Below are 60,948 nucleotides of genomic sequence, written 5' to 3'. Positions count from 1 at the left end.
CTTTCAAAACATTCGGAAACCAAAGCGCGGCTTCTGATTGGCTGCAGGAAGCTCCTGCAGCCAATCGGAAGCTGTTGAAGTCCCGTTGGACATTCGGCTTCCAAAAATAGTTCGCAAACCGGAACAATCACTTCTGGGTTTGTGGCGTTTGGGAGCCAAAACGTTCGAGAACTAAGCTGTTCGAAAACCAAGGTACGACCACACTTAGAGTAAAGGCGAGATTCAGATTTAACATAAAGATAAGAAGAAGAAAATGTGTGAGCCAGAAGGGTATGTGTAGGGTAGAAATAGTTTCCTTACACCCCTTTTGGGTGGTGGGGGTGGGGACTGAGATAGAGAAAAGAAGAATCAGAAATTGACAAGCATAGCTGAAACCTCTTAAGTTTATTATTCCATACATTTGATGCAAAGTTAATGGTGCTAGAGGGTTGTGGTGCTGGGAACAGGGGAGGATGTGCTACTTCCATAAATAAGGGTGTAGAGCAGTTAATAGATTGCATGCATACAAGGATTACAGGCATACTACATGTTCTTTTCAAACACCATGGAGAAGAGATAATCACCCATAGCAGAAAAATGGAGTCAAGCATATATAAAGCTCATAACTTTTGGGGAGGTTAGCCTCAGTCGTCTCAATCCAAAGGGGTTAGGAACAACAGCAAGTACCACAATGTACATGGTGGCCAGTTGTGGGTCTATCCTCATGCAACTGCACAGTGTCTGGCCTCTCCGGGCTGTTTTTGGTACCGTCTAAGTCACGGCAGCCATCAAAGTGACATGCTCGTTCTCTTTTTTGGAATCATAGAATCATAGAGTTGGAAGAGACCACAAGGGCCATCCAGTCCAACCCCCTGCCAAGCAGGAAACACCATCAAAGCATTCTTGACATATGCCTGTCAAGCCTCTGCTTAAAGACCTCCAAAGAAGGAGACTCCACCACACTCCTTGGTAGCAAATTCCACTGCCGAACAGCTCTTACAGTCAGGAACAGCTCTTACTGTCAGGAAGCTGTGGAATGGGCATGCATCAGGGCCACGGAGAAGAGGAAAATAAAGGCAAAGTTTGATTTAGCTGAGGAGGCTGCCTCCATTTGAAAAACTCAAAAGTGAACATGGGTTCATCTGAATTCTGCACGGCCCTACTTCTTCTTTAAATGCCCATTCCACATGAGTTACACCAGCAAGGTCCTCCTTGTTGTGGCAAAGACAGAGCTGAGCTGTTAACGATTTTGAACATGTGACAGGGATTGGCCCTGCCAGGAGGCAGGGTGCGGCAGCCTCTAGGATTGGTGATTTAGTTTATAATGTTTTTGGCGAGCCATGTGCATGCTCTGCCTTGGGCACCAAAATGCCTTGAACTGTCTCTCGTGGGGGAATGAGGATATGCCTGTTCTAGCATTGTGTTCCTGTAGAAGTTCTCCCTCCACATTTGGTCTGTTTTTAAGAAAATAGGAGAACCACCCTGACCATTCCAGGCACTGCTATCTTTCTGCTTTCCCTCACCCCCTCTGCACACACATGTGCACACACGCATATAGACACACAATCACTCTTGTAAGCCGGAAGGAAAAGTATTGGCTTTGGTAGGGTATCTTCTGGCATGTTAGAAAGGTAGCTGGGGGAGTTTAGAAGGGAGCCACAAAGTGTTGGAAACAAACTAGGAATACAAAATGTTCATAACAACAAAGTTGGATTCAGTCCCATTTGCTTTTCTTTTTTTACGGTCCAAGGGACCAGCATGTATGCACATGCTTACATGCTGAGATGCAAAGGCGGCCAGAGCATATAATGCAGTTCCTGAGTCCAAAGTACTGTGTAGTTAAGTCTTAAGAGAGCCAGGCAGCAGAGAGGCGATGGAATGGATAAGGGAAAGTGGGCGCAGGTGCCAAATATCAACAGGAAAAGCAAGCATAGGTTGGTCTTCCAATGGGGAGCAACATTTCATGCACGTGCGACTCTGAAGCAGGAATGTCCTAGAGCATGGTCCATATCGGACGGCTGCACCATTCTACTTCTCCACCTGTAACATTACCCCACCAGGGTGCCCACCTAGCCTTCACCCACAGCGAGTGGCAGAATTGCGTCCATTGTGTTTCTTTCTAAACCACCAGGATGATGGTCTGGACAACTTCAGGGAGGGGGGAGAGAAGGGAAGGGATGATCTCTCAATTTTTTATTTTGTTTTAAAACCCTTGACCTGCTGAACAAAAACAAAAAAACCCGCCATGACTAGTTGCTCCGTGCCTAGAATCGTCCTCATCTAGAAGGCCTATGGGACCTCGGAAGCCAATCAAGGACTGGGATTGTGGGGGGTGGGTGGGAACCTTCCTCCGGCCAGGTGAGCCATCGATAACTGCGGTCAAGATAGACACGCCCGGATATTCTGTGGGTTCTGGCGACTGGATTACACCGAATGACCTCGGGACCCGGAGGCTCGTCTTCTGGGGCTGATTCTCCGGAGCCTTTCCGCTGCTGCTTTGGTCACTGCTCCCCTTTCCCTAGGGTCTCGAGAGGGTTGTATATACAGGCTGCTCCCAGTGTGTGGGGCTATGAGACTGTGGCACTGAAGGTGCCGGGTCAGAGATGGCAGTGTATAGGGGCCGTTGGGAGGGCCCCATATAGGAGAAGGCCGAGTAGAGGCCGGAAGCCTGACTGGAATGGCCATAGTAGGGTCCCGAGGGCTGGTGGTCAGGGTAGTCAAACTGAGGCCTGGATATAGAGGGGAAAGCTGAGCCATAGTGGGGCAAACTGAGAGAGGTGTATGCTATCTGTGAAGTGGAGGGCTGGTCAGTGTAATGGGCCCCCGGAGCAGAGCCCTCTGTTTTCACTTGTGCCTTGGAGTCTACCACCGATGACGTGGCAGCAGACAAGGAGACTCCATGCTGCTTGGAGATCCAGGCCGAGTGTCCACTGGCTGCAGCCAGGGCACTCCCAAGGCCATAGCCAGCAGCTGTGGCATAGCCTCCGACATGGCCCGGGTGAGCAGCATGTCCATTCGGCGGCAGGTACTGGTCAAACTCGTTGACGTCGAAGGGCTCCATGTTGGACATCACTTCGTGGCTGATCTCCCCAATATCCACATTGCCAAAGTCGATGTGCGGCTTTCCTCCTTCTCCAAGGGAACGCCCCTCCCTCTTGGAGTCAGCCTTACCGGACTGCAGTTCTGTCTTTGGAGTGGTCGGTGGTGTGGGAGGTCCATGGCTCTGACCTGTGATGGAAAGGCGAGAGAAGATGTCAATTACCACCTTGCCGCGGATAAAGCAGAGAGACCAACTTCATAGCAGAAGACGAGAGCAGCTGACCCCTCTCCCTTCACTCCACAGACCTTCTAGAGCAGCTCCCTAGCTTGAAGCCTTCCAAATGTTGTTGAGTTGCAGCTCCCATCACCTTTAAGCATTGGCCGTGCTGGCTGGTGTCAATGGGAGCCAGAGCCCAAAACATCTGGAAGTCACGAGATGAAGGAAAGCTGTGCTAGCATCGTTCCTCAGAGAAGAGGCAAAAATAAAGCGGGCAGCTAATGAAATACAAAATAACAGCTGGTTTAAATATAGTCCTTAGACTTTGGCAATGATGAACCATGAGGGTTTGTTTTTAAAAAAATAAAAAGTTGCCAAACTCACTTGTGCCATATCTAACTACGCCAGGCCAGAAAAATAGCAACAAAATCAACCATTTGTTTTCACGATGGTACTCTACATTTAGACAAGGGGTAGCCAAGTGATGCCCCTCAGATGAAGGCAAGACTACAACTCCCATCATCCCTGACCATCAGCCATGCTGGTTGGGGCAAATGGGAGTGGGAGTCAAAAAAATATATGGAGGACACCATGTTGCCTACCCCTGATATACCCAGCTGCTGCTCTTCAGGCTATGTCTATGGATTAAACTGTATTATGGGACTAACCTGAGGGGTGTTCAGGGTGCCCGTCAGACAGGGGAGAGCCTTCCCCAGGATGCCTGTGGTCCAAATGGGCGTTCTTGTAATGTGCCTGTATTGCAGCTGCTCCACCAGCTTCCCCTTCGGCCTGGCTGTCATTTTCACCCTGGGCGGCCTTGCCATTTTTCCGCCGGCGTGGCTGGTACTTGTAATCAGGGTGGTCCTTCTTGTGCTGCATTCGCAGCCGCTCCGCCTCCTCAATGAAGGGACGCTTGTCGCTTTCATTCAACAATCTTAAAGAAAGCAGAGGAAGGGGGTGGGGGAGGACACACAGAACGAGTTTGTTAAAAGTGGAACCACACACCCACCAGAAGCCATAGCCTTGCCATAGCATTGGAGGAAAGAGGGGCAAATATGTTCCGAAAGTGGATTGCTGCATTGTGACCCCTTTCAACCCTACACTCCCTTTCAGAGTTTTTGCAGTGGCACGGTGAGGCTCTTCGGGCCATTTTATGAACGACCCGCATATGCGATCAGCTCCCCATTTTTTTTGATACAGTTCTAGTCTCAGACAGTGAGCCATCTGATCCATTTATCAGTAGTAGATTGCAATTCAATCACACCAGCAAAGCTGTTGACCTTAAGGACAGTTTTATTTAGATTGACCAACACGGGCAAAATGTGTTAATTCTCTTTATTTTGTTCTGTGTGGTTTTGAAAGCTGTGCAGTTGGGAATGTCCCCTTTAATTATCCCAAATATTGTTGCATTAAAAACAACAACAAAATTCTAGGGTCCCTGTGTACTGATCTCATTTTCCACTCTCTTCAACAGGCGCTGCTTTATAAGATGCTGTTTTGGGGTGACTAATTGAATACACAGCACAGAGCCTTGAAAACTAGGGATGAAAGGCGCTATAGAACAGTACGGTCACTCCTGTAGCACTGAGTTTTCTCCAGTTAGAACAGAATCCCACTGCTCTTCATCACATTAGACATGGGCTAGACAAAATCCTATACCTCTTTTGAAGGTGCTATCAAACTTTCACCACAACCTTTTTTCATACTACATCAGAGATGGCCAAATGGTGACCCTGGAGTAATTTTTTTCTGGACCCTGGCAACTCTTACCAGATTTTAATCAAGGTGTTGTGTACATGCTTGTTGCCAGTTTCCCTCATAAGAAACAGCAAAGGGCGGACCACGTTTCCTATCTTTGTTCCCAAATATGCATAGTTAGCACATCTAATTTGCTCAAACATAATTTACACAACTTCTGTAGATTCCAAAATTCCAGTTTCGGAGTTGTCTTCTGTTCTGAATATGATTCCATGGTCATCCTATCTTGCAACACAGGCTGACTGTCATTCCCCACCAACCCAAATGCAGTTCTGCGTTCTACAGGAAACAGAAAAGCTCCAAGGTGAGAAAGCTTCTCTGGTGACATTTCCAGTCTAGACAGACCTAGCTGTAATATCTCACATGCAATTTTTTTCCCATTTATATGCAAGATCTCTAGTAGAAAATTTGAATTAACTTCTGGAGAAAGTATAAACTACTGAAGAAGCTTCTGGGGGCCTGTGCAAATGCAGAACCAAACTTTCTGCAGAGTCTATTGCTAGAAAGTAAATAAACTTGGGACAAAGAAATAAAAAAAGGGGAAGGAGCTAATGACAGGAATAATGAACACAAAGCAGCCCATAGCAAAAGTAGTGGCAGACTTAGTCAGGCCCTAACAGCAGCAGCAGTAGCAGCAGCAGCAGCAGCAACGACAACAACAACAACATTTCTCACCCGCCCTTCACCATGGTATCTCAGGGTTAGTTACAACAATTTAAAAACACAGTATTAAAAACTATTAAGGCCATTGGGCAGACTGAGGACGCTGCCTCAGGTGATGGGTGAGGAGTGGCAGCAAGGTGTTGGGGGAACCTGCCCTGCCTCCCTGAAATGCCACTGCTATCCAATGAAGCCATAGAGGGTGCTGCCTCGTTCACCAAGGTTGAATTATGATCCAACTGCCAGTCCAGTCCGCTTCTGTACACAAAGGTAGGGACACCATTTTGCACTTCACCTCAGCAAGCAAAAGGCCTGGGCCAGCCCTGGGTTTAGCTTCTCCTTTTCTCTCTCGGGCAGGATGTCCTGCAGTGGTACCTCTAGTGGAGCTGACCTAACTTCACGCCCGGCTGAGAGGGTCTCCGCCACATAACTGCATTCCAACCATGGCTTTAATCCAGGAGATTAAAACTACTGAGTCACCCTGAGTTCAACACCAGCTTTCTTGTGTCTCCTTCCGATCACACACAAATGTCCCCAAGGATCCTAATTCTCTCATCCTGAATTGCTCCTCGCTCAGTTATTCAACGAGTCCAAGACTCAACTCCTGATGGTTTCCAAGAAGCGGGAGACTTCGGAATCAAACCCATTTTGAAACCTATTCTGGGTGCTTTAGGTGGATCCACACCATATTGATTTACTTTATTTATTTATTTTAAATTACATTTCTATACCATCCTGCCTCTGAGGATCACAGGGCAGTTTTCAATGTAAAAACACATGAATACCTAACATAAAAAGGTAAAGGGAGACCCCTGACCATTAGATCCAGTCGTGACCGACTCTGGGGTTGCGCGCTCATCTCGCATTATTGGCCGAGGGAGCCAGCGTATAGCTTCCAGGTCATGTGGCCAGCATGACAAAGCCACTTCTGGCAAACCAGAGCAGCACATGGAAACGCTGTTTACCTTCCTGCTGTAGCGGTTCCTATTTATCTACTTGCATTTTGACGTGCTTTCGAACTGCTAGGTTGGCAGGAGCTGGGACCAAGCAACGGGAGCTCACCCCGTCACAGGGATTTGAACCACCGACCTTCTGATCAGCAAGCCCTAGGCTCAGTGGTTTAACCCACAGCGCCACCTGGGTCCCTAGAACCCAGAATACCTAACATAGTAACAAACAAAACAATACTTCCCCCAAACAGTTTAAAAGGCTATGGATTATTTAATTAGCCAAAGGCCTGAGGGAAGAGGGATGTTCTTGCCTGGCACCTTTATATTTAAAGCACACCCAACACATGTTGAAAGCACATGACTCCCCCCCAAAGAATCCGAGGAACTGTAGTTTGTTAAGGGTTCTGCAAATTGTAGCTCTGTGAATAGAAAACCTACAGTTCTCAGGATTCTTTCGGGGAAGTCATAAGTTTTAAATGCACTGGATGTGCTTTAAATGTATAATTTGGATCTGCCCAAAGCCCCCAAACAGGTTTCCAGATAGTTTAATTCCTGGGTCTCCCGCTTTTTGGAGACAATTTAGGTAAAGATATTATTTATTTACTGTGGGTTCCCCTGTACACAAGTCTGCATGTATGCGTACTCAAGTTTACATTTACTACAACATTTAAGGGTAGAATGCAATGACTGTGAACAATTTAGGATGGCATAATTAGGATTTTTCTGACACTGGAGGAAGCAAAAACTCATTCCAGCAAAGGATCCAGACTTTTTTAAACCTGGAAGGTACTAAGTACAACATACCCTCCAACATTTCTCCAATGAAAATAGGGATGTCCCATTTCATAATGATAATTTTACTATTTATACCCCACACATCTTACTGGGTTGCCCCAGCCCCTCTGGAAAGCTTCCAACCTATATAAAAGCAAGATAAAACAATAAACATTTTTAAAAAAACAACCTTCCCTATACAGGATTGCCTTCAGATGTCTTGGGGGGTCAAATGACTCCATACACTGGTGGAGGAAGAGGAGTGCAGGGGGGAGCGTACCGCCCCTGGCGGGGTGATCCTGGTAGGGTGTCATTGCGGCTGTCCCCCCGCCCGCGCTGGGCGCCCCGCCCCTGCAGGTGACATGCCCCGCCCCCAGGATGCGCACCAGCCCCGCCCCGCCTGCTCTCCGCCCCCCGGTGCCAGAGCATGAAGCTCCGCCACTGACTCCATACCCTCCAACATTTCTCCAGTGAAAATAGGGACATTCTAAAGAAAAGTGGGACATTCTTGCATCAAATCAGAAACCAGGACAGCTTCTCTAAATCAGGGACGTCCCTGGAAAATAGGGACACTTGGAGGGTCTGAGTACAAGCCGGTGGGGAACTGGGTTTCTGCAAGCTTTCCAGAGCTTCCAGGCCTTGCTTATGCTAGTGGACATAGGAAGTTGCCTTATACTCAGTCAGAGTATTGGGCTATCTAGCTCAGTACTGTCTACACTGACAGACAGCTGCTCTCTGAGGTTTCAGCTAGAAGGCTTTCAGCAGCCCTACCTAGGGATGCTGGGAATGGAAACTGGGATCTTCTGCATGCAAAGCAGGTGTTCTACCCTGAGCTACAACCCCCAATGCACGCACAGGGATGGATTTTTCAATTATGGCACCCACCATATTGCTTCTTCTGAGTTTAGGATGTCATTTCCCTTTACTGTGAAAAATGTATCATGTGCAGCGTTACAGATACATGTTTGTGTTTGTCAGGAGGAAACAAGCCACAGAAACAGCGAACTCTGTTTTCTGGGCAGCCCCCTCCAGATTTGAACTGCAGTGCTCGATAGCAGCCTTCCTCTTGAGATTCCCTGACATTGTGCGACCAAGTCCTCTTTCCGCTCCTCCCACCCCACCCCGTGGCCCAACCCTGCCCTTGTCTTCTCCTGCTATGTCACCTGGCTTCCCTTTGTTCTTCCTGGGGATCAGAACTTCAAATCAGCTTTAGCGAAGGGAAACCGGTATGAGCAGGCAGAGAGGCCAGGAGATTTGCAGGATTTGGATTTCACTCGTTTCCTGCCTTGGCGTCCCCCCTACTTCATGACCTTTTGTGCAATGGAATTTTTGCAGGCACCCATGAAAGAAAGAAAGAAAGATTGGCATGTAAATGCAATTGGTATTAAGGCAGCTTTAACTGGACCTTCTCCTCCTGCCTCCCCATAGGCAGAATACTTCTTGATGCAGCCAGAGTGGCATCTACACTCCAGTTTTATGATCCCAGAGGGGATCCATTGCTGTGCCTTCTACATTTCTAGTCGTAGGCTCATGCAACTAGTCTCTCCTGCTAACCTAACAGTTTGAAAGCACCCCAGTGCAAGTAGATAAATAGGTACTACTGCGGCGGGAAGGCAGTGCAAGACAGGAGTGCCTGGCGTGCTATGGTCCATGGGGTCACGAAGAGTCGGACACGACTAAACGACTAAACAACAACAACAGCGGCGGGAAGGTAAAGGATGTTCCGTGCGCTCTGGCTTCTGTCGCAGAGTTTCTGTTGCACCAGAAGCGGTTTAGTCATACTGGCCACATGACCTGGAAAGCTGTCCGTGGACAAACACCGGCTCCCTCAGCCTGAAAGCCAGATGAGCGCCACAACCCCATAGTTGCTTTTGACTAGACTTAACCATCCAGGGTTCCTTTACCTCCTCCCATCACCACCACGCTACAACTCCCATCCTCCCTAACTGCTACTGGCTGGAGTTGATGGGAACTGGGGCCTGACAACATATGGCATACCCTACAACACTCCTCAGGTGAAAATAGGGACATACAGTGGTTCCTCGGTTTAAGTACACAATTGGTTCCGGAATCTGTACTTAACCTGAAGCGAACTTTCCCATTGAAAGTAATGAAAAGTGGATTAATCCGTTCCAGATGGGTCCGCGGAGTACTTAAACTGAAAGTACTCAAACCGAAGCGTACTTAAACCGAGGTATGACTGTATTCTACATCGATATCATCATTGCTATCCCCCGTGCCTCCTCCTCCTCCACCTCCTCCCCAGAGGCAAGGGCATGGACTCAGATGCAGTGGCCGAACGAAGCAAGCTGGAGCCAAGTGACCATAATGGCTGCTCTTCAGCTCCCGCGGCACCCCTTGCAGCCATGGCAATGGCCTTGCAGAAGGCCCTACCCCCTTCGCTCCCACACTCTCCACTTTCTTTATGGGAGTCAGACCAACTAAGGGGTGGGGAAATGGTGAAAAAATTTCTTGGGGGCATTCAAGTGACTTGTTTTCATAAAAACAGGAAGTGACCCCATATTGAGCACGGGGCACAAATCTAAGAAATGTGTTAGTTAGAAGGACGCACAGAACTGAACTTCTCGTAACACACTGAAACACTGTACTGAAGGGAAGGGCCCTTGGGACTCTGCGTGAGGAGTGAGATGCTGTAATGGCTTAAGGGTTTCCGTGACGATCCTGGCATTGCGAGGGCAGTGGGAGGGTATGCATATGGAGGGCACCACCTTGGCCATCCCTGCCAAAGTATCGTATTTTTCCATTTATAAGATGCCCCCATGTATAAGTCGCCCCCTATTTTGGGGGACTCTGATTTAATAAAATGGGGGGATATCTATCCGTGTATAAGATGCCCCCAAATTTTGGACATTATTTTTTAGGGGGGAAACCTAGTCTTATACACGGAAAAATACGGTATGTCTATAGTGTGGTGGCTCTATTAGTGGGTGACCGCAAAGGATGCAGCTGTGATATATAGCCAAGCCTCTTTACTCATCAGTGTCTGCTACAGCTGAGTCAATGCTATAAGAAGGGCTCAGTCATTAGTCCCATAGAGAGCAATGAGGAGAATTAAGGCAGGGAATGGAGTGGGGGAAGAGATCAGTTGTATCTATGCATGTGTGTGTAGAGACCCGATGCAGATGTTGCAAGCACTGCTCCAAGGGACAATTTGCTCAGAGCGGCGTGTGCCGAGAAAGATTTGGCTGTTATCCACATGCTGAGATCCCAACAACTCATCTGTTGCATTTGATAGGCCTCTTGCCTCTAGCATGCAGGCATGGAATTAAAAAAAACCCCTAAATCTATGGTGGCCAATGGATTCAATTCCTGCTGCACTGAGAGTGGATCCTCCTTATTCAAACACCCCAAATACCTATTTTGCCATACACCGAATACAGAAGAGAGAGGCCAAAGGAACCTGAGCCTGAATCTGCTAGCTTATAAAAATGTTAGTTGCTATCCACTAGGGCTTGAATGGAGGCAGTGGTTTCCTGTCTCATTATAGGTGTGTGTAATTAACTGTGCTTATTTTGAATACATTTAAGTTTTTAAATGCATTTGTGACAATTCAGTTAACATATATGCAAAATAAGCAGAGCAGCAGGCTGTAATTTTTAACCATTTGATGCCACTGTTCACAGTTTTTGCTCTCTGCATCAGAGGTGGGGAACTATGAGCCCATGGGCTGGATCAGGCCTCCCAGACCCCTCCTGTCACTCCATGCTCATTTGCAGAGAGGAAAACAGAATGATCTGCCCCTGCAGGAAGTTCCTTACATGGCCAGCTTGCTGTTTTCTCTCTTTGAGTGCTGAGAAAGGGCTGCTTTTTCCCAGTGCCCAGAGAGAAAACAACACACACTCATGTATATACACACACTTACAGACATATGCACACTTACACTTACACAAACACACACACACACCAACATGCTGAGGACCACGAAGGGCAACCCTAACATATAAAAGCATACTTCACAATAAACATGCAAGTCCTAAGGCATGTATTCTGCCTTAAAGGGAAAGTTATCACTAAGGGAAATCTATTTATTCAAAGGCACCTTTAATATTATTTCACATGTTCACAGTCTAAGGCCTGGCATGCAGATCTAATTCTGAGGCCGATTCTGGGAATTTAGGAAGCATCAATTTTATTCAAAGCCATGCACATCTTTTATTTTCTTTTTAAAGTTTTTATTAAGACTTTCTTGGGTTACAAAAGTACATACATTGTTTCTGTTTTCTGATCATAAAGTCCTTGTTTCATTTATATTCGATATGAGACTTTGATGCTGCATACAGTAGAAGGTTGGGGGAGAAAGAGGTGGGGAGAGAAAACTTTACATAGTGTATGTGTGAGATTTTTGTGTCAGGTACACATGTGTAGGTTCTTTTTCTATTCAATAATTAGTTTTCATTGGGAAATTAGTTTTCATTGGTTGGTTGCCTTCAGCTGACTGCTGTGAGTTTTCTTTCCATGGGGTGTGTGTGGTTTGTTGGGTCAAGTTAGCCGTATCAATTTGAACGCTGTTGGGTGGGTTCTTGCCAGACACATCTTTTAAAACTTTGTTTTAGCTTAGCGAAATTCGTTCAAAAAGCTCTGAACTATGTGCGAAAGTAGTTCCCGTAACTGCAAGGTGAACTGAATGTGGAAGATTTCTACAGTTATCTCCCATTTGTGGAGCACAGTCTGTGGGCATTAAGCTCAGGCTGTTCTTGCGATGTCACAAGCGTCACAACGCTTGGCACTATTTATAGCCCTTGTAAATGTAGTGCATGGATTGTTATTGCATGAGGGTCATAGGCACCTGTTGGGCCCAGCCGTCTGTGATGTCATTCCTGGCAGAAAACGACTCCTCCCTCTCTCCCTCATATTCTATTGGTTGCCAGATCCATTTTGGGGTTTGTCTGGTGGTTTTTTTTAATGCTTCATTTTAGGTTTTGGGTTTGAAGGCTGTGTGCTCTCCCAAATCATGAAGAGAAGCATGTGCGCTGTGGCAGAGAGAGAGAGAGAGAGAGAGAGAGAGAGAGAGAGAGAGAGAGAGAGAGAATGCAACGAACAGTAAAAATATTCCACTTCCATAACACACTTGTTATGTTTACAGCTGGGATGCAGGGATAGGATCCTGAGGTACTGCTGCTGGTTGCATCACTTGTGCAAGTACTGCAGAAGGTGAATTTTGTCCAGGGCACACTTTGAGTTATTGTATGGAAAGGCTCAATCTGAGGGCCTATTATTTACAGGCGTAGAATGGGTTAACAAGTAACCCCCTCTTTCCTGTGAACCATAGTCTTGTGAGGAGAATAGGAATCTCTAGCGATGGGAGAGGGGTTTGTGAAAGAAGTTTGATTCAGTTTGTACTTCAAGGTGAATCTGCTTTATTCGCACTTTCTGAAACAACACACAAACTGAAACACAACCACCCTTCCGAATTCTCACTTCTCCGAATTTTGCAATGCAGTTCTGCATCCAAGCAATGTGTGCATAAGTGTGCATACTAGGATAATGCGTGCATACGATTGCATATGTTTGTGAAAACAACATTAAAAAATGCATTATATTAGGGGGAAATTGTTTTGCAAAATTGTGTATTTTAGGGGGGAAATGGCACAAACATGCAGCTGAATTTTCACAGGAGCTTCTTTAATTAAAAGAAAATGGGTGTGAAAATGTAGAGAATTGAACTTAATACTGAGAAACCTCAGTATTATTATCAGAACCTCAATTATCAGAACCTTCACTAAACTACATCTCCGAAGGACTGTCTGGGGAAACCTTTAAACTGCTATAATACAGATATACGTTTCGTGTGTATATATTCCTCCAAAGTTAACATCTCTTTGTGACCAGATTGCTTATGGAAATTCTTGGCCATGCTCAACTGAAATGAAGGCGCTTCAGGGAGTATTTCTAATGCGCCTTGGTTCATCGCACTTGTTTCATAAATTCATGTAGCAATAAATTAATTTGTGTTTAATGTGCCTCAGCACTCTCCTCCCTCCCTCTTTTCCTCCTTTGTGGCAACAACAGCTACTCCTCTGCCGCTCGTTCCTGTGACCAAATTGTTTGTTATTTGACTTCTTGTCCAGTAGAGGGTGCTGCTGCGGACACCAGTATCTTGGCATTGCATTTTTCAAGCAGTGAAAGTTTGATCTCCTGCTGCATTATGCAGGCTACTGATAATTGTTTTGTCTTGCTTCCAAAAGGGCGAGGCTCCTGTTTACAGGCTTTTGGGGAGAATGTCTGTAGATACCCTACATGTATTTGTGTGTGCGTGTGTATGAAAGCCACCACTTCCCTTCCCATAGGTCTGACACCATTTAGTATTGCCAATTGTCCCCGTTTCTCCCTCCATCTCACTGTTTTGACTGTCTTCAGCTTACCTCTTAAACTTCTCTTTAAGTTCAACTCAACTAAGTGGGACTGACTTCTGAATAGGCACGCCTAGGATCATCCTTTTCAGACTTAGAGTGCTTCCAGATTCAACTTAATATTGTAAATGGGCTGTTCAGATCTTGCAAATAAGTTGTTTGCAACAGAGTCGTCGTCCCCCCTTTAACTTTGTGAATTCTTACCCGAAAGGTAAATCCAGATTAATGTGGGGAATATGGGATAGAACCATGAAATTGTAGAGTTGGAAGGGACTCTGAGGGTCTTCGAGTTCAACCCCCTTGCAATGCAGGAATTCTGCCCCTAGTCATCCCTGAGTGAGCTTGTGCCACCAACCTTCTGGCTAACAGCCAGACACACTGACCCATTGTGCCACAGAGACCTCTTGATGCCTATGAAGTTGTGAAGGTGCTGCAAAAAATGTATACCTTAGCAGCACCTGCCCCACAATAGACACCCACCTGGAATCATCCTTATTCAAGGATTTGACTAAGTTAGAAGGATTCGGGTTTCCTTGTGGCAGGGTAGGGAACTATCAGATTTCATTGGACTCCAACTTCCATCAGCCCCAGCCAGCATGCCCAGGTGATGGGAGTTGTGGTCCACAGGTTACACACACACACACCCTGCCCTAGGGAAGGCCAAGTGAATTTAGCAGCTATCTTGTGTCCAGCAATTTCCTGGCATTCAATCTGAGGCACTGGATACCGATTTTTGTTATTTACAGGAAGATGTTGAAATGCGTCAACTAGATTCAACTTCGAAACTACTCTAGGTTGATTCATTTTTCAAGAGAGAGAGAGAGAGAGAGAGAGAGAGAGAGAGAGAGAGAGAAGAAACCAACTCTGTATAATTAGCTACACCAAAGTTGGCAAAATGGCGGGGGGGGGGAAGAGCAGTTAAATTTCCAATATATTTAAGTTCCCAATGAAGCATTGTTAGCTGAACTATCCAGTGATAACCTGCATGTCTGAATCATCTATAACAGATTAACCCCAGCAGCCTAAACTTCCACATTTTCTGAGGATTACAACTTAAAAAAATACTGTATAATAGAGGCAGGTGACACATTCAGCTGGGAAACCGGATCATTAGGTAGCAAGCCGAAAAGAAGTGGAAAGAAACACGTATGCACACACACACAAACACACACACACACACCCCTTGTAACTTCTCAGTTTAGGGTGCTTCCAAACAGCCTGTTTATTGAGCATTCATTTTGATTTGTTTACAAGGAGGTTAGCTGACACCGTGTCAAAGCAAGTATTATAGCACACTTTCCAGTGCATTCTATGATTCTATTTACTCATCATTTTCTTTTTCGCAAAGAAGTCAGATTTTGCAGGGGGCGGGGAGTAGATTTGGTGTGAAAGACCTCCCCAAGTCCGAGTTAGTGATAACCGCACAACTTGAATTTGCTTGTATGTGATTGAATCCCGCCCTAAAATAGTGATAACCTGGAAGCATCGTATCTAGGGTGGAGGTCTCTAATTCCCTTTTCTCTTTGCTGCATCTAGGGGTTCATTTCTAAAAGTTACAACTTAAGCTGACCCTGAAAGCCGTGCCGTAGGACCTTAACATTTCACATTGCTGCTGCTGCTGTTGGTTGTTGTTGTTATCCCACATTTCAAAATATTTTTCCCCCACAGCAGTTTACAAGCGATTACAAGGATTAAAAATACATCAAGACACACACATTTACAATTCCATATATTCCATGGTTGAGCAGCTCTAAAAATTTTGTTACAGGGCTGAGTCCTGGTGATCTTGAGCTTAAGCCAAGATGTAGCGTGTGAAGAGTGGTCTGATGATTTAGGCTGCAACCCATACCATGTCTACTCAGAAGTAAGTTCCACTGAATTCAATGCGGCTTACTCCCAGGTAAACTGGGTTAGGATTTCAGCCTCAGTTACCACCGGAAGAGCCAGCAGTAACATGGAGCATCATGAGAAGACAACCTGAAGTAAATTTGTTGTGTGTGTGTGTGTGTGTGTGTGTGTGTGTGTAAGAGAGAGAGAGAGAGAAAGAAAGAGAGAGAGAGATTTGTATACTACCCTTTGTAACATTTCCCTCCCAATGTGGATGACAATGCAGTTCATAATGGAAGACAGATGTAGTAGCAGCAACTGCAGCAACAGGAGGAGCAGCAGCAGCAGCAACAACAACAACAACAACAAGCTTTGTAGTCCTATACCAGGGGTCCCCAAACTAAGGCCCGGAGGCTGGATGCAGCCCAATTGCCTTCTAAATCCAGCCCGCGGACGCTACGGAAATCAGCATGTTTTTACATGAGTACAGGTAGGTAGCCGTGTTGGTCTGGATCGAAGTAAAATAAAAAAATTCCTTCAGTAGCACCTTAAAGACCAACTAAGTTTTTATTTTGGTATGAGCTTTCGTGTGCATGTATCTGAAGAAGTGTGCATGCACACGAAAGCTCATACCAAAATAAAAACTTAGTTGGTCTTTAAGGTGCTACTGAAGGAATTTTTTTATTTTACATGAGTAGAATGTGTCTTTTTATTTAAAATGCATCTCTGGGTTATTTGTGGGGTCTGCCTGGTGTTTTTACATGGGTAGAATGTGTCCTTTTATTTAATATGCATCTCTGGGTTATTTGTGGGGCATAGGAATTCGTTCGATTTCCCCCCCCCAAAAAATATAGACCGGCCCCCCACAAGGTCTGAGGGTGGTGCCTGCTGAAAAAGTTTGCTGACCCCTGTCCTATACTTTCTGTAAAATAGCTATTCTCAACAAAGGAGATAAATAACTGGAAATTAATTAGACCAATTACAGTGGTGCATCGCTAGACGAATTTAATTCGTTCCACGGGTCTTTTCTTATAACGAAAAATTCGTCTAGCAACATTTCAAAAGACAAACAGGTTCTCTGCAAAATCACGAGCAAAGAAAAAAACAGGCACATGAGAAGGCAAGGATTCCAAATATATGTACATTGCCATGCAAAATAGAGACACAGGCTGCACATATTTTTTCTGAAGCAAATCACAGGTAACCCACTTGTAATGAATGCAACATGTCTACTTTGCTACATGTGCGTTCCTCACTTAAGAAAATGTACTCTTGAGGAATGTGCATGTGATTTCCTAAGTAAAATATACATCTGTGAAGGAAACTAATCGTAGATGAAGTAACTGGCCTTTGCTTTTAAGAACCAGCAGGGCCCAGTAGCTGAGAGATCTATTTAGTTAAAGCTCAACTCAGCTACAGACCTGGTGTGTTTATGCAGCGAGGGAGGGGGTATTGGATAAGTCACTCCTAGCTCCTCATCAGTAAAATAGGGTGGCCAGTTATGGACTGCCAAAAAAGAGGATTTGCATGAACAAAAAAGATATCACTTTGCATAACATTCACATAACGAAATTTGTATGTATAGACATGGCTCTAGAAATAATTCCTATAATTTAAGAAGAACTACAATACATCACACCATAGCAGGGAAGACACCAAGTGACTGGTGTGTCTGCTTTTTTACTGACCAGGGGTGGCTAATTGTGATGAATGGCTTCTGAGCTCCTGAGCTCCCTTTCTATAGTTACATATATTTAAACCAGACACAGGGCAGATTTGTTTGTTTCTGCATTATGTATTTCTGGTGTTTTCAAATTGTAAACTGCCCTGTGATCCTCGGATGAAGGGTGGTATAGAAATACAACAACAACAACAACAACAACAACAACAACAGCACTTCAAATAGAGGGCTGTCTTCTGACTGCCCTTCCAAACAGAGATATGTAAGGCAAGACATATGTAAAACAAGACATAACTTACCTAAAGCACATTGCAAATTTAAAGTGCTGCCTATCTTTACAATTCTAAGTGTATTTGGTAGTACTAACTGCAGGTCTTCCATCCCCCAAGGAACTCCCAAGTTCTTTCCAGTTTTTTTTAATTATTATTAAAGATTTTCTTGATTTACAAAAATATGTGCAATGTCTCTCATAACATTTTTACAAATCAGTTTCATTTGTTGAGACATTGGGAAGAAAAGGGGGAAAGAGGTAATTTGGGGGAAGGTGGGTGGGGGTGGGGGTGGGGTGGGGTGACAATGTTTCTATTTTACTTAATATATGTGGGGTTTTTTTGTCAGCATCGCTTGTGTAGGTTCTCTGCTGTTCGCTTGTGTTCCTTTGGTGGTGAGAGATGTTGGGGTTGGCCTAGGATATGGCTGTTCATTTGTGGTTGGCTGTGGTGGTCTTTGTTTCATGTGTGAGTGGGGTGGGTGGGTGTTTTGGATCAGGTTAGCCATATTGACTTGTCTGCTGTTGGTGGATTTTTGTCATTGTCTTGTTGAGCTGTGTATGTGATAAAGGGGAGCCATACTCCCAGGTCATAGACTCATAGAATCATAGAGTTGGAAGAGACCACAAGGGCCATCCAGTCTAACCCCCTGCCAAGCAGGAAACGCCATCAAAGCATTCCTGACATATAGCCGTCAAGCCTCCGCTTAAAGACCTCCAAAGGAGACTCCACCACACTCCTTGGCAGCAAATTCCACTGCCAAACAGCTCTTACTGTCGGGAAGTTCTTCCTAATGTTTAGGTGGAATCTTCTTTCTTGTAGCTTGAATCCATTGCTCCGTGTCCGCTTCTCTGGAGCAGCAGAAAACAACTTTTCTCCCTCCTCTATATGACATCCTTTTATATATTTGAACATGGCTATCATATCACCCCTTAACCTTCTCTTCTCCAGGCTAAACATACCCAGCTCCCTAAGCCGTTCCTCATAAGGCATCGTTTCCAGGCCTTTGACCATTTTGGTTGCCCTCTTCTGGACACGTTCCAGCTTGTCAGTATCCTTCTTGAACTGTGGTGCCCAGAACTGGACACAGTACTTCAGGTGAGGTCTGACCAGAGCAGAATACAGTGGTACTATTACTTCCCTCGATCTAGATGCTATAATCCTCTTGATGCAGCCCAGAATTGCATTGCTGCTGCATCACACTGTTGACTCATGTCAGGTTTGTGGTATACCAAGACTCCTAGATCCTTTTCAGGTCGTGTTGATGTGCAGATATTACCACAATGAATAATGCCCTGCCCCTTGATGTCTATCTCTATAGACAGCGGTTCCCATAGTGCAGTGACTGACTTTGGTGTGGGCGCATGTGGGTGCACACATGTGGAGGACAGAGGAAGAGAAGCGTGGGCACATTTGAAGCAAACTACAGCTCCCTGGCTTTCACCCAGGAAAACATCTTTAATGAAAGATACTTTAAAATGGAGAGGAAGTATGATTCCTATCTTCCGGACACTAGCATTTATCTTTGGCAGCCGTGATAAAGGGATCAATGTCATTCTATAATCATTTTGGTATCTGAGGAGCATGCATTGCAGATCAACACTTCGGAAATAAGGAATGTTTTGGAACCATGGGATTGGAAACAAAGGACGTGCATTATGATTTATGCAAGTTACAGTGTGTAAACAGCCTTGTTGTTGTTGTTAAAAAGTAAGACGAGCCATGCTGGATCAAACTAAAGGCCCATCTGATCCAGCATCCTGTTCTCACAGTGGCCAAAAATATGCCCATTGGAAGCCCGCAAGCAGGACATAAGTGCAATAGGTGCTACTGAAGGAATTTTTTTATAAGTGCAACAGTATTTGCTACGTTTTGCAAGACTGTAATGTTCTTGGATGTCCCTTAAAACAATAGAAATCTGGAAATTCAGGCAATAGTTTTGCATTCCTTGAAGGGGGAAAGAAAGGCTACTGTGGAGCCTAATAAATCTTTAAAATAAAATAAAAATTTGTTTGGAGCTCCTGTTTTTGCCACAGAATGTAGTCACAGAAAGAGAAGGATGTGGAAACTACTAACAGCACAAAGCGAGCAGCAACCACACCACGGGTCAAAAAAAGATGGGCAAGTGGCATTTATATTTTGCCAAAGCGATTCATCCTTTGGCTTTAATGCATCAGCTTTTGGTGGCACCAAGGTCAGTCACTATTTGATCCCAATTCCCAACCTGGTGCTATAAGTGCTTTCATATCTGCAGCTTAAACACCTTTACATCTCTCTTGCCTGTTTGTTTGTTTGTTCCCAATGCAGAATATAATGCAAAGGAGAGGCATTTGTCATGCTGGCCAAGTGCAAGTTTTCCACTCACATTTTAAACCTCATGACATGGGGGGGGGGGGGAAACGCCCTGAAACAATGGCTCTACACCCATCCACTCTTCTGGACCTGGGACCAACCTGTGCAACATGGGACTTACTTATATACGATTCTATCATTTCTCCCCCCCCCATCTTTCCCTCCTTCCACCATCTTTCTCATTCCTCTAAAACAAGGGGTGGCGAAGCTGTAGTCCTCCATTCATTGTTGAATTCCAACTTCCACCAGCTCCAGCCAACATGACCAATGGTCAGTGATAATAGAAACCGAGTCCAGTAATATCCAGCAAATACATTTTATCGACCCCCTTCTTTAAAATGTAATCGTAGCACTGCTGATGTAACATGCCAAAGCAGCTTGGGGGGGGGGGGAGAGAGATAAGACCCACTAGCGGCAAACCAGAGCTCTGGAACTCTTATATTCTGCTTGCTATCTCTCACCCTTTCCAGCTCAAGCGGAACAACAACAATGGAATCTTTCTGGGAATGATCCACTAGACATGGTGCCACTGTGCGGTCCCTATTATTTGAAACTGGCCACTTGTGCGGGAAAAAACCTAAACCTGCCCAAGCCACAATGAAAGGATTGGAAGTCGCAGGATTGGAAGTATTTGTTAAACAGCGTGACCTCTCTGATTTATATATGTGTGTGTAGAATCAAAATAAATAATGACAATGATAGATTCGTAGTAGTATACTGCCTTTCCACGCAACAGAGCCCAGGAAGACGAACTTCATTCTAAGGGCTCAAATGCTGCCACATCAGAAACTGCAAAGTAAAGTTGCATTTCAGTTTTCCTTCTTAGGAAAGTTCTTTTTTTAAAAAAAAAAGTGTAAGTGTATTTTGGTGTAGTATTTATTTTAAAATATTTCTGCTGATTTTGAAGCGTTGGCGGCAGCAGAGTATTTAAAAAATGAGGAAAGCGTGTAGAGCCATGTTAGTGGTGAGAGACACAAGGAAGTCTCTGTTAGCAAAAGCAAACAAGGCTAAACAAGTAAAGGCGTACATTGGTGGTGTTTCCCCCCCCCTTCTTTTTCACAAGGCAGCCATGTTGATTTGGCCCATGGGTTGTCCTCGTGGAAGCTACTGGGACATGCTGTGAATACACTCCTAAAACCAGAACTATGCATGCAGGACAAATACCAAGTGACCTAAGGCTAAAAGGGAGCTGAATATTATCCAGACCTCTGCCTTAAACGATGAGCACTCATAAGCACTGTTTAGTACAAAAAGGAAGCATAAGGTCACATGCAGCTCTCTTCACTGCAGGGAGTGCATTAGCAGACCCATAAAAATGCCAGTATCCACAGTACAGCTCCATCGTAAACTCTCTCTCTCTCTCTCTCTCTCTCTCTCTCTCTCTCTCTCTCTCTCTCTCTCTCTCGTACTCTGAAATAAGTTCCATTACATTCAGTGAGCATCATCCAGGCCACTAGTAAGTAAATTTAGAATTGTGGCCTAAATGTGTCAAAGATATCAAATAATCATAGAATCATAGGGGCTACAAGGGTCATCTAGTCCAACCCCCTGCAATGCACAAATCTTTTGCCCAACGTGGGACTCAAACCCACAACCCTGAGACAAAGACTCTCATGCTCTACTGGCTGAGCTAATAAGACATTAATAAGACAAATAAAATAATATAAGAACAATGAAAGTAAATGCAGACATGAATTAAAGGACATTGAGATCCAAAGATATTGTCATTCTGCTTAGTGATTCACAAATCAGACTAACTAGAGAAGGGTTTAAAAGGCAGGGACTGCAACCTTACACCATCACTGAGCGTGTAGCTAGTTAGGGAAGTGGACGGTACTCAAAAAATGTTGTTGTTGTTGTTTTGCCACCCTCCACCATAATTTATATATTTCAGGTATTTGTTTGCTAGTTGGATTTTTTTCTTACACAGGTTAAATGATGTTATAATTACTGAATCCTTATATTTGTGGAACGGTCGAACATTTGCAATGCTAAAAAAATCATATCAAATAAGGGAGAAAGGAATGGTTTCTGACTGGGACTAGATAAGAAAGTACATACAGACAATTATAACTAACTTTTGTTGACACTCAGACTACTCCTCTCTGCCAACAGAGGCCAAGGCATTGCACACGAAAGCTCATACCTATGACAGGCGCTACTGGAAGGAATCTTTTTTATTTTTTGTTTTGACAGATGTATGCGCGACTGTTACCAGTGCAGTAGAGACACAGGTTTCCTTATTGGTTTATATTGCAACGGGCTCTTTAGGCGGCAATCGCCTGTCCACTTTCCCTAGAGAAAGCCCTACTGAGTTCAACGGGACACACTTCTGAGCAGACCTGATAAGGTTTGGGCTGTTCTGGTAAGTCCCGCTGAGATGTAGGTCCCATTGAGCTGAATGAAATGCATGCCCAGGTAGGTTTATTACAAATATACTTCTATCCACAGCCAAACTGAGTCAAAGAATCCCTTGAGCCACCATTTGACCAGCAGCAAGAACATTAATATACGCTGGCATTCCCTGCAAATTTTAAAATAAGAGCTACAGAGAAAAATGAGATCCTTTAATTGAACGGCTAAATGGAATATTTCAAAGAATTCCCTGCCTAGGACTGAACTACAGTCAACTTGTCTGTATGCCACAACAACAGTCAGTTGGGTTAAATCAGGCAGGTATCAGCAGTACAGTATTATGATGATGATTGGTGGATAAAGTAGGAAATGTGTAAAGGAAGAGTCAGTTGAGTGGCGTACACATCTTTCTAAAATCTTAATCAGGTTCAGCAAAGCATTTAAGTCCACATACCAGTGAAGCATTATGGGAACGACGGCTAAATATTTAGACTGAGAGAAATTTATACGTAGGCAGGACAATTGCTGGGAATCACACATGGGGCAAGTGCCGTGGCACCCGGGTCCTGTTTGCTGGCTTTTCGGAGGAATCTGGATGGCCACTGTGAGTATAAGATGCTAGAATAAATGGCCTTACGGCCTGATCTAGCAAGGCTTTTCTTTTCAGGACAAATCAACCAGTGCCAAGCCATAGGGATCTCATTTACAGTCTGCCACATTTCTCCATTTTAATTCTTTGAGGAAGCCATTTTGTTTGAGTTGTACTGCAGGCAGAAGACTTAGGAAAAGAGAGGTGGTTTGATAGACAGAGGAAATGGTTCCCATGGCGCTATTCTCTATCACCACAGAGGCAAACTAAAGAATGGATATAACCCAAAGGTCCTGCCTTTGAAGGTCTGTATTTAATATTTCAGCCTCGTGCCCACTAGACGTAGAAAGAGGGTTATCTGTCAGATATAACATGGTGGAAAGAATGGAGACCCAAACCCTTTAGTCTGAATTCAGTCTGAATTCTTATGAATTGCCATAAAGGGGGGGGGGGACACCTCAGTGTCAGAAAGGGGTGTGTCTCTGACCAGTCTAACGTGGCAGTGAAAAAGCATTTCTCCATATAGGAAGTCGCTTTATACTGAGTCAGACCGCTGGTTCATTGAGCTCAGTATTGTCTCCACCAAGATTTCCCAAACCCCTGAGTTCATTGACTCATTGATGAGCTTATAAAGTCGCCATCAACCCCATCCCAAATTCTTCGTAACGTAAATGAAATAAGATCAATATAATTGATATTTACTCACAATCGCTCACCATTACTCATTAGCAAGGGAAGTGCACTCTGTACATGCCCACGGCCTTTATTTCCGAGGCTCGTAATTCCTAATTAATTTTTTTTGTACTGTATCTCAGAAACTTCTTTTCCATGATGACCTTTTGACCCATGGGTCTTTATACATCCCCTGGAGAGTCTCATCAACCCTCAGGGGGTCAGTGCTGATTACTTTGAGAAAAACCCTGGTCTACAATGAGTGGCAAGGGCTCTCCAGGGTTTCAGACCAGGAGTCTCTCCCCATCCCACCTAGGGCTGCCGGGAACTGAACCCATGACCTTCTGCGTGCCAAGCAGATGCCCTACCACTGAGCTACGGCCCTTCCTATAAACAAGGAGCCTGAAAAGAAGTGGAACTCTTGGCCCTGCAGCAATCACATGGCTACTGCATGGCTTTCCACAGACAAATTGCTCAGCAAAGCTAATCACATGAACTAGGTCCCTGCTTATCATGAAGGAATGGCAGTTAGGGTGTGGATGGGAGAAGAATTTGAAGGGGGGGGGGAGAGAGGAAAAAACCCACAGGGTGGCCGGATCTTAAGATTTCAGCATGTTGCATATATCTAAACCGTTCACTCAAAACCAAGAGTCATGTGATAATTATTATTTTTTAAAAGAAAAACCCTGCGTCTTCCATCTTGTTTTGCCTTGAGGTATTTTCTAATAATCAGATTTTCAGATAAAAGCTGAAATCCTTACCGTAACCTCAAGGATTCAACTCAAACAGAAAATAATTTAAGCTTTGCCCAAGCCTAACTCGAGTGTTTTTTGTAGGTTTTGAATATTTAAGCTGTCAGAGTACTGCAAGCTGAAATAGAAGGGATATCCTGCCTTGGTGGAATTTGGTCTTAAAGGTTTACGTGGATGAACAGCCCCACTGCATTTCAAATCTCACAGGAGAGCTTTACAAGTCCCAGTGTCAGTGCAATAATGCAGTGCCCATCCCCTCAAAATGCACAACCAGCTTTTGTGCCAAGGGAGATACCAAGTGCTTTCACTCCCAACTCTTTAAAAAAAAAAGTCTGATTGATGTATGTTCCGGAGAAGGGAAGTATTTTGCCTGCAATGTCAGGATTCACTTGGGAATGAAACCAGCTAAAGTTAAGTGTTCAGGAGCTTCTTATCAAATCTACCAAAGCAATAAGTCCAGATAAAGCCTCAAGCCAAGGCATGTGGAGACTGCCTGCTGGGGGTACGAAACTAACAAGGTTCTTCTCCATCTTCTGCCTCAAGGATTGCTATTTTCAGCTCCAACTTGCTAGCCTTCTCTTTGCAGGTTAGCATTTGGAGAACGTGAGTTGCAGGCAGAGTTGCGCCTCCCATAGTGCATGAGGGCATGGACACTGCCCAATAGTTGCCCATGACATTCTCACAACTGCATGATTGTAGACACTGCTCCAAACAACAACAACAGTCCTCTTAGGTGGGGTAAATAATCACATTCCCCCACCAGCAACATAGTGTTACTTGAATGCCAGGAAAATGTAACGTCTCTGAAGCAGTCGTGCTTCCTTAATGTAAGATACTTAGATTCCATGTAAATGGCGAGCAAGAGCTGCACAACAAATGCACAATAAACAAATAATCTGGAAAGTTTTGAACAGTACAATCCAATGCATGTTTACTTAGAAGTAAGTTCCGGTATGTTCAATTTGGGATTACTCCCAAGTAAGTTTGCAAAGGAATGTTGTCTTCAAAGATTTACTATATGAACGTATGTGCACCTGAATAAGGAACATAAAGTGCCTTCTCTCTACCTGAGTGGACACTGTCTTGTTTCTGCTATGGTTGGAGTAACATGTTGTTCCATAAAGAGAAACAACCCCAAATTCTCACAGTCCAATTATCCAGAAGCAATGCATTGGCATAGATTGCTCAGTGGCGATATAAGGGATCTTATATTCTGATTGGATTTCCTTATCTCTCCATCAGCCCTTTATTACAAGCCTTGTTTATTGCTCATTAGCCTCCCCCCACCCCACGACTCTTCATTGTTCGTATATTTCACAGTTGCCAAATTCCAAATCCAAATCACCTTCAAGGAATCACCAATTATCTGTGGCTAAACTACAATGGGATGGTCTGTAACAGCGGGCTGAGCTTCTGTCCTTTGCCATACTTGCTCCTTCCTTCCTTCCCGCCATGCCAACAGCAGCTCACTCTGTCTTCAAGACAGGTACAAATATATTTAAGGAAGTTAAAAAAACAACAAACAAATGCCAGGCTGGAAAACTCAACAGACACAGAATGTCAAATTCCAAACACTCCAACCTGAACTTTCACAAATCAAAGATTGGTTTAAAATCATGAAATGAAAACCAGCTTGTGTACAGGGGAGCACAATTTTGTCATTTTGCTGCTCAGCCTTTGTTCCAATGAAAATCACTTTTCTTTCTCCTCAGCCATGAAAGCTGTCAACTTTACATTTTCGAATTAATCTTTCCGGTAATTTCACCACCATGACACTGCTTGTTTTGGACTTCAGAACTGTTGGGTAAACAGCATGTAGCAGAGGAGAGACTCGTGATTTCACTAGGGGATAAAACTGAAGAAGAACTCCAAAAGTGTAGTAGAAAGAAGGAACGCAACAGGTCAAGAGGAGAAGGTGAAGTGTGCAGTTTATGAAAACCCAACTGCTGAGACTGTGGCTTAGCGGCCAGATTAACTGGGCCTTGCAATGGAATAGGAGCACAGGTCAAATCAAAACGTGGACCGAGTTGTATACTGGAAGCACATAATCAAGAAAGAAAGTGCCTTCTATGCTTTGCGCCCTACGTCCCTCATCTGTGCCTTATTTCCATGATCACCCCACCTGATCTCCCCTTATCACCACATCAAAGCAAAAGTTAACACCAATCAACCGATGCCTATTGAGCTTCCACCGCTCTCTAGTTCACCCCAGTTTGCCCTCATCTTTCTCCCAGCCATTCTTACCTCCAGAGCTTCCCAAGCGTCTTACTAAGCTCTGCATTGTGGAGGTGAGGATACTGATCTGCCAGCTTCCTCCGGGCCGCTTGCGCCCACACCATGAAGGCATTCATGGGCCGCTTGACATGGGGCTTGCTCTTGCTGCTTCCATTGACCCGCACAGGCATGGGCACCAGGGTCCAGTCGTAGCCACTCAGCACCTGGCTCACTGCCTCCCTGATGCACACTGGGAACTTGTCATCGTCCGCTTCTGAGTCCTGCTGTTCCTTCTTCACCTTCCCCATCTCACCGCTGCTGGGGTTGCTAAGGTGAGAGCTAGCATCTGATGCCATGGAAGGTCCTGGAGAGAGGCAGTGGTGGTCTTCAGAACCCACAGGACTCATCTCCACCTCAGAAAGGTCTTGATCATCTGTCATTGTTTCCTCTTTGTTTTACTCCTCAGGTACCAACGTCTTCCAACTGGAACCACACACATAAAAAAGGTCTAAATGAACACTAAAGCGAAAAACGTTCAAAATACCCGAATAATCTGGAAAGGATTTGGTACATACTTAATAAAAATCCGTGGACCCTACCACATTAACATGTTATTTTATGGGACCTGCAAAAGCCACAATCAAATGTGAGTGGAGAACTTTCTAATTAGCTGGAAACTTCTGACATGTGCCATAAAGTTTCTCTAACATGAGAATCTGCTGTTTTGGGTGTTCATGTTATCTACAAGCAAAGATTGGGGAGGTCTTCAAGAGGGTGAAGACCAAAAAACAAGACCTACTTCTTAATTTCTCCTTCCAAATCCCAAATATGCCTGCAGTTTCTTAACTTGCTTTGATATTGTAGTCAAGAATATCAGCAGTTGGGGGGAAATGGGTGGTTATAAGTATTAAAGGATCAAGACAAAACGCCTCATGATTGTGTAAGAATTAGTGTATTCGGAGTGCGTCTCTAACATACTGCGCCATTTGAAGCAGACCAGGTAAAAGGCATCATAGAGTGGGCTGGAAATATTTTGGCTTCATATTCCCTTCCTGGTTCACTTACGCTCCAGATATTATTATTTTTAAAGTTTGTGTGCATTGCATATATCTTATACATATACGTATGTTAAAAAAACTTCTAGAAAATTTGAAGCTTCTATCACTTTTCAACCCTGTCAGACATTAACCAACCTCAGGAAAGCAATACCTAAAAATAAAGTTGGCACAGGCACCTAGCTGGTTCCCTAACGTAAAAGAAATTAGCCCCCACCCCAAATTGGCTGCCTTTTCAATCTGCAATTCTTCACCCAAAGCTCAGTTGGTGAAGGGTGAAGGAAAACTGAAGGAGAAAACTGTCAGATGTGTTTAAAAAAGGAGAGAGAAAGAGGGGGAGAGAGAAAGAGACAGTGAGTTACCAAGCTCAGGTAGAAAAACTTACATCGGCCGCTCTGTCGGGCAAATCCTGAGAGAGCTGTAATTTGTATCCCAATAGCCCCTCTGTTCTCCTTTCACAAGCCTGGTGGCTTTTCAGGAGCTGTGTGCTGAGGAAACTCTCAGACAAGTGCCATTCCTAAGGGGAGGCTTGGTTTTTCCTAATACCCTGGATGAATGTCTCTGTGACTGGCTTGCTACTTTACACAGGGGGAGGGAAAGACAGAGGGTGGAGCTAAGAGCTCTTTATGGCCCAGATGCATTCATTGTATGCAGGCAGGAGATTCTTAGGCACCCCCCCCCTCCACAACTGCACATTTCAGCCCCCATCTCAAAGTGACACTTATAGAGCCGTGTTGTTATTTTTTGTTGTTGTCTTTTTGGGGAAGGTGGTGCAGTCAACGTTTATTTAATTTGTTTTTACATTGGATGGTTAACATTGGGCATCTTTAGGCCCATTTGGCGTGAGAGGGGATGGCGTTTAAGGACTGCGTTGAACAAAATTCCTATATGGAGTGTGTGTGCGTGTGTGTGTGCGTGTGTGTGTGTCAACAACCACACACAGAGATTTTGTTGTAGCAGCTGTATATGCATTGCAGAGCTGCCATCGGCCAGGGTATTGCAGCATATTCTCCCAGAGAAGACCTACGTTTGTGTAGCTACCACAAAGGGGAAATGTGAATGTATAAGCACAGCTATATAGACGTTCCTTCAGCGTAGAACTTGTATAACATGTATGATCTGGATGCCTTTGTGTCTCCCCACCTAGGCTTTCCTAGATGTCTCAGCGCATGCACTTATTGGAGCCTACGGGGAAGAGAAAGATGGCAACATCTTCACAGGTCCTTCAGGGTGGGTGTCTTCATCTTGCACACATGGTACAGAATATTCTAGAAATGGCATGGAACATCCTAGGAATAGCTAGAATCTTAAATATCTGCTTCTGCCATCTCCAGGTTGTGGGATCCATTTCTAGAAGATACCAGGATGGGAAGGTATAATTAAAAGTTTGAAAAGGCTATTTGAGGTTAAGGATGAGGGGAAATTTCATTTTGCATTTAAAGGTGAACCTACCTAGCTTGCACATTCCAAAATAATATGTCAACCAAAACACCGCAATCCTTCGAAATTTGCAATGTTCTGAATTTTGCAATGAAGTTCTCTAGCCAATCTTCTTGTCCAAAAATGGATGTACTAAAGTACAGTGTGTACTAAAAATTGCATATATTAATGACAGCAACATGACCCAATATTAGGCGAAATTGCTTTGCAAACATGTGCATGTTGACCAAAATCGCATAGAAAAATGTGCGAATTAGAATAAATTCACACTAAAATGCTGGTGTAGAAATGTGGAGAACTGAACTTAAGACTGAAAAAAATGAGAAACTTGGAGAAACCACAATTGCCCATTCCAATATGAGCATTTGTGCGGAAAGATAGAAGAGTTCTCACCAAATTATGAACAAATAATTTAACATCCCTCCCTCCAATGAAAACTCTCTAAAACTATATTTTTTGTTCCCTTGTCATAAGTGATATCTTAGGCACTGTGCAACTAGTGCTTGTGACAGTTGCACAAACATTAACACATTCACAACAACAGTATTGCTAGTGGATTGGGGGTTGGAATCAGATTTTCACAGTAATGACGGATGCATATAAAAGAAGACATCTCTAAAATAAAGACAGAAAAATCTATAAAATCATAAAAATAAAAATATTTGGTGTGTGTGTAAAATTGATGTCTATCTCCTCCTTGGAGAACAAGGTTTCAAGCCACATGTCCTAGTATTGCCCTATAATCTCAGTTGGAAAAGTATAATGTCACTTCCATGTGTTCTTCTGCAACTGCACCATAAGAATTTGAGAAGGGCAGATTTGGAAGAATTGTTTTGGGAAGTGCAAATTAGGTCGTTTTGCATTAAAATGTGAACTGAACCAAATTTCTCCTCCATCCCTTGCTGTAATCTTTGTTTTCTTGTGGCTTGGTCACGAACAATGGGTGCTTAATTAATTAAGCGGCAATCAGTGCTACTTTCCAAGGACTCTGTAGCTGATCAGGTTGCCAGGTTTTAATCCAGAAATCATATCTGTAGCATTAAAGAGTCAAAAGTGGGAAAGGGTGATGTAGCTGGTTTTATCTCCCATCTAGGCCAGGTGCTCCAGGGGGCCTTTCACCTGTCTTTTTCTCCTGCTTGCTACTGGTTGGGTGGAACTGAGAGTACACTTCTGCTTGCTACAGGCTTGGAATAATGGGCAAGAGGCACAGGAGCTGCTTCTTGCATCTTCTACTGCTGCAGGCATGATCTCTGACAATGGTTTAAGGCAGGAGTATCCAGCATACGCAGGTGGAGAGGGACGCAGGTGGTGCTGTGGTCTAAAACACAGAGCCTAGGGCTTGCCGATCAGAAGGTCGGTGGTTCGAATTCCCGCGACGGGGTGAGCTCCCATTGCTCAGTCCCTGCTCCTGCCCACCTATCAGTTCGCAAGCATGTCAAAGTGCAAGTAGATAAATAGGTACCACTCCGGCAGGAAGGTAAACGGCGTTTCCGTGCACTGCTCTGGTTTGCCAGAAGCGGCTTAGTCATGCTGGCCACATGACCCCAGAAGCTGTACACCGGTTCCCTCAGCCTATAGAGCGAGATGAGCGCTGCAACCCCAGAGTCGTCCGTGACTGGACCTAACGGTCAGGGGTCCCTTTACCTTTACCTATCCAGCATAGAATGCTCCATATGTTGTTGGACCCAATTCCCTAGGAATTTGCTTTCACATGAGCATCCAATGTTTTATCAAAACGGAACCCTATTGAGAATGTATATCAATTACCACATGTGTCTTAACATGCGCATTCCTGTACACGCCAGCTCAGAAGAAAGTCCCATTGAATTCCATGAGGCTTCATTCACATGAGGATAGGATTGCACCCTAAATTCTTTTAACTAGTAACCATGCTTAATGGAGCCCATACCTCTATGGATATAATGTCCTGCTACATTTGGCACAAATAATTGTTGTGTATTCATTTCCTTCAGAGAATGTAATGAGCCACGCAGACTTGGAGCGGGGAGTGGTTTGCCATTTAAAAACAGGATCCTTTGGGATCATGCTATGAACAGTGCAGCAACCCATCAATTAACAAACAGAGCTTGGTAACTTCTACCCAAGGGAATAATGAACGATCCCCAGTGCATACTTTTGGACGATGGAATTGTATCGCATAAATTCAGCTTGCAAAGTGCCCACTTCCTCCTTGTTAGAGCTCTTTGAGCCAGTGTGAGAGATGGAAAAGCCTCCAGACCGAGGAGGAGCAGCCTCGGGGAGTGGAAAAGGGGGTTGTCTCCTGGTCCCACAGGGATATCACCATGGCTTGGAAACACTGGCCTGATTGTTCCCATGTCAGGGTAATATTCAGCTTAGGGTGGAGGGAAGAGCAAGCAGAAAACAATGGGAAACAGGCATGCAGCCCACCCGCCAAACAAAAAACCCCAAAGCCCAGGTGCAGAGTTTCTGCTGGCCTCCAGATGAAAAAGAATGAGTAAGTGAGACACTGACTTGCCGGCAGAAGACCTAGCAGGAAGAGAGGGAAGGAATCCACATTGTGCTAGGAGAAGCTAATGCAACAGGTTGGTTGAATATGGACAATAGAATTTTTACGGTTAGGAAGGTGACAGGAACATGCACTAAAAAGAGTTGGGTTAACAAGTGACTAACAGGAAGACGTATAAACATCCCACAAGCAAGCAGGATGAACGCTCATTGCTGTATAACCTCCCCACAAACAAATCACATTGAATGCTGAATAAATACCAGACACTGTCTAACCCATGGGTTGGCAAACTAAGGCCCAGGGGCCGGATCCAGCCCAATCGCCTTCTAAATACAGCCTGCGGATGGTCCGGGAATCAGCATGTTTTTACCTGAGTAGAATGTGTGCTTTTATTTAAAATGCATCTCTGGGTTATTTGTGAGGCATAGGAATTTGTTCATTTTTTCTTCAAAATATAGTCCGGCCCCCCACAAGGTCTGAGGGACAGTGGACCGGCCCCCTGCTGAAAAAGTTTGCTGACCCCTGGTCTAACCTCACTGTAAGCTTTGTGCAAGCAAATCAGGATGGATGCTCAATAAACAGTTCATATGGGGGGAGTCCATATTTCTGCAATCTCGAAGCTGGAAAAAATATATATTATTTGTACCATGCCCACCTAACTGGGTTGCTCAAGCCACTCTGGGAAGCCACCTTTGAATGGATTCTTTTTAAAAAGATGGACATTCTCTCTTCAAGCATAGAAGCTGTGGCCCTCCAGTGCTTCATTTGCTGCTATGCATGTCTTCCTCAGCTGCAAACTCAAGACTTGCAAAAAAATTGTTATGATCTCTGTTTTTAGATTTCGGTCTTCACTAACAATTCTGCTTTTATATTACTGTCTGTCTTCCTCCATAATGTTGCATGGCCTGGAGAAAATTCCACCAGATGTGGCTTCTTCCAACAGTGTGGCATAGGAATTCAGTTTGGAACAAAGCTTCTTTCCAAATTTGCATTTCTCCAAATTTTGTGATGCAGATATCCAGTCAGGAGAATACGAGGATAAAGTTTGCATAAAAATATGTATATTAATGAAACTAACATGCAAATGTATATTAGGGGAAATTGCTTCACAGAAAAGCGATATATACTGGGAGAAGTTTGCAGTAAAACACGGGTGAATTTTCGTGAGGATTTTTCTAAAAAATTGCAAATCGGTGTGGAATGTGGTATACTGAACTTAAGGTTGGAAATATGAAAAATTGAGAGAAACTCATAGTGCTATGGCAATATGGTGGGAAAACCACATCTGCCTGTTTCTCCTTCCATATATCCAGGGCCATCCCAAGACATTTTGCTGCTTGGGGTGAAAGACAAGGGCCACATTCACACAATACATTTAAAGTGATGTTCTGACACTTCAAACCGTTAATTCTTCCCCCAGAGAATTCTTGGAGCTGCAATTTGTTAAGGGTTCTGAGACCCCTATTCCCCTCACAGAACTACAATTCCCAGAGCTTCCTGCGAAGAGGTATTGATTGTTAAACCACCCTGGGAATTGTAGCTCTGCAAGAGGACTATAGCAGTCTCAGAACAACAAGAGCGGGCCCTGCCTGCAACTCTTAATAGTTACATGTATCCCTTCAAGTTCTGAATCCAGCAGCCAGAAAACTTTCCATAACCAATGTGTTCTGGAAACCTGGGGATGCAAACATGGAGTGATTTATTATGCCACGAGACAAGGGATGCTTGCAACTTGTTTACTTCATAGATTCTCTTTTGGCTGGCTAATTACCATCCCCAAAGGATAGCATATTCATAAAACTTATAGAAAGTCACGAATGTGATGAATCGTGCAGAGTCACAAATTAATGTGATATTTATTAAAGGAAATAAATAGAGGCAAAAAAGTGGGGAGTGAGAATCTTCCTAATACTAACTCTATACAGTCACAGGAATCTGGATGTTCAGATGGTAAACAAGTAATTCAGTTAAGCATAAAGAGCTCGTTTGCGTTTATCTCTGGCCTAGTTCATTCTTTTCATTTGGAAATGCCTTTGTATGAAGGACTCCCCTCACCCCTTTGCTATTTGAATGTGGAGCACTGGTAAGTGTATGGCAAAAAGGTAAAGGTAAAGGATCCTTGACAGTTAAGTCCAGTCGCGAACGGCTCTGGGGTTGCGGCGCTCATCTCACTTTACTGGCCGAGGGAGCCGACGTTTGTCCGCAGACAGTTTTTTCGGGTCATGTGGCCAGCATGACTAAGCTGCTTCTGGCGAAGCAGCGCACAGTGAAGCAACACACGGAAATGCCATTTACTTTCCTGCCAGAGTGGTACCTATTTATCTACTTGCACTTTAACATGCTTTCGAAATGCTAGGTTGGCAGGAGCTGGGACCAAACAATGGGAGCTCACCCCGTCGCAGGGATTTGAACCACCAACCTTCCGATCAGTAAGTCCTAGGCTCAGTGGTTTAGACCACAGCGCCACCCACGTCCCAAAGTGTATGGTACTTCCTCACATAACATGAAACTTGCACCACCACCATTCCATTATGGGATTTGTAGTGGTACTGGCATGGAGAAGATGCTTCATGAAATGATGTTATAATGACCAGGGCCTGGTTCAATCTTTGGCATCTTACAGTCTGAAACCCTCGAATGTTCTGGGACAGCCACTCCCATCAACCCCTAGTCAACATGTCCAATGGACAAGGATGATGGGAGTTGCAGTCCAGTCCAGAGGTCCCATGTTGAGAATCCCTGGTGTAGACAACCCTAAGCAATGGTACAATTTGGCCCAAGGCAGCTTTCTATGTTTCTGTCAAGCAGAGGCATTTCTGAATTGGAGTCGCCCTGTGTAAACTAGCCTTGTAGCACCACAAATAAGTCCTAATGCCTCAAGGTGCTTTGAGTTGTTCTCTGGGCTGGTACTAGCTTGGAAACACCTTACTCGATAAAAAAGAAAGGCATTATTACTGGCAGTACATGTTTCAGCGATAACAGGGAGATATTATCACATGGAAGCACATTCACGAGATAGGTGCACCATGGAAACCAGTCCTGTCACTTATCTCAGCCCATGTCCGAAACATAAATTTCTACAGGCTGATTAAAAAAAGAAAGAAAGGATAATTAGCTGTCTCTTATGTCTTGGCTGATTTTGATAGTAACTGACATGTAAACAAAATTCAAAGCACAAGTCTCTCTTTGAAGTAGATGTAATAGGTGAGCCTTGATAGCGTTTTCTGAATGGGACACACAATCCCATCAGACATGGCAAATGTACTAATTGGTGAAAAATGAAATGAAAATGAAATAAAAATTTGGAGTTACAAATGGCTGCTTGGAGAGCCAGGGTCCCTGTCTTTTTCAGCAGGAACCTGCCTGCTGGCTGAGACCATCTTCAGAGGCCCTGTTATAGATTCCACCATCAAAAGAGAATTGGTTGGCAGAAACACAAGGCAGAACCTTTTCTGTGGCAGCACCGCAGTTGGGAAATTCTCTCCCAGAGGAGGTGAGACTAAATACCTGCTGGCATTTAGGCAGGCTGTGCAAAAGTTGAAACAAAATATTTTTTTAAAAAAAAATCCTTCCAGTAGCACCTTAAAGGTAAAGGTACCCCTGACCATTAGGTCTAGTCATGGACGACTCTGGGGTTGCAGCACTCATCTCGCTTTACTGGCCGAGGGAGCCGGCGTTTGTCCACAGACAGCTTCTGGGTCATGTGGCCAGCATGACTAAGCCGCTTCTGGCGAACCAGAGCAGCGAATGGAAACATTTTTTTTATCTACTTGCACTTGACGTGCTTTTGAACTGCTAGGTTGGCAGGAGCTGGGACCAAACAACAGGAGCTCACCCTGTCGCGGGGATTCGAACTGCTGACCTTCCGATCGGCAAGCCCTAGGCTCAGTGGTTTAGACCACAGCGCCACCCGCGTCCCTTAGAGACCAACTAAGTTTGTCATTGGTATGAGCTTTTGTGTGCATGCACAGTCTATTTCTGAAATTCTTTTGTAATAAGACAGCTACTTTGAGAACTTGTATAGAATGTCCTGGGAGACTGAAGTGTTCTCCTACTGGTTTCTCTGTCTTGTGATTCCTGATGTCAGATTTATGTCCATTTATCCTTTGGCAAAAGTTATTACTTCATGTGGCCTTTACTGGTTTTAAATAGATGATCAAGGTTTTAATTCTTTTAATTGTTTTAGGGTTTTATTGATGTTATTTTTGTTATTTTGTGTAAACTGTTTTGAGGGTGCTTGCTAGGGCACAAAAACAGTATAAATGTGCATAAAATAGAATAGGTTAACAGTTAGAGTGTTGTATCAGGAGACCCAAGCTCAAATCTCCACTCAGGCCACAAAGTTCATTGGGTGGCCTTGGACCAGTCTCTCAGTCTAACCTACCTCACAGGGTTGTTGCCAGGATAAAATCGGAAGGGGTGGGCTTATATGCTCTGTGCTCCCTAAAGGAAGGGCAGGATAAGAATGTAATAATAAAATATAAAAACGGTGGATGAAATGCAATTGTTCTGGGAGGGGATAAGAAAGCACACAGTGGTTTATAGCAAGATCCTGGAGAAGGTAGCACCAACAAAACCAGAATATGGCATGGAGTTACAAAAGACAGATTGGAAGATTTTAGGATACAAATTGTAGAAGAGACGTTCAGAATCCTGACCAAGATGAACAAGATCAATGGGAGGTGAAGACTACGAAGAGCATTCAATGTGAGCAAGAGAAGTCTCTGCTTGTTGCAAAAGGGAAGGCAAGAGAGAAAAAGCACTCTGATAAACTTCTCAGCATTGCTCCTTGCTGCTCAGCTATGTTGGCAATCTTTTCCAACCTTGACAAAGGGCGCTTTCTTCCAGGGTGAATGTAGGAGCCATGAGAAACTCAGTATTGCACTATGGTCAGTGTCAGCCTTAGACATTTTTCCATTGGAAGCTCTGGCCTGGAGCTCCTTTTAAAAAACCTCAGGGAGAAAGAGAGGACTGGAGACAGGAGAATGAAGCTTCTTTTGGCAACCGTAGCACTGCCCCATGTTTCTCCACACCAATAAACTGTAGCAGTGCGCAAAGGAGCAGGAGAAAGAGGAAGGGGAGGCTTCCCTTGCTCAGTTTGTGTCTCATTGGCTCATCTAAGGGGCAATATGTAACTAAGCTGCTAGCATATTAACTGTGTTGCCTATGACAGGGATGGAGAACTTGTGGTCACCCGCCAGATGTTGGAGACTCAGACTCCCATCAGCCTCAGCCGCCATGGCCAAGACTCAGGAATGATGGGACATCCAGGGGACAACGTGTTCTCCATCCCAGGCCAATGAGCTTGCTCTTGTATTTATGCATTGTACCCATAACAAAGCTAGTCCTCCAACCCAACACTTGTCACAAAGTAAACAGCTGGTATATTTATAGTGGTATGTAAGCTCCAGCATAATGGCGGACCATACTTGACTGGACCATACAGTTGCCCTACCTCAAATGTAGCTCATCAGGAAGAAAATGGTTTCACTCTCTGGTGTCTGCTCAGAAGGTAAGTCCTACTGAATTCAGACATAGTAGTTTCTTGCTAATGATTAGAGGCCTAAACAATTTGGAAGACTGGTCCATCAGAAGAGAAACTGGTAAGTGGAATCCATATATGAAAAGACAATCCAGTCTCAAGGTGTCCGACAACAAGCCCCCTTAGTCCTTCATTATCTCATCTAAACATTTGAATGAACTTGCATGCACAGGTATGTATGTACCATCACTATCTTCACAACAGTGCCTAAATAAGAAGGTGGCAGCTGTTTTGTCTGTCTCCTGTCTTAGGGGCACAAAATTGGTGTTGTCCCAAAGCAGCCTGAGAGAAAAAATGGAGGGTCTCACACAATTAAATATTTCTATACAGTAGAGCAGAACTGGGCGGGGGAGGGCAGAAGAAGTTTGACACACAACGGCCGAACAATAACACCAGTGTGCTGACGGAATGGGAGACCCATGAATTGGAAGTTTGATAAGGGCTCTCTCTTTCTCTCAACAACCCCTTCAATTTCCCTCTGCACTCTCTCCCCCCTTCTCTTGCCTGCTTTCTTGTTTGGGCTTTTTAACAGTGCACTGTCTTTGTTCGAGATACAGGTGAACAACAATCATGTGATTAATACACACACAACCACACACATGCACAAAGCTTTTTAAAGGCCCGTCCTGCCTTGCCTCAGAGAACCAAGGAGCAGATAGGGCTTCGAGGAGTTGAGAGACGTCAAGGGACGGGCTGCAGGCCACAACAGGGCTGCCTTCGGGTCGTCGTTGCTGTGAACTTTTCCCAACAGCCAGAGAACCTGCAAGGGCTTGGGGTGCCTTGTCCCCAAATGGAATGCTTCTCCATAGATACAGAAGCAGCATCAAATATTTGGAGGATGTGAGGAGAAGGTTTTCGTTGTTTCTGAGGTGAACTATGAAACCCTATTTGATGCCATTCTTCTTGGTTTTGAGGTCTGCTCTCTCTCAGACTCCAGTCACCCAGGCCCTGTTGACAAAGAGCAGTAAATTGGCATGGATTTTGCTTGTCTGCTTGCCTCTATCTGTCACTGCTGGTGGTGTCAGGAAGTCTCACTGGAACTAAAGCAGGGGGATGGAAAAGAGAGCTGAAGGTTAGTCATCTTTATTTACGCCACTTTTTAAATCACACAGAAATTGAAGAAGGGGCTGCCTGCAGTGGCAATCGATCAGCCATTCCTCTTCAAGGTCTGAGGAGTCTTTCATATGCCTTGAAGCCTTGTAGAGGCAGATTCCAGCAAAGAAAGGACCCACAGAGATTCTTCTCATTTCCTTCCTATGCTGTGCCTCACACAAAAACCACTTTCTTTCACACTCGTGCAAGCTTCTAGAGCTTTCCACCACAGAGTCTGCCTCTCTTGGGTTCATTCTCTCCCTCTCCCTCTCCCTCTCCCTCTCCCTCTCCCTTTCCCTTTCCCTCTTTTCCTGTGATTTGAAAGGTGGTTGTACACCTCCAGAGTCAATGAGAAAGGAATGTGTGAGGCAGAGGTGAGAGATTGTCACTAATCTTTCCACGCTGGGGCTGTTGGGAGGAGGGTACAAATGTGGAGCCACCCAAAATATTCCAGACAATCATTCCTTCAAAAGGAAACAGCTTCTAATATCTTAGTATAATGGTGGTTCATGTGTGAAGATGACACTTGGCAGCTATGATAGAGGCAAAGAGGCAAAGAGGGCAATGAGGATCCTGAAGAGGCAATGATGTATGTGTGTATCTACAGGTATATAAAGAATTCTAATCCTGACCCAGCCCTTCCTCCCTCCCTCCCTCCCTCCCTTCCGTAGCTGGCCAGTTTATGAATTTTATTTTTTCTTATATCCCTTCTCTATTATAGATAACAATTTTTGCTTCAGGGACTTTTAATGGTGTAATTCTAGGCATGTCTACTCAGAAGCAAATTCAGTGGGGCTTCCTTGCAGGTAAACAGATATAATGTCCCCTGAAGCTAAAAGTTTGGAGTGGGAGTTCTTCAACTGCAGGAGGGTGGAAGGGGGGGGGGGGCACACACAGATGTTCTGCTGGGGTGACACACAGCTAGCTGAACTGTCATCGAGACTGCAAAGGGTAAATGCCAGTAAATTGCCAGACAAATTTACAGAGGGCCTGCAAAATATTCTCTTTGTGTAAGGTCGCCCCTAGCATGACGCTCAGCAAGGGAGGGGGGGGCGGAATGCCTTCTTTATGATGCTTGTAAAGTCTCCAACTTTGATTCTGAACATGAATGCAACTTTGCTGACTAGCTTCATGACTCCTTCTATTCATGTCCGAGGTCCTTGCATTTGCGAGGCATTCAGCTCTATTTTAGAAACATCATTTGACCTAAGAGCTCGCCAGTGCCACCTCCCAAGCTTCTCATGTTTGAAGTCTAGGGAGCCTATCTACACTTGTAGACTGGTTTTGTAGCATTTTAACCGACATGGGCGCATGCAAAGATCTGGCGAGGTGCTGACAGTTCTCTGCTGTTCAGTGCGGCTATACTCTCTGTGAGGAGATTCCTGGCTCCTCTCACAGAATGCGATTTCCAGAGTTTTCTGGGGAGAGGGAACGACTGCTCAACCCTTTTAAAATCCATAGAGTATTACTGCCCTAAATGGTGCTCAGTCAATTTAATCGACTGACAAAACTTTTTCCTTATTACAGGATGAGAAACAGCAGCATGAGGCCATGATAATCTGTTTAGGCAAGTGGGAAGGCAAAGGTCATAGTCTGATCAGATATGCTTCATTCTCAATATTTTCTAGTTCTTGACTCAGTTGAGCAGCCTCCTCCAACCCAAGGACATAAGAAGATCCTGCTGGATCAGGCCAGTGACCCATCTAGTCCAGTATGCTGGTCCCACAGCATTCTGCCTACTTGCCATTCCCAACAATTTGTATTCAGAGGCATCGTGCATGGAGAACATAGGCATCATGGCTAGGAGACCTTGATAGTCTTCTTGAACTTGCGACCTTCTCTAGGCAAGGCATGTGTTCTTTGGGTCAGGAGCAAGACAAATAGGCCATATTAGTGCTTCTTTTACTGTTTCACCCATAACATGATTTAGCACAGTATCTTATCACCATATCATCAGTCTTGCAAAAATGATACATGTTAAAATATGAGTGACACTGCACACACCTTTGTAATTCAAGAAATCTTTAATAAAAAATCTTTAAAACACACACACACACACAGAGAGAATTAACATAATGTGCTGCCAAGGCAGGAAGGGGTGGATAGATATTCTTTTAAGCAGGGCTGGTCCCAAATCCTAGAGTCGTGATAAAAGAGGTCTCTGAGAATTATGGAAGGGTCTTCAAGAACTGGGGAGGTTTTTCAACATCTAGGTTGTAATTTGCTTTCCAAGCCAGTGGAAATGTGAGCATTTGTACTACTGAGACTGTTCTACGACATCTGTGAAACAACTCAGAAAAGGGGGCCCAGTTTAGTACAGTCCAGTGGTTCTTAAAGTGTGGGGCAGGCCCAACTGAAAAGCGATGTCAGGTATGAAAAATAAAATGTACCTGTTCAGGATCACCTCTACTGTAGTCTGTGTCCTATTTTGATCAGGTCATTTTTATACTGCACACGCACTATTAAGCACACCTGGAATCTGCAACCAGATATGAAGCTGGCTGTGTGTTCGATTTATTTTATGCATCTGGTGTCACTCCTAAATTGGACTACCATTTTCAGGAAAAGATTGAACGTTACCCTAGATCCAGTGCATTTCTGTCTCCAGTATACCTGAGGGAGCGTCTCCACCTCCATCGCTCTGCCCGGACACTGAGGTCCAGTGCCGAGGGCCTTCTGGCGGTTCCCTCGCTGCGAGAAGCCAAGTTACAGGGAACCAGGCAAAGGGCCTTCTCGGTAGTGGCACCTACCCTGTGGAACGCCCTCCCACCAGATGTCGAAAAGAAAAATAACTACCAGACTTTTAGAGGACATCTGAAGGCAGCCCTGTTTAGGGAAGCTTTTAATCTTTAAGAAATTAGTGTATTTTAATATTTCTGTTGGAAGCCGCCCAGAGTGGCTGGGGAAACCCAGCCAGATGGGTGGGGTATAAATATATTATTATTATTATTATTATTATTATTATTATTATTATTATTATTATCTTGAACAGGTCTGGTAATCAGAGCCCTAAGCTTTGTTTCTGTTTTATTGTTTCCAGGGGGGGTGAATGATGCCACACCATGTACTCCCCCCCCCCAGTATCTTTTGCTTTGGTAACTTGATGAAACCCATGAAACAATACTTCTCCCATTTTCTTTTATCTGTTTGCCCAAAGCCAATAGATGTGAGGAAGCTGGACATTTTCTGCGTTTGTTTTCCACTTAGGGAAGATTGGACAGTTCTCGACTAAAGGAGAGTCTTCAGTTTAATGGTAGAGCACAAGCTTTGCCTATACGGTCACTACACGTTTAGGTGAAATGGCGTATATTGGGAACACCATTGATAAAGCCTGCAAACACCCTCTAAACCTCCTTGCTCAAACTCAAACTCTCCACAGGTCTCAAAAGTCGGTGCAAGGGCTCCTGGGATTGCATAGAATTATAGAATCATAGAGTTGGAAGAGACCACAAGGGCCATCCAGTCCAACCCCCTGCCAAGCAGGAAACACCATCAAAGCATTCTTGACATTTGCCTGTCGAGCCTCTGCTTAAAGACCTCCAAAGAAGGAGACTCCACCACACTCGCTTGGGTGGAATCTTCTTTCTTGTACAGTGGTACCTCTACTTACGAATTTAATGCATTCCGAACGCACATTCGTAAGTCGAATCCCATAGGAATGCATTGGGAGAAAAAATTCGTAAGTAGAAGCAACCCTATCCAAAAATTCATAAGTAGAAAAAAATCCTATCTAAACCGCATCCAAGATGGCGGGCAGAGCTCCATTCGTAAGTAGAAACATTTGTAAGTAGAAACATTCGTAAGTAGAGGTACCGCTGTAGTTTGAATCCATTGCTCCGTGTCTGCTTCTCTGGAGCAGCAGAAAACAACCTTACTCCCTCCTCTATATGACATCCTTTTATATATTTGAACATGCACTTACAAATGCTTGTGGGATTGCTCGACACTGTTTTCGTGCCAGTATTTGCAGTTTTCACACTCTTTTAGGGCTGTTTTCGCCCCTTTACCTTTCATTTCCAGGTCCGCAGCAATGCGCGTGGTCGTAGGTGAATTGAATGCTCATAAATGGGGAGTTACCGGTCTATCAACCTGCCCATTACATTCAGTCTTCTGCAAGAACCTTCTCCTTCTGTGGTGGATGGCAATGGCAAGAAGGCCATCTCTGAGAGAGCACTTAAGTCTTTGGAATACTCTTCCAAGGGCAGTCCCTTGATGGGCTTCTGCCACCAAGTCAAAACACAATGGTTTCTCCAGTCTTCCAGTGGTATCGACTGAACTAGCCTTCACTGACCTGGTTCTGTCCAGATAAACCTATTGCCCACCAGATGTTGTTGGACTCTGTTTCCTATCATTCCTACTCATTGGCCACAATAGTTGGCACTGGTGGAAGTTGGAGTCCAACATTTCTGGAGGGCATCAGGATGCAGAAGGCTAGATTAGACTCTCCACAAAGTTTTGAAATTTGGGGGATACTATGCTGCTGATTTTTTTTACAGAAGCTCAACATGGGATTTTAAAGTACAGTTGGGGAGGGGCACCATATAGGATCGAATCTTCCTGCTTACCAGCTAATATGCAGGAGGATCTGATCCTGGGAGTCCTGCTCTTTTGCAAGTGGCTTTGCACAAAGGAACGGCGCCTGTTACCACAGAGGTTCCGGTTCTGTGCAGATTCACAAGCGGGTTTCCTGCAGGAAAGTCGCTTCTAAAGCAACTGCCACACCCACAGTGCTTTTGACCAAAAGCTGCTGAGCAAAGGCATTGATCCTGTGAGGCATGGTGTCAGGCTGGCAAGAAGGAGAATCGCAGCATTGGACCTACTTTCTCCTAGAAAGACGCCACTGCTGGTTATGTAGGCCTTGCTCTTTTCGTGTGGTTTTCCCACCCTGCCTGCCTCTCATTCTTGCCTGATGCCCTGCCCTCTGGGCTCTCCAGCCTAACTTGTAGCCATGACTGTCTGTACCTATTTTTCTCACACCTGGGTCCCTCCAGATATGCCTGCTTTGGCTTTGGCCTCAAGCCTAGGGTGAATTAGGTGCACAGCCCTTATTATTATTATTATTATTATTATTATTATTATTATTATTATTATTATTATTTGTTTCTGCTGCTGCTGCTGCTTTCTGTCCTAATGTTTTAAACTGTTGTCCTATTTGTAGTTTATATTTGATTGATTTGTTTCTAAACTGTCCTGGGATCCATTTGAACAAAGGGTAGTTTAGAAGGGCAACACATAAAATTAATAAACCGCAGAACTGTGGAGAGAGTTTGATAAACTGAGAGCCTGGTTTTAATCAGAAGCCCAACACATATATCCACTTATTACAAAACTGTTTAACAGACAGAAAGAGATTTACAATGGCAAAGGAATCCTTTTCCCTGCATAGCTAGGGCCTCGGGAGATCAAAGAGGAAATTGGGCACAGACTATCTGTTGGCTACCTGCTCTGGCAGGTGGTACCCCACCAGCCGCTCACTTGCTATTTTAACTCCTTCATGTCCTGATGGTGGGTGGGTGTTTGTGTGTGAGCGTGAGAAAGAAAGAGAGAGATGGGAGGATACTTGTGTTTTTCTGTGAGCATGTAAGTATGCAGAGCATCACATGCAGTCCTTGGGACCCCCAAAGGTTTGCCCACCCCTGGTTTAGTAAAATGGGGTTAGCTTGTTAAGCATTAATGTAATAAAATAGTGGGAGCAGGCAGAGCTGTAGCTAGGTGATCTTGCGCCCCTGGCAGAACTGTCCAGATTGTGCCCCCTAGCCACAAAAAATAGGGAAAAACAGGGCTCCCGCATATCATATAACGACCCCGTATTTAAAACCTTTTCTTATGAGGCAATAATCAATATTTTTATTTATAGACATATTTATGGACATATTTTTAAGCCGATTTTGCTGGGAGACCCTGCCTGCGCCGCTGACGGGGGCCTTCTTCACCACCCCCTAGCTACGGCCCTGGGGGCAGGATCCTGTCAGAACCTTGGTTCCGAGCATATTTTTCTGGCAAGAAGTGTGGTTCTCTTGGAGGCGGCTCGAGTAGGAGTCTATAGGGCAATGTAACTTCCCTGCTTTTGTCTCTCTGGGTTTCTGGAGTGAGCGTCCCAGGAAGTCAGGGGAAGGGTTAAGTCAGGGACTTTTCAGTCTGCTGCTTTGGTCCTTGTAATTCCTCCCAGGGAATAAGAATGGGAGAACAAGGAGCTCTTTCTGTTTTCGAGAATTAATAGCAAAGAGTCATCTGGGGTGTCATTCAAGCCGTGATCGGCTCCCAGAGGAATGTGTGTGTGTGTGTGTGTGTGTGTGTGTGTGTGTGTGTGTGTGTGTAAGTGTGCGCATGTGAGAGAGCACAGGCCTAAGGCTGAGATGCCAAAGCAAGGGCAGGCACAGTTATGTTGGTAACCAGAGGTATAAACGGGCATCCAGTTTCTCCTTGTAACTCCTCAAACTCCAACAGCCCTTACTCAGAGCCATTTTAGTCAGTCTGTTCTGCCACAAAATTAAGGGTGACCGAATCTCTACGCTTTGGTTTCTTTCAATTTCTCATTTTCCCAGCCTTCAGTTCTCCACATATTTACATCAATACGATTTAAAAAACAAAAACTTCTCATGAAAAACCACCAGCATTTTAGTGCATTTTTCTCCCAATGTGCAGATTTTTGTATGCACATTTGCCTAATACTGTACACACATATTTGCAAAGCAATTTCCACTAATATAATGCATTTTTCACTAATATATGTGTTTTAATCCATAGTTTCCCCTAACATTTACATTTTTGGTACACATTACTTGGCTGGAGAACTGCTGTGTATCCATTTGAATATGTATATATTTTCCTGAAAGTACAAATTAGGTAGGTTTGCCTTTAAATGCAAGCTGGATCAAATTTATGCCCCCTCCATTCCTATGCATAACAGGCGGCTGCTCTTCCCTTACCTGCTGCTGTGGCTTCTGCTTTTCCATATCCCAACAAGGCTGTTTAGGTACCTCAGTTCTATCTGCTCTATGATATGTACCTTTACCCTCTGGGGTTGGGGTATTTTTAGGTTTTGTTGTTGTTGTTGGGTTGGGGGTTATTGCTGTTATTCATATTTTTTTGTATATTTCTAGATCTTATTATGACTCAATGTGAAAATTGTCGATTTTGTTATATACTTTTTGATGTTTGTTGTTTATGACTACTTTTGTGATACGGTGGACCCTCCGGATACGAACTTAATTCGTTCTCGGGGTCCGTACGTACCCCAAAAAGTCCACAACATGAGGCGCTGCTTCTGCGCACACACAAGAGCGCTTCTGCACATGTGTGTGGGGCGAAACCCAGAAGTATACACTTCCGGGTTTGCCGGGTTTGCAACCCGAAAGTTACGTTACCCGAAGGTAACATAACCCGAGGGTCCACTCTATTTGTAATTATGTAATTTTTCATGTTGTAAGCTGCCTTGAGCATGGTTTTAAAGTATGGAATGCTGGCATACAAATAAATATGTATGTATGTATGTATGTATGTATGTATGTATGTATGTATGTATGTATGTAGGGACGCAGGTGGCGCTGTGGGTTAAACCACAGAGCCTAGGGCTTGCTGATCAGAAGGTTGGCTGTTCAAATCCCTGCAACGGGGTGAGCTCCCGTTGCTTGGTCCTAGCTCCTGCCCACCTAGCAGTTCGAAAGCACATCAAAGTGCAAGTAGATAAATAGGTACCGCTCCAAGCGGGAAGGTAAACAGCGTTTCCATGTGCTGCTCTGGTTTGCCAGAAGTGGCTTAGTCATGCTAGCCACATGACCAAGAAGCTGTATGCCGACTCCCATGGCCAATAATTGCAAGATGAGTGCTGCAACCCCAGAGTCGGTCACAACTGGACTTAATGGTCAGGGGTCCCTTTACCTTTACCTTTATGTATGTATGCAATGCTATTATTCTAGAAAAAGAGGTGCCAGAACTCACCATGAACACCTCCCTTGTTCTTTTAGAATGGCTATGGCGCCCACCTGAGAGGTGCTGGAACTGAATTCCTTTGAGTTCCCCCTGAAAAAAGCCCTACATGTATGTTTGACCCACAAGGAATGAAGGCTCTCAGTGGAGCTGATGCTGACTGCATCTATGGCAGAAGGTCTACACCTCCCTTCCTCAACTTGGTACCCTCCAAACGTTGTTGGCTTACAACTCTTATTGTCCCTGATGATTGGGCATGCTGGCTGGAGCTGACAGGAGTTGGAGGCCAACAACATCTGAAAGAATACCAAGTCTGTGTGGGTTGTCTGCATGGGTTGAAACCTTCCCTTATTATAAGAACTAGGGTGAAAGGCAGAATTCCCATTCCTGACTACAGGGTCATTAACAGCATCAAGCAACCCATGGATTATCTCTGGTATCAATAGAGTATGCCTCTGAATGCTAGTTGCTGGGGATGATTGGCAGGAGACAGCTATTGCACTCATATCCTGATCGTGGGCTTCCTATAGGCATCTAGCTGGCCACTGTGGAAAACAAGATGTTGGAGTAGATAGATCCTTGGACTGATCTAGCAGGGTTCTTTGTATGTGCTTATGCGGACCATCATCTCTAGCCACTGGGCATTCTGGTTGTGGCTAAAATGTTGGGAACATCTGGAAGCCACGCGGTCGAGGAAGGGTGATTTGATGGATAATTATTTCCATCAAGTATTACTTATGATCTTCCCACAGCATTCAAGTTGGCTGCTGTTGGTTATCCAGCTTGGCTTGTGATCGGACCACAGAATGGTCTCATCCAGCCCTGGTAGTCGATATCAGGGGAAAATATGTGTCAGGGGGGAAATGGGACTGGACTGCTGCCTTCATTGTGGATTCCCCAGCTGTTAGTCACATGAATGCTGGGAAATGTTACTCTATACGGATTATTTAGGCCAGTGGTCCATTAGTCAAAGTGCAGGAAAAAACCTGCTCCGCCCAGTATCTAGATCTGCAATTAAGGCACAAAATGATAGCTAACCTATGTGGCCTTTCCTCTCTCCCCCTAAACAAATATATAGCATCTTTCCTCTCTCCCCCTAAACAAATATATAGCATACAAGTTAGAGGGATGGATTTAATTCCTGTTTTATCTACCACAGCTATCAAACAGGAATCCAAAGATAGAGTAATATGTAATGTTGTAGATAGAAGATTTCTCTAGAAATGAAATCTGAACTAAATTAACTACGCCTGCTTCTTGGGAGAAAAGCAATGACAAACCTAGACAGCATCTTAAAAAGCAGAGACATCACCTTGCCGACAAAGGTCCGTATAGTTAAAGCTATAGTTTTCCCAGTAGTGATGTATGGAAGTGAGAGCTGGACCATAAAGAAGGCTGATCGCCGAAGAATTGATGCTTTTGAATTATGGTGCTGGAGGAGACTCTTGAGAGTCCCATGGACTGCAAGAAGATCAAACCTATCCATTCTTAAGGAAATCAGCCCTGAGTGCTCCCTGGAAGGACAGATCGTGAAGCTGAGGCTCCAATACTTTGGCCACCTCATGAGAAGAGAAGAATCCTTGGAAAAGACCCTGATGTTGGGAAAGATTGAGGGCACTAGGAGAAGGGGACGACAGAGGACAAGATGGTTGGACAGTGTTCTCGAAGCTACGAACATGAGTTTGACCAAACTGCGGGAGGCAGTACAAGACAGGAGTGCCTGGCATGCTATGGTCCATGGGGTCACGAAGAGTCGGACACGACTAAACGACTAAACTACAACAAAACTACTCTTAAAAAATGCACCTGAAAGGTTTTCTGGGGGAAATTTGATTGTTGGATGGCATAGCTTCATTTCTGGGGTTTCTCCTTTGCGTCTCTCTCACCCCCACCCCCACCATGAACAACACCAGCATATCCAGAATTTCAAAGGATTGTATGTACTGGTAAATCAGTGAAATCTATCACAGATGGCATAAAGTCAGTCAGTACAGGCAAGCAGGCTCCTGAGTTCTAATATTACATACAAATTCAGGAGAGCTAGCAACCTTTACAAGATCCTAAAAATATTTTCTTGGAAGCAAGTCTAGTTTCAGATGTGCTTAGGACTAGTGGAAAATAAGTAGTGTGCCTATGAAGATAGATAAATTTACAAGTTACACTTTTTGGTCCTGCGAATTACATTTTGAGACTATTATATTTCTAAGAAGTAGATTTAGCAAGTTGCAACATCATGCTTTTGTCATAATCACCCTCCATCTTAACAATGAATTCCAATGAATATCCAAAATGTAACAAGGGAAATGGTTATCTAATTTGCTTATATGTTGTTTTATGGACACAGCAATGATTCCTAAACTTTAATTAACATGATTCACCAACAGAATTTTGCAGGCATTTGTGAAGTACTCATTGGTTCCAAATTCTGAATGACTGGAAGTGGATGCCCTTGCAGGCTGATATGTTTGCAATTTTGCCTTTCTCTTACTTTCAACAGCCATCAATAAGCTACTTATTGGCTTCTGTGTTTCTTCAACCCCACTAATTTACTTAAAGCAATTGGATATCTCAAAGCAGTATAAGCTCAATCCATTTTCTCATAAACATGCCCAGTCTTGCTACCCATAGATTTGTTTCGTATTAGTGAATATAGAGAGTGGAGTGGCCATTGATAATTTATATGTGCTGATACTTGTAAATGTTTGCAAATTTAAAATTGTTAGGCATTGAGGCTAAGTTATAAATGCACCCATGAATGAATGACTGGGATCCAGGTGATCTTAACTAGCCAACACATTTTAAGCATATCTTAAGATTTTTGTGGTGCCAGTTTTAAGTAGGCTGTGTTAACACCTTATTTATACTTAAAAAAATTATTATTACCATTACCTCTACTGAAAAACTAGCAGTAGTCTGGTATCAAATGAATCAAGTCAACTGGCCAGTATGTTGACCTGTTGACCTGTTTTATCATCTCTTAGCTTTTGCTTCCTCCCCTTTCATCTGCAATGTCCATTTGTCCTCACTTCTTAATGTACTCTCTTTGGGGCAGAGACAGTTGCTTTGTTCTGTGTTTGCTATTAATCTGCTTCCTCTTCATCATCACTGGAATCGAGTAAAATGAGCCACCGTTTGGTATCAACCATCAATGGGAGCGCAACGACGGAAGAATGCCTACAGTTTAATCCCTGTGCTCCTCTTCCTCAAAGGAAAGACTGTGTATATATACAAACCCACCACCCTACAAATAAGGGCCCATTGTAGAGGAAGGGTTAATAAATGATGTAAAGAAGAGACCATTTAAGACATGGCAAACCTTGACCTTTCATAAATCATACTGGCTCGGTTGCGAGTGTGTGGGGGCTCTACGCAGCTGCGCGCGACGTTGACATTGTTCCCACCATCTCTAAGTGCAACAAATCCCTCTATTGTCTTCCCAGTTTATCTGGTTCCTCTTGTTTATTAGCAGAGGTTGTTTGGCACTGGTTCCAGCCCTGGGCGGGTGGAAAGAGTGCTGGCACGCACCAAAGAGGGAGGGGTGAGGGGGGTGAGAAGGCTGTATCAATGGCGTTATTGTCCCACCATTTTTGCTTCTTCTGTAATGATATGTTTGAAAAAAAAGGGATTAAAGAGAGAGAGAGTGAGAGAGAGAGAAATCTGTGCAAAGGACTTGGTAAGAATTGTTGTCTGGGCCCCGAGCGGATGCTGCTGCAGCTGGTCCAGGACAGAGGCGCGATGGGGCTGCACTGCGCCTTTATTCTGTTCCTTTGGATCCTGATCTGTCGCTCTAGTGATAAGCACTGGAATCCACAGGTGCCCACGCATTTGTTTTTGTGTGTGGAGGTTGTTCCCCACTTTCACCTCCATCTTCCAGAAGAAGCTGTGATATCATGGTGATTTCAAGAAGGTTATTATATTAACATGGTGGTTTCAAAGACACAACTGCCATTGTTGCCATAAGCAATACAACTGACCACCCTAGGGGTTTCGTTGCCAACTGCTACACTATTTCTTTTGGAAGTATTTTTTTGGAAGATTTCTTGATTTACAAGGGTGTGTGCAGTGTCTCTCTCATATTTGTACGTGTATCGTTTTTGCAAATCAGTTACATTTGTTGAGACACTGGGAAGAAAGAGGGGGAACGAGGTGGATAGGGGGTGGGTGGGGGTGGGATCTGGTGGCGATGTTTCTATTTTACTTAATATATGTAGGGTTTGATGTCAAACTGATACACTATTGTCTATAGAGCCCCCACTTTGCTTTCTCTTGATTGAATGGGCCTGTTCCTGTGTTTGTGCAAAGGCTGCACAATCCTCACACAGGGACCTTAACCACCCCAAGTTTCACGTGGGAAGGTATTCATCTGAAAGTGTCCCTCTGTGAAAACAACTACCAACACAAACATTTTTGCATGTCAGAGAGAGAGGGAATTCCATATCAGACCTTCTTTCTGATGTGACATATCACTGATGCAGAGGTTATATCTGGACAGGGCAGTTTCAAACTTGAGGTGCCCTTCCAATAGACTACGTATATAGAAGATGCATATGGAATAAGCTCTTAGCTTTCTTTTGGCAAAAGAAAGTTCAGGCTGCAGTGCACTGATTGCATTCACATTGTGTCCCCTATGGTTCTTTCCCTAGTGGTTTCTTTCTAGCTCATTGTGTTTCCCCAATCATATTTCCCATGATGCATTGTGTTGCATTGACTTCTATAGTGGAACAGTAAGTGAAGAATGGAAGATGGACAAAATAAAGGCCTCAGTTCCAGTAGAGAACAAGAAGAACCGAGGAGGTTGCTCTTTTTTAAAATGGTAAAATTACTGTTTTTGTGGCAACTGTACTGATGATATTGCACATTGTTTGAACCATTTGTCTGTTTTTCTTTATATAGATGGAAACCAGGATTCTTAAAGAATTATGGGCCCCAAAGGAAACATGGATTAATACACATACTCCCGAAACCACAGAGTAATTGAGTTGTGAGCCCCACTGAAAATATTCTGGCTCTTGTGACAATGTCCCACTTGCCCCGCCCTTGCAGAGCCCTGAGCGGGGCAGTGGCTGAGGTTTCTGTTTTACTGCCAATTTGCTCATCATCAGCTTGGCTCCAGCAGGGAGGTCAGAAAGTGATCAGGAGGCAATGGAAACTTCGTGTCTTTCTGCTGCTTTCAGAATCAGACCCCGTGGAATCTCTCTGCCAGCAACAACCCTCCCACCATTCACATGCACTTACATTTCAAGGAACCTTTAAAAGAGTTCAGGCCTATGAAAGTTTTGCATGGTTTTAATTGGATCTATCTTGAAGGTTGTAAACGGAGAGATAATTGCCTGGCCAAGAGTCTGAAGAAAGAAAATACAGGTTTGTTTCAGGTTAAATGAAAGCAATTTGAAAGAGGGACGGCTGCGCATGATCTGTACTCTTATCCCACTTTCACCTCTAATAAATAGTCATCCAGGTTTCTGTACTGTTTCAAGAGCCTACAAAACGTGTTTGACCTCATTGGTGACAGTTATACTCATTGGTGTGAAGAAGCGGCATCCATCTCAAGCCATTGTTGACCATCTTAAAAACTGTGTTATTGTCTTCACCAGCCATACAGGGTTATAAATTGGAGTTCCTCAAAAAACAGAGTTAGTGTAGACCAATGGACACTCTGTGTTGCAAGCAGTCAATAATGAAATTAGAATACAGATCCTTTGTTTGGATGAAGAGGCAGCCCCTCTGTTGCAAAGGAGGAAGAACGCATCTCCATATGGATATATGTATAACAGAGAGAATGAACAAATGCGACAACAGTTAAAACCTTTGAATATGTTTGTGTGTTTAGGCCTCAATCAAGGGCTGTTCATGAAAGAAAATATTATTCTGTTTCTTCAGTGCGTTGAAGGTGGTTTGAAATCCATTAGCTATTTTGTGTACAAAAGCTGTGCTGAAAATCCACTCACCCCATCATTTTTACAGGGCCTTTCAGTCCTCACCAAAATTGAGGTTTTCATTATCTTTTGGGGTGGCCACAAAATTCCGAAGACCTTTTGCAATGATAGCGTATCTTATCTTAACTGAAAATAAAATATGGGGTGTCAATGGCTTTTGACTTTATTTATTTATTTCCCTCCTTTTCATTGTTAACTAGAAAAAGGCTGAGCTTTCCCTTCCTTAACAGTGTGTCCCATGGGAATGACAACACCACATAAGGTAGCACCATCTTTTCCCATGGGCAACATTGACCTGATACATTTTGCTGCCTGAGGTGAAGGGCAAGATGGTGCCTCCCTCCCATTGTACCAGGCCCGTCTTGCTCATTGGGTCTACTGGCATGGTGCGCCAGGGCGCTGGGTGACAGGGGCACCCCAGCAAGTGCGGGAGCTGCGTGGCAGCCTCCCTTTTCCCTCCTGCACGCCCGCCACCTGCGCCGCTCAGGGGAGAGCAGGGAGGTAAGCGAGGCGGAGCAGGCATTGGACCCTGTTCCGCCCTGCAGCGCCAGGGTCATCCCTCATCCCAGCACTGTGTTTCATTGGTAGAGGCAACGCCACATGGCAGCAGCTCTACCAATGAAATGCAGCGCCGGGGTCATCCCTGCTGGCGGGAAGGCTCCATGGCACCCATCTGGCCTCCGCTGCCTTTGTAAGCCCTCTGGCAGTCCGGAGCTCTCCCTGCTGGCTCCGCGGGGGGGGGGGGGGAGGAGCCGCCCTCCTTCCCATCCTTGGGATCCTGAGCAAGCCCAGGGCTTGAGGCTGCCTGCTGCCCACCCTTCCTCATTGCGGCCAGGGCACAGCAGGTGATCCCTCTCGGAGGTGAGTTCCCCGCCCCTGCACTCTGACTCGGAGCCGGGAGCCGCGCAGGCCAGAGGGAAAGGGGGTGTGCAGGAGAAATTTTTGCACCACGGCACTGGATACCCTTAAGACGGCCCTGCATTGTACTTAGAGAAACTGGGCTGGCAGTTGAATCTTACTTCAACACTGGGGATAGAACAGAGTCCTCCACAACACCTGTAGGCAGCAAACTACCTTAGGGAGCATAAAAGCAAAATTCTGCAATGTATTTCCACCACCTAGCAGAAGTACTCCTGGTCAGGATTACAGCCAGCCAGCCATGCCCTGCTCAAGCAAGCCATTCCATTCCATTCCGTACCCCAAGTACCCCTACACACACTTTCCTTTTCTTGCTGACATTCAGTAGTCTGTAACTACTGCTGGTTCAGACTTCAATGGGCTGTTTTTGAGTTTTGAAGAGGCAGGAATTAAGATTTGTATGTCTGCGCGCTGCCTTCCACCAACCTTGAAAGTCCTTATTTTCAGTGGTCCTGATTTGCCTCCATTTTTGCCAGTACTCACCACCTTAATTCACTATTAGAGGAAGTGATGCAGGCACTCCCTGGCACCCAGATATTTAACAATAGACCTGAAAGAGGAATGGCCAATGAAGATATTTACTGCACATGAGTGTATTGTGCTCATTGGAAGGGCACCCCCAACATCTCCATAAAGGGCAAAAAATGGACAGTGTTTGACCATGGATAGGCAGTGTGACCAGGTGTCCTTGACAAATGGTGGCCCTCCATCTGAAGGGCTGTCAGAGCTAGACCTCAATTTGAAGGCATTCTCTGTTGGAAGGGCTGCCCAATCCGATTTATTTTATTTTTTAAAACAAACTGAAGAAGGGAGAGCAGGGGTGCTGAAATTGCCCATCGACAATTAGCAGCTGGACAACTGGACTGTGGACTGAGGAGGCACGTAAATCAGTAGGGCAGTCTTTCCCGTGGTGGTGAATTGTACTGCATCCCTATTTAAATTCTAGTAATTGGTTCTAAATCTTCCTCTCTGTGTTATGGAGATCTTTGTCCTCATATTCCCCATTTTATGGCACATTACCCCCGCCCCTCCCATTTAGGAAGATGCACTCTAGGGAATGAGACCTTGGCAAATAGAGACTGCTGGAGTGTTAGCTGCTGCTAGCAGTCTGGGTTTGTGGTGAACCTTTTTGAAGCATGCTGTACAGGGAGATCATGCAAACTGATTCCCCACAGGGATAATGACAGAAGTCAAAGGAAGGCTAGGGAACAGGGCAGACTCTCCATGCCCTGCCCTGTGACCTCTAGAGGTCCTGCACAGTCTCAAAAGGCTTGGAGCTTTCATCAGAAGGCAAAGGCCAGCCCCAAGTTCTTGTGGACTTGCAAGCAAGAGACTGGCTGTGTGTCTAGCACAAAGGCATTTATTGGGTTGGGTCCAGACTGTGTCATGCTCAAAGCAGAGAGTTTGTCAAATTGATTCCATGGACAACCAAGTCTTGAGCCACCCAGTGCAAGCAATAGCATACAAGACGCGGGTGGTGCTGTGGTCTAAACCACAGAGCCTAGGGCTTGCCGATCAGAAGGTCGGCGGTTCGAATCCCCGCGACGGGGTGAGCTCCCGTTGTTCGGTCCCTGCTCCTGCCAACCTAGCAGTTCTCAAGCACGTCAAAGTGTAAGTAGATAAATAGGGGCCGCTCCGGCGGGAAGGTAAACGGCGTTTCCGTGCGCTGCTCTGGTTCGCCAGAAGCGGCTTAGTCATGCTGGCCACATGACCCGGAAGCTGTCTGCGGACAAATGCCGGCTCCCTCGGCCAGTAAAGCGAGATGAGCGCTGCAACCTCAGAGTCATCCATGACTGGACTTAATGGTCAGGGGTCCCTTTACCTTTTTACAATACAATTAAAGATAACCAATAAATAAATTAAACATAATTTAGATCTAAATATAAAAGTATAAGAGGCTGTGGAAATAAAAAGGCCTTCAACTTGCCACCTGGGAGAAAGCATTCCATAGCTGGGGTGCCAATGTGCCAATGTACTATATTTTGAATCTTTCTTTCTTTTTCTTACATTCCAGCTCTTCCTCCAAATGGAGTCCAGAGTGCCAAACAAGAAGAGATAATGAAAACATCTTTAAAAGGTTGGCTTAGGTGCCCGCAATGCTTTTTCCAGGTCAGAGCAGACAATATGGAACTAGATAGACCCAATGGTCTGACTTAGCACAGGGCAGCGCCCACTGTTCCTACTGTCCTATTCAGAATACGCAGAGAGTTAATGCTCCATTTTGTTTGCCCCTGCCTCTAGCTAGTGATTTATAATCTCACCATCTAGAATCTCACTGAGCAATGTACAGTTTTTGAACTGACACAGAAAATGTCTCCATCTTCCACAGAAGCTGCCTTCTCTCCTCCCTCCTCGCCCACCAAGCAAAGTCTCTCCCTTCCACCTCGCTGCCACCCCCAATCACCAAACCCATCTCTCTCTCTCTCTCTCTCTCTCTCTCTCTCTCTCTCTCTCTCTCTCTCTCTCTCTCTCTCTCTCTCTCTCTCTCTCTCTCTCTCGAACTTCCTTGCAGCTGCAGAGCTGGCTAGACAATCGGGTGTTTTAGAGAAATACATTTTTGGGCTAATTTGCCATGCATAAGTGTTTCTCCTACCCTTTAAAGGAAGGGAACAAAGAGCGTATTCTCCCAGCACTCTGCCCTGTTGTGAGGCGGCCCTGCAGCTGTACAGAGCTGTGCTACCCTCCGCTCTCCTGCTCCATTCTCTGCTAGCTTTGTAAAGAGATGGGCCTCTGCTTTTACCAGCGCCACGAAAAGACCATGCCGTCTCCAACCCCCTCCAATGTGCTTATTCTTCTTTGGGGAGGCAGATGGAGCAGGTGGGAAGGCCGAGATGCTGCAGCGGCAACACCACCCTACCTATAGCGCCTTTGTTTGTTTGTTAAGGAAAGCTCCTTATTTTAAGAGACAGCTGTTATTTTAAGGGATATCTCTCACTTGGTACATTATGTCGCACTTCCAACACCAAATTAAAAAATAGGTCAGATGCAGAAGGAATCAAGGGGAAAGAAGCGGTCCTATGCAGGGAATGAAATTTAGATGATGTATCAATACATTTTCAGTGGTTAAACCAGGCATCCCCAAACTTCGGCCCTCCAGATGTTTTGGACTACAATTCCCATAATCCCTGACCACTGGACCTCTTAGATAGGGATCATGGGAGTTGTAGGCCAAAACATCTAGAGGGCCGCAGTTTGGGGATGCCTGGCGTTAAACCATGGTTGGGGAACTTTTTTTCAGACCAAGGGATGCATTCCACCACGAGAAACATTCCAGGAGCCATTTTCCAGTGGGATCAAAGGCCAAAGTGAGCAACTGAGTCTAGCCATACAGAGGTATCTACATACCCACAAGTCACCAACAAGCATTATAATGGTCCAAGGACCCATCGAAGCCAGGTAAGAACACTTGGAGTAGGGCATGGAGCTGGGCCAATTATTTAAATAGCAGCTGTGGGAGTGGAGCAATTTGCACATGGGAAGGGGGATTTACCCCCCCCCCCATACTGAAGTCATGGCAATAATCTTCCCCCAAAGCTGATATACATGTTGTAAGGAAAGTTGATGTTGACACCAACTGCAACTTCAGGAGCGATGATCAGAAAAAGAACCCATGAACTCTGAGAAGATCGGGTGAAGAGATTTCCTACAGGACAAAGTCCAGAAGTATCACTCTACCAAAACTCTGTGGGTGGGGAGAGAACCAGGAGTTTCCTTGGCCACCAGCCATACAACTTAAGGTGATTGCTCTACCCTTCCCAGACTCAACTCCTGAGCTCTCCATAGAGTTACCTGCTCCACCGAAGCCAATACCTGCAAAATCAAGCAGTGACTTTTTAAGAACCAGCAGATTTCTCACAGGGGATCGAAGCAGAATCCCTGGTGTGCCTGCAACTTATTTAAGCTTTTAGTTGACATAAAACAGTGATGGCCAAACTTGGCCCTCCATCTGTTTTGGGACTACAACTCCCATCATCCCTAGCTAACAGGACCAGTGGTCAGGGATGATGGGAATTGTAGTCCCAAAACAGCAGGAGGGCCAAGTTTGGCCCTCACTGACCTAAAGCGTCACTGAAGCAGCATCTTAAACTTTTGGATTCGTGGACCTGCCTCACTCAGCTAAGCACGGAGCTCTCCGGGGTTCTGTTTCCTTGCTGAAACTTTTGTGTCACCTCTCAAATAATCTTCACAGATTCTGCCTGGAACAGGAGAATAATGCTGCGCCAATGCTGCTTGGTGAGAAGCCTGGCTTTCTGTTGTAATCAGGCAAAGGGCTGTTTCACACATGCAAAGCTGGGTTTGCCCTAACTTTACACTTAACACAAATAAAACGCAACACTCCCAACCATTGCCAGTCACAGTTTCCTGGCACACATAACTGTATCCACATATTCCATTTTTAGATATGTGCTTAAAATATTTCACATGCTTGCCTTAAAAATGTAATGAATGAAGTTGCCCTAAGGAGGATAGTGAATACTTACGGCATTGTGTAGTAAGAAAAGGATTCGCAGCCTTCATCATACTTAGTAAGAAGACATTGTGGCAGGGCCATCTCGAGCAGGTTGTGCGCCCTGGCGCTGAGATCGCTCCGGTACCCCCGCCCTCGCAGCGCGCAGCACGGCTTCCACGCGGCTTCACCGTGCAGCGCCCCCCCTGCCGGCCTGGCGCCCCGCGCCACCGGGACTGCACCTAGAGCCGGGCCTGCATTGTGGTGACTTCCAGACGTCCAGTTTATTGAGTGTTCATCTTGATTTGTTTGAGGGAGGTTATACAATGTTACATCCAGCAACCATTATTTCCTACTTTCCAGTGATTCCCCCCCCCCCGGCAACCGTCCCATTCTTTATCACTAAAATTCTGATTTTGGAAACAGGTTTGTTGCACAAGAGCATCAAATCAGCTTTAATTGCACAACCTGAATTTGCTGGGATGTGATTGGCTCCCAGCTGAAAATAGCAACCATCTGGAAGAATCCAGTTGGTTCTTCAGGAAAGGCTGACAGGTCTGCTGAGATTAAATATCAGCTGGTGATTGGGTCAGAAAGAGAGTGGTGAGCTATCACAGAATTTTTATGTAACAGATGAAGGGAAAAAATAGAGCTGAAGTGAAAATTCCATTTTAAAACGAAAACAAAAATTACATTATCACCATTCAAATTCTGAAGGCAAAACCCACATGGATCACATGGATTTCTCACCTCACCATTTGGAATATGGGTGTTTTAGATTTGTTGGCATCTCTTGGTTGTTCCAAAATATGAAATGTCATAAGCTTTTAACTCTCAGTACAATTCACATGGCAGCCTACCCATCAAATACTTTAGGAGTTAAATATCGTGTGCTATCCTCATATACCAATACTTAATGCCATTTCATTTCCATTATGAAATTTCGAAATAGCAGCGGCTGAATATCAAATACTGAAATCTCATATTGGATGTCAAATACAGGTATTAAACATTTGGTAAAATGCCTCAGAAAATAAAAAAGGTATTTGGTATCAACGAGACAGAAGCAATTCTGAAGAGAATTTAGAGAGCAAATTTCAGCTGAAAACAATGTACTGCGAAGAAGCTGTGGAATTAAGGCCACTGCAGTAGTTGGACATTCCAGAACATTCCAACTGTGTGGTATAAGATGGCATGAGACTCAAAGCCTTGTGAGCCTTCTAATTCTATAAAAAAATAGATACCATATATAGATGGATTTCCTTTGCAACAAAATAGTTATGCATACCTATTCGTCATTTCCACTGAAGACTGGAGCTGAAATTAAGGTCGCTTGAAGATGATCTGTTTGTTGAGCATTCATCCTGATTTGTTTAGACCAGGCATGTCAAACCTGCGGCCCTCCAGATGTTTTGGACTACAATTCCCATCTTCCCCAACCACTGGTCCTGCTAGCTAGGGATCATGGGAGTTGTAGGCCAAAACATCTGGAGGGCCGCAGGTTTGACATGCCTGGTTTAGACAAAGTTTGTAGAGAGGCTAGATGATGTTGGCTCTTTATTGATATTCATTCATTCATTCTTTTTTGCAGGGAGATGGCATTGGGCCTCCTCGGGTGTCCCTTTTTATCGTGCATTTGTGATCATTAGCAATCATGGTGGTGTTTTGGAGTAGACATACTGCTTCATTTCCAATCTGTGCATGTCCCTTCATTCCCTAATGAAACCATGTAGCTTTTATATCACAAGTGTTCCCTCTTATGTTTTGTCGTGCTTCTGTTGAATGATATAGCACAAGAGTGCCACTCCAAATGCCAATAAGGGAGTAACACTAAGGAAGCATCACAGGGCAACTGATAAAATGGAGCGATGTGTGGACAGTCCAGTATAAACGCATAACAAATGCACTATTATTGTATCAATGACATGTTGTAGAATAAGGTAAAGGGGCCCCTGACCATTAGGTCCGGTCGTGACCGACTCTGGGGTTGCGGTGCTCATCTCGCTCTATTGGCCGAGGGAGCCAGCGTACAGCTTCCAGGTCATGTGGCCAGCATGACAAAGCCGCTTCTGGCGAACCAGAGCAGCACACGGAAACGCTGTTTACCTTCCTGCCAGAGCAGTACCTATTTATCTACTTGCACTTTGACGTGCTTTCGAACTGCTAGGTTGGCAGGAGCTGGGACCGAGCAACGGGAGCTCACCCCATCGCAGGGATTTGAACCGCCGACCTTCTGATCGGCAAGCCCCAGGCTCTGTGGTTTAACCCACAGCGTCACCCGCATCCGTTGTAGAATATGCTCACACAAGAACACCAGTCGGGGGTGTGTGTGTGTTTTGACAAACAATTGTTCTCCTGTTCTTTCCATAATACTAGAACCTCCCAGTTCTAGTATTATGAAAGGGGGACAATGACGTTTTCTCTATCCACTTCCTCCATGCCATGTGTAATTTTATCCACTTCTGCCATGTCACCATTTGCTTGCCTCTTTCCCAACCTAAAAAGCCTCAAATGCTGTAATATAGGAGAGTTTCTACAGCCACATAGGGATGTGATCGCATCCGAATCTAGGGCAATATCGACAAGCATCTAGCGGGGAGGTATATACCACTGCTGAGAACCAGACCTTCCACTACAGGTGAAGTCACCCGAGCTCGAGGATAAAGAAGTCAAAATGGCACAGTGATTTGCATGACGCCCTGGAAGTTTTCTGGTGGAACACCCTCTCTCCCTGGTCTCAGACTCTTGTACTAGATCTTCTGCAGGAGCAGAGATTCCCAATGTTTGTGGTTATAGGAACGGGGGAGGGGGCAGGAGATCAAGAGGGTGGCTGTTATGTGGGGGGGGGGAGGGGTGTCTAAGGATTCGTGCTTCCACATGATTTCCTCAGTTGTTTTCAAAGTGCTGCTGAACCACCCACACTCCCATGTGATCCTTCATTTACGAAAGCAAAGGCGTAATCAGTGCGCAGCCAGCGTTTGTTGATCATCCCACCCAACCCACATCTACCCCTACCCCCACCCTGCGTACATCCATCGGCATTCTTAATATAAAAGGAAACGGAGACTTGGAGACAGCTGACCCTGGAAAGCCACATGGCTCCTTGAGGGGAATCTCTCTTTCTGTTTACTCCCTGCCTCTGTGTTCCTTTAGGGCTATTAGGCATTGGGGATACTTCCAGGCAGAGCATTGCGCCACTTCAAATGCTGCCCCACCCCACGGGACACCCGCAAAGTTCAGTGGGGAGACCACTGCAACTGATTCTGCGAGATCCCTTTGGATTACAAGGCTTTCCTCGCAAGGAAAATGCGGACCAGCCTGAAATTAGCAAGGGCGCCTTGTTGGATGACTGATTTGTGGGGTGCTAGGTCTGAATTACGCTCTGTAAAAAAAGGGGGGGTATTATCAAAAGGCCACAGAACGAAAGACAGACCAGATTAGCTTCACTTCTGTGTAGATAGGAAACCATATTACATGGTTTCAATATTGGCCATTTCTAATAAACAGAGGGACAGGATTGGTTAACAACAATAATACTATATTCAGGTGCATTAGGAACTTAGTATGGGTGGAAGAGGAGCGGGGAACCTCTACCGCAAATTAGGCCCACCAAGCCGCCCCATGTGGCCTACAAAGCCATGT

General features: G+C 44.8%; 1 protein-coding gene and 1 long non-coding RNA gene across 2 annotated transcripts; one reads left to right on the top strand and one right to left on the bottom strand.

Annotated features, from left to right (window-relative positions):
• Nucleotides 1-365: 365 nt before the first annotated feature.
• Nucleotides 366-28,067, bottom strand: SOX10 (SRY-box transcription factor 10). Its single transcript, XM_035128227.3, has 4 exons — nucleotides 27,900-28,067; nucleotides 26,490-26,942; nucleotides 3,904-4,169; nucleotides 366-3,207 (listed from the first exon to the last, which is right to left on the bottom strand). The coding sequence occupies exons 2-4, from the start codon at nucleotides 26,897-26,899 to the stop codon at nucleotides 2,498-2,500; spliced, it is 1,386 nt and encodes a 461-aa protein (XP_034984118.3). The 5' UTR covers nucleotides 26,900-26,942; nucleotides 27,900-28,067; the 3' UTR covers nucleotides 366-2,497.
• Nucleotides 28,068-52,598: 24,531 nt separating this feature from the next.
• Nucleotides 52,599-59,112, top strand: LOC148684621 (uncharacterized). Its single transcript, XR_015945874.1, has 4 exons — nucleotides 52,599-52,802; nucleotides 54,874-54,936; nucleotides 56,098-56,255; nucleotides 58,898-59,112. It is a non-coding gene; the product is annotated as an uncharacterized LOC148684621 (long non-coding RNA).
• Nucleotides 59,113-60,948: the final 1,836 nt, after the last annotated feature.

Source organism: Zootoca vivipara, chromosome 9 (genome assembly GCF_965207765.1).
Source record: "Zootoca vivipara chromosome 9, rZooViv2.hap1.1, whole genome shotgun sequence".
In the NCBI taxonomy this organism is placed as follows: domain Eukaryota; kingdom Metazoa; phylum Chordata; class Lepidosauria; order Squamata; family Lacertidae; genus Zootoca; species Zootoca vivipara.
This window is presented reverse-complemented; position numbering and strand designations above follow the sequence as displayed.

Excerpts from the sequence above, each read along its gene's own strand:
- SOX10 (XM_035128227.3), bottom strand. The coding sequence starts at position 26,899 with ATGACAGATGATCAAGACCTTTCTGAGGTGGAGATGAGTCCTGTGGGT. Across the intron at positions 4,170-26,489 it reads ACGCTTGGGAAGCTCTGGAG|ATTGTTGAATGAAAGCGACA; the intron begins GTAAGAATGGCT and ends GCTTTCTTTAAG. Across the intron at positions 3,208-3,903 it reads GCACCCTGAACACCCCTCAG|GTCAGAGCCATGGACCTCCC; the intron begins GTTAGTCCCATA and ends TTTCCATCACAG.